The 62986-nt window shown below is 33.7% G+C and overlaps 1 long non-coding RNA gene across 2 annotated transcripts; it reads left to right on the forward strand.

Annotated features, from left to right (window-relative positions):
- Positions 1-40213: 40213 nt before the first annotated feature.
- On the forward strand, positions 40214-55300 carry LOC106783967. 2 transcript variants are annotated; one of them, XR_001381371.1, is made up of 4 exons: positions 40214-40764; positions 51016-51284; positions 51434-53637; positions 55003-55300. It is a non-coding gene; the product is annotated as an uncharacterized LOC106783967 (long non-coding RNA). The 2 variants fall into 2 exon arrangements; XR_001381370.1 differs by having other exon boundaries at positions 51016-53637.
- The last annotated feature ends 7686 nt before the right edge of the window (positions 55301-62986 follow it).

Consider the following 62986-nt stretch of genomic DNA (forward strand, 5'->3'; position numbering starts at 1 on the left):
TGGATATTATATGATTTTGTTTAACATATTTAAATATTAAATTATCTTAATATAATAGCTTGAAGGAATAATGAACTTTGGGTTTCGTATAACACGGTTTTACACAACAAAAGAAAAACTGTTCTATGTGATGTTTAATTTCGACCGAAAATCGGCACGAACTTTTCCGACAATACAATAATTTGCTGGAATATTTTAATTTGGTACGTAGACTAAAAAGATTCTACCCTTGCGACCTAGGGGAGTAAAATTTGTTTAAATAATAAATATAGTTATACCATCACACAGTTATACTATCCGTTTACACTTATTCTTTGTAACATTATTTGTAACAATTCATGTCAATGTATCACGTTAGCAAAAATTATTTATAATTTTCGGCTGAGTATCGATTGTATATTTCTTTATTAATACAAAAATTTACTTTTACTTTTTTTACTTGCTATCGGAATATCGTAAACGTTGATTCAAAGATTTAAAAGATTGTTTGGTACTACTTTAATCTATTCGATACCATAGATCGATCTATTTTCGGATTATCATCACCGAATTAATCTTTCACTTAAACACATCTTACAACTTTTCTCTAACCGTAAAAAATAAATATTATCGAATAGTATAAGAGTGTAAGAGAGAGAAACACACACGTAAAAATAAGAGAGAGAGAGAAATAAAATGATCTTTAAGATCGATAAAGTCTATCAATGAGAGAGAACAAAATACGAGATGGTGTTGTAATGGGGTCGTAGCATCGTCCTCGATCGATCCAACTTTTCCCACACTTACAAAACGAATTCTCTAACGATCGACGTTTAAAAGTATCAAAAAAAGAGAGAAAAAAAGAAAACCAAATAAGAGAAGAAAGAAAAGAAAACGCGGTCAAGAGGAGAGTATCGTTTTCCGTATTACCAGTGGCGATCGTCCTAAATTGATCTCGACAGGTCTCTCGTAAGGTACCTTGCGAGAAATCGTGCTAGTAAGGGTTTGCCCTTAAGATTGCGAACCATCTAACGGTAACGGATGCCTTTGTATTATATATCCTCCACTTCTATCGTTCCAGCAGTGTTTCTTCTTTAACTTAACACATCTCTACACGTATATTGTCCATTCACACACACCACACACTTATATACACAGATGCACACAAATATATATACACAGATAGGATAACTCCAAGTGCGACCGCATTTCTGAGCTAGATCCAATCTATCGTTGACCTTGCGGTACGTGCCCGATGTGTAACGCGAGATCCGTGTCCCATATGCGGGTGTAACACGCGTTTCCTTTTGCTACGAGCATCGAAAAATGACGCGAGGACTCGAAATTACCCGTCTATTGAGATTATTCGTGTATTCTCTCTCTTTCTCTTGCTCTTTCTCTCTCTCTCTCTCTCTCTTTCATTCTTTTGTTCATCGATGTGTCAAATACTTGCTCCGTTCGAGTTAGCACGCTGCGGTTTTGCGTTTCGGGTCGACGAAGCAAGAAAACTTACGTCCGTACGGTTACCTGCTAACTTTGAAGACCTTGTAGTATAAAAATGGATCGAGACAATCGATAATTTGAAATCGATAAATATAAGGATGAACCAAAAGTTTATTTACGTTTTTATTAATCCATATAAAGTAATTTTATTTTATCTATCTGAAACAATACAATACAATACAATGAATGCACTTACTTTTGGTTTATACCGTAATAATAAAAAAGATAGAAAGAAAAAATTCTATCAGCGATGACAATAATATCGGTAAAAACATTTGGCAAGTTGCCGAATTTTTTGTTCGAGTTTGTTTTTTATTTTCTCGTCATGTTTTATTTCGAATATATCAAAGAACGAAATATCGGATGTTATCGAGTTTCACGTTTATCGGATAAATGGAAACGTATAATATTTTTCTTTTTTTAATAGGAGAATGTCGTTTACTCGATAAATTCTATATGCGGTATCGTTTATTTCAATATTGAAATGATTTTTATATTTAAAATACTTTTTTCGATTTTATACATCGAATACAATAATGAGAATAATATATTTATAACAAACGACAAATATATATTTATATTTTTTAATAGAAAAAAGGAAGTAACAAATCATTGCAATTTTTGTCTTGTCTGATTTTTAAAGAAAAATATTTCAGACGTTATTGTCGAGCTTGAGAAAAACACGTGGAACAATACGTTCCTTTTTTTTTTTCTTTTTTACCAGCTAACTGCATTTGGTACTCAAAACGTTAACGGTACAGGATTAGCACAATTAGCGTAGGTGTTGAAACTCGCTTATTATTTCTCTTACTTTGATTTCTTTCATTCCATTCGTATATTTTCTTTTAACTTCTACCTATTCCATTCGTGAGTAGAACGAAAAAACGATTCCGGTAGCTTGCTATATCTATTCAAGAGATTACATGTATTTCTAGAATTAAGTGTTTACGCGAATATATTTAAGGATTAATCTTACGCGAAGAGGATTTAAATAATTCCATGGATTCTAATCGGTGAAGTTTAACGATCGTTACTCTCCCCCCCCCCTGCACCCCAATACTATTACCAGCAAATCGTATATGATTATCGTAAGTATACGCGAAATAGATAGAACACTATCTCGTTTGTCGCAAACATTGTTTTCCGATTAAAAAAAAAAACGCGAATTGCGTTGGACCACCCACACTTTTTTTCTCTTCATCTTGTTCTTAATAATAATTACTTGCATCTAAAAAAAAACAAATCTAATCGTCGAGTCACTCTATTCTCGTATTTTATCTCGAACCTTTTTAAGTGTCGACGGTATATAAAATAAAAGACAGATACGAAAATAAGAAGATTCATTTTTTTTTTTTTTAAAGCCGTCCGACGAATTCGTTCCATCGTCGAAAAGAAAGAAACCTCTTGGAACATGGGTGGTCATCGCGTGGTAAACGTAAACAGGATCGTCTGGACGAGGTCAATGTTCTTCTTCTCGTTGGTCGTGTGCACAATTCCGTTCAACTGGTTCGGCAGCGAATCCCCGAGCAAAATTGATCCCACGATTTTCTTTACTCTTTAAATGAAACATTATTGTACTTCATACGCATTTAAATATTTTACAAAATATCGAACGAACGCTTAAAGTTTATTTAAACAAACAAAAATTTAATACGTTTCCGTGCAGAATTTATTATTGGGGGACTTATAAATGAAAAAGAAAAAAAAAGAAATTTCGTATGAACTGATCGACAAGTTCAAAAAAGAGTGGGTCGTATTCGATTTATACAACATGGAACGTGTTTTCAATTAAACAGAAGGAGACACGTTATATAGAAATTTATTAACAATTTCAAAATTTATCTAAGGAAACAAGACGACACTCGATGTCAACGTCGAAATCCGCGAAACGGGGTCGTGCCATTGACCTCGTTTTATTCCACACGCATACACTTGTTTTTTTTTGTTTTTTTTTTTTAAATTAACAACAGTCTCGTTTTACTCATTTAACAAATATGCTCGAGAAGATGTATCCAAGTTTGTAGCTCTACGCTTTCGTATTATTTTTTTTCTTTATTGATTTTAATTTATACTAAAAACAAATTTTACTTCAATTTATGTATATATATATATATACATATATTGGATTGCTTGGAAAATTAGTGCAAATTTATATTTTTACAGTATACATAAATTGTTCTCTCATAATTGATACAAAGATTACGAGCAACCTAATAATTGTATGACCATTAATTTGTTTGGAAAATTCGTGTTGAACTTAAAAAAATGTATCTATAGATAAATTAAATAATATATAAATTATAAATTAAAGATATATAAATCAAATGTATGAATTATAAATTAACCCTTTATCGGTGGTAAGTCATCTCTCACGTGACAACCTAGTGAAAATCACGTATAAAAAGATGACGATCGATAATGGTTAATAATAAAAATCCAATCTATGAATTATAAATCACCACGAGAGAACTTTTCGTTCAATCCAATATATTATATACGTGTTTATAACTAATCGAATTTGCATATCGGACTACCGAATCGAATGATATCGGATTGACAGCGAATCGAATCTTAATGATTATTCATCGTACCATTTTATTTTGAATGACGGTGAAAAAAATAAAATAGAAACGGATGAATTTTAAACGACTCGATCATCATCATTGGATATTTTCGTCGCGGATAGGCACTTCTATTTTTAATTTTTTTTTGGCTTTTTTATCTTGTTTTTTTTTTTAATATTAGATTGGTTATAACGAAGAGAACACGATAATTTATTCTTCTTCTATCTTCTTTGAATTGAAATGAGATTGGCTGCTACGAGTAACGATATGCAAAACATAAAACGATAGAATCTTTTGACAAGGCGTAATGTAAACTTAAACGCCTTCGCTATGCGCTCTCATTCTGCATTATCTTATCGAACATAACTTCCTACGACGAGAGTAGGACCTCTTTTCGCTATAACAACACTTAAATAATAATCATAACTTCATATACGAGATCATTGCTTGCTAACTTTATTAAAAAAATCATCTTATCTTTTTGGTTTCTTTTAAATTTTTTATTAGACGAGTGTTTATGTGTAAAGAAAAAAACAAATGAACAAATCTTCTTTTTCTTTTTTTATATCTTATCATTTTATAATTTTATAATTGTGATTCGTATTGAGAAAAAAAAATAAATCTTGTCTTATCGAAGAAGTATCGTTCGTGTTGATCCTTTGATCTTTTTAAAAATTGCATCGAGAGTTCCAAATCGTTCCCTTGGGGTTACTGAGTGTGAAATATGTTGTACATTTAAAGACTCGGTATAAGGAGACCGCTTTTTGGAGCAACGTTTAAAATAAGATAACAACGAGGAGGTGGAGAAGAAGAAGAAAAATAAGATGAAGAAGAAGAAGGAAGAAGAAGGAAGAAGAAGTATAATACAAATGATACCCGCCCTGAGGCCTTGTGGCCCAGAAATCCCGAACATAACTGGGCCCATTTTGCGTGGGAGCTCACACTCAAGGTTCTCGCTTTATTATGTCGACATAACTGTACGAACCGATGTTCGATAGTCGTTCAAGAAACTCATACTTATTCTCCACCTCAATCTTTGCCACTTTTCGACTCGTGTAAACATCTTTGAAACTCGCGTTTAAATTATTTGTACTCTTGGTAGTACTTTATACTATATATATATATATATATCTTTCGATTAAAAGGATTAACAATTTGACACGAAAAAAAATTCTCTAAGAAAACCATGCCCTCTCTTCGTACATACAATACAATCACATGTAAAAAAAAAAAAAACAAGAGAGAGTTATAATTTTGATGGTGTTAATGATAAAATTGCATTCGCAAGGTTGCATTAAAGTCGAGATAAAACAACAGGATTCTGTGACAAAATGAAAAAAGGAAGGGGGGGTTTCGTGATATAGGTATGCAAGATCTTAACGATAATACACGAAAGTTCTTAATAGTTTCTTTTCTTACGAATACTAACATAAAATCAACTCTTTATCGTTCTTATTTTTAATTATATATATATACGTGTCCCATCAGTTTCAATTTTACTTTTAAATTCGAATGCTTAATCAACGTTTGTGTTCTTTCTTTTTTTTTTTTATTACAAACAACACGTCGAAATTCTTTTACTTCCAATGACTAAAGTATACAGGGTGTCTCAAATAAATAGGGATTACTTAAATATACTATTCAGATGATGTATTATTTATATATATTTAACTAACAATAAAAACAAGACGAAGGATCTCTTTTTATTTACTTTCCAATTTGAAATTGAGTATCTCGTTAAAAAACTAATTGGAAGATGATAACTTATGTGATTTGATTTAATTAGAAATAAAATTTCAATTTTGAATTTCGTGAATCGGTTTTTTTCTATCGAGTGCGATAGCGTTACGGATTGTCAGTATTCTTGACGATTATGCCGATTTTTCATCGATTTTTTTATTATAAACTTCGAAAGATGCCGGAATCGAAGAAACAAAAGTGTACTCGTACGTGCAATTACCGGACCCGATATCCCGTCGTTTCGTGATTTATATTGGCACGAGAAACATAAGCTTACTATGTGACCTTCGTTCATCGATAGTAGAACCTTATTGATCTTCGACGTTTGCAGTAGTATTTCACATACGCAAGAAAGAGAGAGAGAATAGAATAGAATAGAATAGAATATAATATCGATCATTCTACTATCGGAAAAACAAACGATTAATATCATTCCTAAATTCTGAACGAGTATTCGCAAGCAAATATTTACCGTTTATCCGAGAATGATAAAAAAGGTGTTAAAAAGTAAATAAATAAAGAAGGAAAGAAATAAAGAAAGAGCTTACTTATTTTCTACGAAATCGTTGTACGGTAACGAGATTTTCTCGACCGTTTCCAATAGCAATAAGATGCAGGAAGAGGAGTTGGGTGTGCATAGGGCAAGCTCCTTTATAGCATCTTGACCATAAACGTGAGCAGCCTTTGTCCGAGTAACAGTACTTTTGCCCATTCTATCTTTCTTTCTTCCTCCCTCCCTTTCTCTTTTTCTTTCTTTATTTCTTTCTTTCTTTCTCTCTCTATATCTATCTATCTATCTATCTATCTTTCTCTTTCTCTTTCTTCCAAGCGACGCAATAAACTTTACCTCTTACGGTTTATATTCTTTTTCTCTCATTCGCGGATATGCATATGCAAGACGTGCTGAAAGATATCGCCAAGAGGAATCGCACTCTTTTCGAAAATTTCCATGCACAATCGTGCGCAAATTAAAGAAAAAAAAAAAGAAAGAAAGAAAGAAAGAAAAAGAGAGAGAAAATAAAAGACGCTCCAACATATTTATATTTTAAATTTACAAATTCTTATCCTTCTTAGGTGACTCAAATTACCATCGTCTCGTTAAATTTTCTCGGCATCTCGTATCGAGCAAAAGAAAAAAACAAATTCGAGTCCATGCAAACTCGTAAGTTAAAAAAATGAAGTAGCTGAAATAAGAAACGTAAGTGGTGGTGAATTCTTGTACAATGAACGACGACAACGACGACGAATAAACGACCCGTACTCGAAATGATACGGTAACGTGGATTTGCTCGGCGACATGAGGATTACGAATGCACGATTCACGAATACGATATGCATAAGAGTGATATACTTTGATGCACGACTTTCATTCCTAATTACAGTGCACGTATATATATATATATACGTATATGCGAGCGGTTCCACGTAAGAGCCAAGAGTTGCAAAACGTCTAAACGTTTCGTCATTAATTTTCATTTTATCCGTTGGTAGATAGTGGTAGCTTAAAGTCTTATTAAAAATATCAGGTTTCATCTACGCGGTGGTTGGTGGACAAAAATGGATGAACTAATGTTTTTTAACCCCCCTTTCCTCCCCCAACCTCTCACTCATCTATTTCTCTTCCTCATTTTATTTAACGTTAAAACGAGGTAGTTAGAAAAGAAAATGAATGTACTTTACTTTACTCTTGACTTATTCTTATCTTTCTAGTTTTGTGTTCTTAATATTGTTAAATTATACGTCGATGTAGATAAAATGGGTAAGAAACCACGTCATTTGTGATACTTAGGTATACCTTTCCATTTTACTCGTAAATTTTTGTTGTTGTTGTTGTTGTTATAAAAGTAACTAACATTCACCGGGAGAGTAACGATGAAAGAGAGAAGAAGGTTAGCAGCTACTAGTAAAGGTTTTCAGATCGAGTGCAGCTGTATTATAGTAGTTTGTAGGTAGAAATCGTCTCGTTCTCCTGGCAGCTGCAGCTGTCGTCGTGGTAATTTGCGATACGTTGCCCCTTTTCCATGTCGCGTTCATGAACAAGATAGAAAGGGGGAGGATCGAGAGATCGAGACCCCGAAGCGTTGGACTAACAATAACAGTCGGCATCAAAGACACATTTTCAATCCGTTTCATCGATTTACAAAGTTCTTAGAATAATTCTCAGTTTCTCCAATTTATTCTTATAAACCGTTTATAGTATTGCTTAACGATATATATCTATGCACGTGACAATATTCGTATCATTGTTAACAGTATTCGTAGATTTTATGCCATTTGTATTTTATATCGTATTATGTTATATTTATGACCAAATAATTAACGGTGTTTCTTCTTTCGTGAATATTTTTGCGTGTGTAATTAATTATTAGGATTGTTTTTTTTTTTGAGAAATATCGTAATAATACATCCTTCTTTTTTCTTTCCTTTCTTAAATATAGTTTTTATTTTATTATTATATTGAGAATTATTGGTATTATAATTGAGGTAACTTTTTTAGTTGTATTAAAACGTAAATTTTTAGATTATGTCCAAGAGATCGTAAAGGGCTTAATAAAGTTTTTTTTTTTCGGTAAAAAATACTTCTTTTATATATACTTAAAAAAGTATTTCTTTTAAATTATTATTTAAAAGAAGAATGTGTTCCCCTATATTCTTGTTTCCTCAAATCTTGGCTCTTGGAATTTGTTGCATAAGTAAAACTACGTAGGTTAGTATTAAATCGTTTAAATTTATCTACAACGATGAAAAAAAAAAGAAAATATGTTAGAAATATTTTTGAAGTATAATATTATCCTATTACTCGAGAAGATCGATCTTCTTACTGTTATTTAGAAAGTGCTAGCACGTGTAACTCGAGTTTCAAGAATCGTCACTCGGAAGTATCGTTTCGAGCATCAATGCCAAGCGAAACCAAGAAGTATTTTTTTTGTTGTTGTTCCTAGGGAGCCTTTCGGGTCGTGAGTCGTAACCCGAGCGTTCCACATTCCATTGTCGTACAAAGATCTGGACCAGGAGACACATTGAAACCCGTGAAACCTTACGGATTTACATATTCGAGATGACCCGACATAAAGCGAACTCGTGTCTCGCTAATTAGTAGAAATCTTGATTCACGCCTTGTATTTCGCACGTGCTACTTTTTAACGTTCGGGGTCAACGATCCAATATCTTTTCGGATTGCCGAAGTTGCGGTGACTTCAAAGAAGAATAAGCTAAAAATATTACGAATGCGAATAATCCAAATACTTGTTTACGCTATTCTTCACTTTTTTTTTAATTCCGTCATTTTTTGACCATGACTTTTCGACATATATTGTCGATATTTTGTTATTAGAACGCTAGAAACGGAGTGGATTTGAAAAATTATTATAAAGGTTATATGGTGAAAAAAATAAATTAAATTGTTGATCTCATATTTTTTACTAATTTTTCAATTTTAAGCAACAAAATTTTAACAAATTCTATATATTTTAAAATATTTTAAAATATTTTTTAACTTGTTTTTATTTTAAGTCTTTCTCCACATAGTCTGATGAGAAATTTTTTAAATTTTTTCTTGGACAATTTCTTATAAATTATTAAACACATATTACAGTATTTCAAAAATTTTGTTATACAATTAAAAGAAAAATAAATTAGTTAATTATTATTTGTCACCATTCAACTATTATAATAATTTTACGAATATACTTAATTTTCAATGAGCTTAGGATTAATATGAGCCGACAAATTATAATATTCAGAAAATTAGTAACAAAATGTAGATAAATTTGGATAAAAATAAAAAAATATCATCAATAAAATTCGGGACACTCGGTTTATCGTTTACGTTTATATCGACGAATATATATTTTATCGAATGATCGAAGCGTGATTCTCAACTCGAGGTGATGATCGATTCGAGAGTCGAATAACCAAAGCACCTTACATCGTGGTACCACGTAACAGCGTGGGCAGTTTGCGATAAACCATTAAAGTTATGTACAAAGATATTACGAACCACCATAGTCTATTACATAAATGCAAAGACACAAAGCGGTGCTCAAAGATCGCCTACGTATAATGTTAATTATATATATATATATATAATATAAGTATATACATATACTCGTACATATATATACTCGTACATATACTTATATACTATATCCTTAGTACACGAACACGTTAGTGATATAATTCCGCATGTTGAGCTTGCTCATTAAGAGTGCTGGTCCAATTACGCGAATCCGTCTATCGATTGAACGACTTCGATCCTATCGATCTTTCCGAGAAAGAAAAAGTGAAAGAGAAAGAGAGAAAGAGAGAGAGAATTCCCCTCGGGAAGACCAAGGTAGTTACATCGTTGATTTCGATTCCTCTTCCTGTCCTCGGAGTTAACGAGATATTTATACTCGATCCGCGACTACACACTTTCACTTTATGTATATAGTGTAATGATTTTAAACGACGTCATTTAAATTCGTCTCTTTCATAGGATTTATATCTAATGGAACTAAATTTACGTTATTTCACTTTAATCTATCTCTCTCGAGATATAATAATACATTTACTATATTTCGTTTATCCATCATAGAAAAATTTAAAAACAAAAATTCTGATCATTTTGCTGATAAATGCGTTGTATTTTATTTTATTTTATTTTACGGGATAAACTAATTAATACAGAGAGAATTTATAATAGAAATCATATAGAAAAAGATATAATTTAGACAATATTTTTTTGTATAAAATAATTCTAATAAAATTCTACGATAAGAATCTTTTTCGATCGCGTAAAAATCATACGTTTCGCAGAGATAAACAAAAATCAAACGTTTAATCGTAAACTATCTTCTACGTATTCCATCTTTCTTTTTCTTTCTTTCTAATGAGAGAAAAAAGGGGTAGTGTAAGGAGAAAGAGAATAACAAAGTGAAAAGAGGGGTAAAGGGGGAAAAGAAGAAGAAGAATAAGAATTATAAGAAGAAGAAGAAGATAAATAATTTCGTAGAAAACGTACTCGAGAGTGTACGTTGTCGTCGTTGTCGTAGTCGTCGTATCGAATCGTTTCGTTCCCCTCGATTTCATTCGAGAGACTGACGGTCCCTACTATGTCGCCGGTCTCCGGAGTGATTTAACTCCGGGCAATTAAAGCGTAGCAAAAGCGAAGAGATTGCCGATAGTTACGGCAATGAAGGGATCTCTCTCTCTTTCTCTCTCTTTCTTTCTCTCTCTTACGTAGCCGCAAGAAAACTTATCAACATTTAAAAAGCGGTGGTAATACGTCGACGGCAAAAAGCACATCGTTGGAGTCGTCTATTCCCCCTTTACCCTTACCCCTCCCCACCCCTTCCTTTCCCTTCTCTTATCCCCACCTTTTCGTAAGAGAAAACGTAAGGATAGTTTGAGTACACCATAACATCGAAATTACCGTTTTCCAGTTTTCGTTGCTTGAGTATATAGCTGAGGTAAAGAATGAAGAAGATCAAGCGAAAAAGGGTGGAGACAGGGATGAAACACTACGATACCGTAACCCCCCCCCCAACATAAACAGGGGGTGAGAGAAGAGAACGGGGGAAGAAGTTTCGCATTCATTGTTTTGCTCAAATTATTCGTAATTTAAAATAAATCAAACGTACGTTTGACTGAAGTACATTTGCGATTGTAGAATTTTTATAATATCATTTATTTTCTTTTCTACAATATAAAACAAGCATGGGAAAGAAAAATGTCGATTGAAAAATGTAATTAGAAAAAATAACAATATTTTGTTGTCCTGGTGACCTGAAAATATATTTTAGTTGGACAAAGAGGAAGTGGGGGAACAAAACACTCGTAGTTTCACCATTGATGCGAGTGAAGGAGATGAGGATAATCCCGAGGAAGAGATTGGTTCCGAGTTTTCTTCTTTTTCTCTCTTTTTTTTTCTCTCTTAAAAAAGCTTTAAGAGAGAGAAGAGAGAGAGAGAGAGAGAAATATTTAAAGTAGAAAAGAGATGGAGTTGAGAGTATATGTATTTGCACGCAGGTGAATCAACGGGCAATCTCGCATGATAGCCATTAATTGCGAAGCGCGCCGAGCGAATAGCTGGATATTACAAATCGTTTATCCTCAGATCCAAAGTCCCTCATCAGGTACTTTTTTATGTAGCACGACTAGGGACACGAAGAAGTAGACAATAATAAAAGGGAGTTAAGGAAAGGAAAAATAAAAAAAGATGGATAGAAAGAATGAAGTAAGAAAAGAAAGAAGGATGGAAGGAGGGACAAAGGGCCTGAAGGAAACTTAAGAAGAGGTAATCAAAGTCTCGCTCGTTGGTTGGATTCACTGTTGCTGGTGGTAATCGATGATAATCTGTGACCTTCGATTATCATGAAATATAAGTCTTCCTGTGCAATCCCCCTCTTCCCTTCCTCATCCCTTTTTGCATCTATTTTTATACTTTTCTTTCCATTACTGGTAGATACTTATATGAAAAAAGATATACCTAATCAAATAAAAAGCGAATCGAATTCGAAACAAAATATTGAAATTTCTACGATAATCTTCAAGCGCGACGATTTATCTTTTGATTTAATTTTTATATAGCATATTTGTGAGAAAAGATCAGTTCAACGCACGATTAACGTTCTCGCTAAGGTTGTTGTGTCGTTGTCGTCATAAAAAGACGGTATCCGGAGAATGCAAGAAAGTAATGCAAAAGATAAGGGTTAATTTGTCGGCGAAATATCCTTCGTAAATAGGTTTGCCCTCTTGACCGCTATCGTTAAGTTCCCTTGATGAAAAGATAATGAAACGTTAATACATTAAATATTTCAAGTAAAAAGAAAGAGATAGGAGAAGGGTAAAATCGTCTAACGTTTGTCTAGATTATTCCTTTACATTTCGTGGGAAAGTCGTGTAAATTACATTCGCGTGATAAGACTGTTAAAAATCTCGCAACTCATCACACACACTCGTTCTGGGGATACGTAAAAAGAGATTAGGATCTGCTATGATGAAAGTCCAAATAGTGGGTACTTAATTTTTATTTCTGATGGGTCGGACAATGTGCTTAGATCATTTTTTTTGTGTGCCTGAGACGATAGATTTTTTAGGATGATACTCGTCGTACAGATCAAAGATTAATTTATGTTATTTATTGGCTGTTATTTTCTATATTTACAATTATTTATTATATTGCGTAATAATGTTGATTTGTTAATAATATAAAAACGTTTGTAAATAAAAGAAACTTAACACTATATGCACTTTTAACAAATGCTTTTAAAGTTTCCCGATATACGATCACATTTATCGTTATAATTTTATAACGAAGTTGAAATTTTCATATATATATATATATACATATTTTTGTTCTCTTCACAAATACTCTCCAATCAAAAAATATAAAGTACAAAAATCTCTATAAAATAAGAAATAAATTTCGTAAAAATATCAAGATATACGTGAGCAGTTAAACAATAAAATTACGATATTGAGAGAAAAAATTGAAAATGAAAAATATAGAAGGAAAAATGTAAAAAATTAATAAACAAAAATTTCATACTCCGCGAACGTCGAGATATAGAGAAAAAAAACAAAAGAAAGAAAGAGGAGTAGGAGGAGGAGTAGGAGGAGGAATAAAAAAACGAAAGAAAAAGAAGATAATAAGTATCGGCGAGGTATGGTACTACGATTCGCCGAGCAGAAGTAACGCGCGAACTCACGCGAGTATGCTCGAAAAGGAAATAGAAGAGGAATATAGCGAGATCTCGTCCTCGTCCTCATCCTCGTCGTCGTCGTCGTCGTCGTCGTCGTCGACGCGTTGTTGTTCGTTGTAAGGTTCTGTGGTAACGCGATACGTGGGGATAGTTCGTTCTGCTCTTCGAAGAGGAACGAGGAGACCACACACGCGCGCTACGTCAGAGAGAACCAGTGGTTGAGCCCTTTCCACCGTGTTTCCTCTCCTGTCAAGAGCAAAAAGTGAAAAACAATCGGTAAGAAACAGTGAGTGAGTGAAAGAGAGAAAGAGAGAGAGAGAGAGAGAAAGAAGATTCATAGAAAGAGAGAGAATGAGAGAAAGAACGACTGTTAGATAAAGAATGAAAGATCATCTATCTATCTATCTATCTATCTATCTATCTCTCTTACTATTTATCTTTTTATATTTTTATTTCTATCTCTCTTACCTGGTATCTACTCTCTTCGAACTAGCCGCAGATCATCGGGCGATCTTAATTATAGATTCCCGCGATAGAGATATTGTTTTTCTTTTTTTTGTGTTTTTGATATTTTTTTTTGTTTTTTATTTTTGATGATCCTGCCAGCCGGTCTTCGTTCGCTGATTCCAAGCACTATAGTAGAATGACGACGACGACAACTCATCAGTCGGACGACTTGCATTAGACTCGCCCCTATTCGATGAGAAACTCGAGAACCTATCAAAGATTTTCTACGATCTTAACGATCGATAGATCCTTTCTTTATTTTTTAAATAGATTATTCCATCTTGTCCTCTACGAACTACTAAGAGTCAATTTCTATTCGCGAATTAGATTATTTTTTTTCGTTTTATCGATAAGAATCTTTCTCTTTCGGTTTTGAAAAAAAGATTATTTAATACAGGTAGTCTACTTATAACACTGTTTAGTTAGAAACACGATTCATAAATTATGGGAACCCTTCTACAACGCGATTTTGTTTAAAAGTGTGCAAACATTTTTGTGGTTATTCGTTAAATACGAGTTTAAGGGTAGCAATAGGTTTACCTATCTAAAACCATACGCGAATTACAAAATTGAACGAATCAGTCTTATCATAATTTAGTTATACGTATATTTATATAGATAAAAATATACAGGTAGCCCTCGTACAATACGGTTTTGCTCTAACAAAATAAGAAAATTGCGACAAACCTTTGTAAAATCTTTTCTAACAGCATTGGATGACATGACAATATTTGTTTAACATATTTAAAAAGTAAAATTAATGAAAAGGAATAATGAACTCTTAGTCTCGTATAACACAATATTTTCTAGAAACCTTATCTACCGTAGGAGGCTTACCTTTATTTGATTTCTTTTCTTTTCTCTCTTGTTGAAAAAAAATATCTCTTTCTTTCGAAGACTTACGAAAGAAATCACTCGTTTGGTTACTTAAGAAAGTAATCATACGAACGTTTACGTAACACGAGAATTGTTACGATTAATTTGTCAATATTGGATTAAGAAAATTGACAAGACTTATATCACATACGTAAATTTATTTTCGATTCGAACGTTTGGATTCGATTACTTTAGTACGAACAATGTATCCCGAACGTCCACCGGTAATTGCTGTCGTTTCGATCGTTATTTATTTGGCCACCTCGACAAACGGTCCTCTCTCTCATTGATTCGACTTTATGGTAGGCCGATATTGGTCAAGCCATTCGCTTACAAGGCGATCAGGATTGTCGAGTATACATCATCAGTCGGGACCTTAATAAAGATAAACTGGATCGATGTTGTAGCTTACCGGTTAAAAGTGAGATCGGTATAGGTATATACAGGATGAATCAAAAGTAAATTGACAATATAAATATTAAAAAGATTTATTTTATACAATTATGTGTGTTTGGCTAATACTAACCAAAAATAAAAGAAATTCTTGATAAACAATTTAATGCATTGACGATTATAAATTTTATTTCATACAATAATACGATACAAAAAAGTATTGGAAATTTTATAGAAAAAAAAAAAAATTAATCTTATCGTTTCAATGTATATCTATTTTTGATTTATCCTGTATATATACATGTATCACGTACTTACGCATTTACAGTTTGCGAGATATTCGAGATCTATTTTTTCCTCTGTCTTTTTTCTTTTTTATTTTCTCGTTATTCTTTTTATTTTCTTACGCGTTGCTTTATTAACGATCACCAATTGAAATTGTTGTTACGAATCTTGAGTAACAATCAGCAACGCCCTGGTAGATTTTTTCCGTGTAATAATCTGAGTTCCGTGTTGAACGTGTAACGACCGTCGTTCGGGGTAATAAAATTTATTAATTAACGCTTAAATATTAAAGAAAACGATTGCGAACGTTCGTCAATAATACGACGATTTATTTTTTCTCGGTATAACGTTACACGTTAAATATACACGGTGTACGAGTCGAACGGGTTCTTTCTCTCTGTTCCATCGAAAGGTCACAATCACGTTAAAATACAAACACGTTGCGTGCAACCGATCTGGTTTGTAAGTGCGAAACACGTTAATAAATCGCCTACGTTCGATAAATGCCGAGTGTCGCAATTCTTCGGGTCAGATCCGACTTCTATTTTGAAAACACACAAAAAATTGCATTAAATAAAAAAAGGAATACAAATTGGAAGCATATACTATGTAGTAAAGGAGAAAAATGATGACAGTTGTAACCCTGATACAATAGTAACCAGTTGTAAATAACTCAAAATATATAATATATTATATAGTATATATATATATATATGTTACTCTGTGAAAGATCGAAATTGGAGAATGTCAATATTCACATGGTCAAGAATAAACTCAAATATTCGATCTTTCATTAACATATTTGACATGTGTTGACGAACGACCATGTGAATCTTGACCTTCTCCCATTTTGGTCTTTCAAAGTAACACATATATATTATTTAATTACATTACTATATAAAATATTAACATTAGTTTCAGGTATTTTATGTACATTGGCATGTGAGAAATTTTCATTTATCATATTTTATTAAATAAAATAAATTATAAATCAATTATATAAGATAAGTGTAAAATAGACATCTGTATAATGAAGAAAATAACTTTTCTGAAATAAAGAAAAAGGAATAAATTTATTAATTTAATATATTCCTTGATATTAAAAATAATACTTTTTTTCTATTAATAATTCTATTAATAATTCTATTAATAATTTAATTTCTATAATAACAATAATAATACTTATTATACGTATCTATAATAACTGCATAATTTAATTTCATATTTTAACATTTGCGTACAATACCTAGCAGACACCGAACAAAGTAAGTTTCTTCATCTCACTTCATCGAAGCGAACCTTCCACTTACTGGAGATTGGCAATATAATACTACTATGTATATAATGGGATGAACAAAAAAAGAAATGAAAAGAAAATATTTTAATGGCTTTTTTCGATACTCATTTCCTCGCTACTTTATGAAACCTTTTAAAAAGATATCGTTTTGTTTTTCACGAGCGCGCGTATATATGTAGTCACGCTCGTCTCTCGAGGAAAAGTATTATAACCGAAGAGAATACATTCCAACGTGCTTTAAGAGGTAAAAATAATTTCGACTGGCTTAAAGGAGAAGGCAAATGCATTGGCAAACGTCATGGAACAACAACAACAACACGTTTCCTTACGATTGTTGTTCTTTTCGTCGTGCTCGCAATAAATCCGCTAATGAGTCATGAGTAGTTTAGAAAAATGAGAAAATCCGCGTTTATTGTCACGTTGTGATTTATCCGATCCACGTGTCCGATCAATGTTTTTAAAATGGAACAATCTGTGCGTTATTTCCTTCGAATACATTTAAACAATTTGTTTCAATTGTGCAAATTTCAAAACATTACATAAGTTTAATTTTATTATTTCTGGCACATGTAATTTTGCGTACCCATAATCATTATTGCATTTGTTAGATAAAAAGGGTTTATCACGTTATATTTTTTCTTTGCTTTTATTGCAAGCTTATGAATCGATAGTGAAAAGAAAGAAATACGAGATGGTGGTCGACGGGGTCAAGGTAGACAATTTCTACGTATATTTCAGCGTTTACGTGAAGAAGTCTGACTTCTGTTAAGACGTTTGGCGTTGGAATCTTAGCTCATAAACCGAGTCTCGAAGGAACCTGGCTATTAAGGTTTTTCTTCATGACTCGACATTGATAGCTTTCTTGCTTGTTACTTAACACGCGCATACGTGCAACGTATGAAACGAAAAATATATACAAAAATATCCTGGCATATTCTTGAAATCATTTTGAATGACTGTAACATTTTTTTCCCCATAGAAAGGAAAATTTGCTAAAAGGAAAATCTACGTTCGTTGGTAGATATTATTCTTATTGAACGATACACATATATCTATCTATTTACTTGTGTGTTCTTGCTTTCGACTGGCAGGAAAATCGATTCTCGAATGGCAACGTTACTCCGGCAATAAAATTTATCGTTTTAGTATTTTTCTAACGAAAGATCTTATCTTCCAACGTTCAACGTATACATACATACATGCATGCATGCATGCATAAATACGCGTATACATATATATTTGTTAAATATATATACACCTAATTGTGTAACTTCGGATATCTTCAGATATGTTCGAGTAAGTAAGTAGGGTATTCCAGTTAAGTATATTCAATCAGGTTAGTTTAGTTATATGTAATCTTAGTAAGTAGGTCATTGTAGTTAAGTTCGTGCATTTAAATTAATTCTCTTATATAATATTTTAGTAAATAGGGGGTATTTTAGTTTAGTTAATTCATTAAAATTATTTATTTAATTTTTATATAGTTAAATTAAATAATTTATTATATATAATATATATTTAGTTAATTATTATATATATATATATATATATATTAGGATTGTGTGAACCGAAAGTTCGCGCGTTTATTGTGTTAGAACTTTACATTGCAACTTTATAACGGATTGTTTTCGTAAAATTTACTTTTGAAATATTAATTTAAAACGCACGAACACTTTTGATTCACCCAAATATATTGTCATATATATTAAGTAGGGGTATTCCAATGAAAGTGTTGTTGTTATTGTTGTTGTTAGATATATGTATGTATGTATGTATGTATATGTTTCTTATTGGTTCTTTGGTGTGAAAGAGCTGGTGCGAAAGCTAGTGGGAAGGTGCACATGTGCACATGTGCAGGCTACGAATCCGCGAGCATGATCGAGCGCGCCTAATGCCTCTCGCTCCTATAAATCGCGACTCTATAAATAGACAAAGTGATATTTAACGCTTGACATTAAAGACGGCGCAGCAGCCTCTCACTCTCTTTCTCTTTCTCTTTCTTTCTTATTCGAGTGTGAATATCCTTTTAGATGTGTACGTGTGCGTTTGTGTTTGTATGCGCGTTATGAACGTCAAGAGACGTTTAACCCTTTAGGCCAGCTTGAATTTATTTTATCGATGCTGGCCTACGACTAAATCGATATTTATTCCACTCCTACGAAACGAAACGAAACGAAACGCAACGCGTGTCTTCGAGTGTTGCGAAAATATGAAACTAGACAAAGAAAAAAAGAAAGGGTAGGTAATCTTAATTTTATTTTCTTATGAACGTAACTAACCCCGTTATGTAAACGTATATAAGAGTTAAATATATTAGATCATTAAATATTAAATGTCTAATCGTGAATTGAAAATAATCGGAACACAATCGAATACGTTTCATATTTCAATGATTTAATATATAGATAGTTTATTATTTTTTATTTCGAATATGTATATTTAAAAAAAAAAAAAAGGAGACACAGGAAACACATTCATTGTATGGTTAAAAAATATTACGTAAGTCAGGCATTCGTGATAATCGATATATTTCGACGAAAATTCCATCGATTTGTAATACGTTTCATTAGAATACAATGGCGTAGAATATCTTACAGGCCGTTTACAACAATCTTGTTCCTTTAGTCGTTGCGGATTACTTATATTACAAGAGACATAAAGGAGGATGTTACGTTATTAACATACAATGATATATTACAAAGTTTTCCTATAAACAATGTACACCAAGCACGGAACAAGTTATACGCTTACGGTGTTGGAAAAGGGTGGGGGGTGGGGAGGAAGAGGGGCGTCTTATAGTGCGTGCGATTTAAACGCAGAGACTAGCAAGGCGTTGAAATCTCCGGACTCATTCATTGCATCGAGAATTGAATGAATCGACTCAGTTGAACAACTGACCTACATTAAATGAATTCGCGAAAACCGAACAACGAGCACGTTTGGGATTCTTTCCTGACGAATTACTTATATTCGTGATGAAACTTTGCATAAACGCGGGGGTGGATTTAAAAGAGATCAACAGGGAAAGGTTCACAGTATACAAGTTGGTCTCAACAATTTTTCTACTTTTAAATTTTCATAAATTTTTTATCATTTTTCTTGACATTTTCTAATTTTGTTCTTTTTTATAATTCCTTATGAAAGTATACTGTTTTATTATGAAATAATAAGGCGAAATTATGAAATTGATAAAACTTTTTCTAACTTTCGAATAACGACTCCAACACGTATAGTTTATTCTACATAATTTTTTAAATAATTCGAAGGGTCTCCGTACTTTTAAGATCCAGCCCTAAATAAACATAATTTTTCCTTTAACCACGAGATTAATTTTTTCGACATTTCTTATATGTCTTACTCTTATCGAGTCTAATGTTAACTTTTTATCTACGAATCCTCCCGATATTGTTCAATTTAGAAAAAAGAAAAAGATGAGTGAAAGAAAATTGAAGAAAGAGTTAAAATTGATATACGATCAATTTGACGAATTTCAATAAAGTTCGTGAATGTCGGCGCAACAACACTAGACGATAATAACTACTCGATTTTATTTCTTCTCTTTTTCTATATCCAAGTTACCTACACACCTATGGGTCCAGAGAAGACGTCGAACAACGTTGGAACATTAAATACCGCAATGCAAGTTTCGTAGTTGGCGATGCATAAAATAGAAACGAACAGATACTCCGTGTTTTAGATACGCTCGAACGTAATTTTGCGCGAGTTAAAGTTTAAATCCCTTTCGTGGTTGCACATTTCGTGCTAGCTAGTTGCTCGTTCGTTCGTTCGCTCACGAGTGCACACCGTTCTCTCTCTCTCTCTCTCTCTCTCTCTTTCTTCTAAGTATAATTTCTTTAAGGAAAAGACGCCGTTATTTACGAGCTTTGGTCATCCAAAGTATTATCCACGAATAAGATCTCCGTAGGGTTCTTTACGCGTTAGTTTAACGACTCGATCAACGGTGTTTCCATTAATTCCATCGAATTATTAGCGAGGAGAATTCGTAAAGTCGTTTCTTTCTCTCTCTCTATTTCTATCTCTATCTCTATCTCTATCTCTTTCATAGATACACGCAGTAGCACGGTTTAGTAGCCTTCTTGCTGTGAAATACGATCGAAAGTTTTATCGAGTTTTATCTTATGCGTATTTCGATCGATTATTTCAAACGTTGTGGTTCGATGAGCAAGAGATGAAATCTTAAAGTTCTCAATAAGAACAACAACAACAACAACTACTACTACGATGACGAAGACGTTGTTCGTAATACTCTCATAACGTATTATGAAAGTACACGCAATTCATGAACTTGCTCGAGCCAACCTTTCCTGATTTCATTCGAATTCCCGAGTTGGAATAATTTCCTACTTCCCACAGGCTCACATAGATGCAATACATTATATTATTTATATGTTTACACGTATACACGCATATAATATACGCTCGTATATATTATTACGATTTGCTTATTTCGAAAGATGCCGGAAATCATAACACCGATTTGGCAAATGCAAGTAGTAAGTGGTAATTCGTGTTATTCTGGCAAACTCGAAAACTTATTGAATTCCACAAGTTCTTTATAAACGTTCGAACTTCTGTTAGCGCGTTTAAACGACCTCACGATTGTTCTTCAGACATCCTGTTTCTGTTTTACTATGTAACTGCTAAAGTCAGAAACAGTCCGCGAAACGATAAGCATTCACCAATACTTGGGCAAATTACCCACGTTTCGAAAGGAAAAGAAAAAAAAGAAAAAGATAAATAATACTAGCTACCATGTACTCTTGGTTAGATATATTATATGTTTTACAGCGAAAGACCGAAATTGGAGAATGTCAAGATTCGTATGGTGAAATGTCCTAAATACATTGATAAAAGATCGAATATTTGAATTCATTCTTACACATTAATATTTCACGGTAGCATATACATACACATGTAACATGTACGTTCATATTTTCGTTCATTAATATAATATTTGCATTTTATTTAATTTCACGTAATTATGAATACACCAATAATCGATCGAATTGTTCGATAAATCAAATAAGATACTAATTACAATATTATCAAAGTAAAATTGAAATATATGTCATTTACTCGTATCACTCTAACGGACAAAAATAAACTATTGATTACCAATGAATAAATAAATATTGTTACATTTATTATCCAAGGGATATGTGAAATATTTTGAAACGAAAACGCATGGTAGGGAAAATACGTGATAAGAACAAATAAAAACAAAACAAAAAATAAAGAAAAAAGGGAAAAGGGATCGTAAATAATCGTGCGGTCGCATTATGCAAATTTACGGCGCCATTCCGACACATTAGCGAATACCTATCATTAGGTCTATTAACAACACCTTAGCCGTTACCACCACCACCACCACCATCACCACCATCACCATGTCGTCCTCATATCGCATCGATCGATTCGGCTCAGCCTCCTTCCTGACGAGGCTCGGATATTAATGCGCCTCCAAGTTTTCCGGATAGCCATCTTCGCGACCTGATAAATAGCCCTTCTCCTTTCTACCTTCTCTTATATACCTTCGGCTTCGATCATATACTCTATAATTACGGTACGCAACGAAAGTGTTGCGCTAAGGCCCTTCCTTTGCCTTCGCCTTTGCCTTTGCCTTTGCCTTTGCCTTTGCCTTTGCCTTTGCCTTTGCCTTCGGCTTTGCTCGGTTTGCTTGCTCGTTCGAAGACCCAACTGATTCTGTTGCTGCTGCTGCCCACGTTCTCGTCCACGATCGGATTTTATTTTTCCGAAACTTTTACGGATCGCATCTGAGGAAGAATTCCATCGAAGAATTCAAGCGTGGAATCATTGCTCACGAGCAAGCTCTGAACGTTCCTTCCTTCCTTCCTTCCTTTCTTTCTTTCTTTCTTTTTTCTTTCTTTCCTTTGTAGGGTTTATCCTTAACGGATTCAAATTAATCCGTGTCATCTCGTATCATCATTGAAATATTTCTTATCGATCTTTTACTCGAATCGTCTCTGTAATTATATCCTTAACCAATCTTCTTTCATTCCTTTTTTACTTTTCGTTCCTTCTTTCTTCTTACTTTTTGCAAATGATTTTTTGTTTGTTTTTCTTTTTTTATCGTTATATTTCTTATCTTTATATTGTAACTTTGATGGGTTCGAGTCACTTATACTTTCTCATATGTATTCAATATTATATAAAAATGGTACTTATTTACGGCACACAGTCCATTTTATTAACCATGTCCACGTTGTTTGACTTTAGCGATCATCCAAAAAACTAATAAAATCCAACATAGCTAAATCGTTAAACAATATTACAATATTTCTTAGTACTTGAAGATAAGACAAAGACTTCACTGAACGAGATTTATTTCGATTGATCAAAATTCAAGTTTCCATTAGCGTGTTCGTGTTTTTTCCGATGTTCTGTAAAAAAGGTGAATAAGAAATAAATAAATAAAGACAGAAGGAATGAAGAAAATGGGATTGAGGGGTTGGTGAGAGTTGGAGGGGGGGTTAGGGGATTTGAAAAAAGAGGATGAAAGAAGGAGGGGGGTAGAAAAGAATGGATCCCGTGGGCGGGCGACCTCAGTTCCACGTCTGCTGCCAAAGAGATAACTTTACCATCCACTGGTGTTTCTATAAATATCCATCGAGCGTGTACCACCCGGAGTTGAATAAGGTGCACACGCCCATTCCCGAGTAACGGCTAAACCCACAAGCGATTCGAAGTCGTGCCTGAAAAATGGCCAGCCTGAATAGAGAGCTTGTGTTTCATTCAACCACTTTTCTTTATTTCTCTTTCTCTTTCTCTTTCTCTTTCTCTTTCTCTTTCTCTTTCTCTTTCTCTTTATCTTTATCTTTCTTTCATCCTCCACCGGGAACCCGATGAATTACTCGAGCAACTTTACCGGTCATTGACTTCGCGGAAGCAGACGCTAACTTAGATAAAACTCATAATAATACCTCGAACGTTCTTACAGGTTTACACTTAGATATGAAATTTAATCTACCATTATAATATCATCCGAATAATTTACCCTTACAATTGGACACGATTCTCTATCTCTCTCTCTCTCTCTTTCTATTTTATTTTTTAGAAAGAAAGATCTCTTGAAAATTATTCAAGAATAAATTGAACTAACGCTTCTTTCTCTCTCTCTCTCTCTCTCTCTCTCTCTTTCTTTCTCGTTCTCATCACAAACCGATGTTCAGGGAAGCTGGTAAACTCGTGCGAACTCGATTCGCGAGTCTCGATTCGCTTAGGAATGCAGGATGCTTGGATGCCGACGGTAAATGCTGTACCAGTCGGATAGGTGAGACGACAGTTTTCCGTATAAGCGACCGGGACGAGAAGATAGAATAGATGTTGAACGTTCGAAGGCATTGGCTATGGCGATAGACACCATTGGAAGGAAGCAAGGAAGGGGTGGACAGGGGAAAACGGGGTGAAGAGGAGGAAGAAAGAGAGAGAAAGAAAGAAGTGGAAGGAGAAGGATGGGTCTCACATCGGTACGAAGCGAAAGGATGAGAAAGAGTGAGAGAGAGGGGGGTTGTGTGGTGGCCGGATGCGGGAGAGGGATACGGGGGGTTATGGGGGATATGGGGGGGTTGGTAGAGAGAGAGGCTCGACCGGGCGTCGGCGGCCGGCCTTGCAAGGACGCTCTCCCTTTGCTTCTTGCATGGTGCGCATGCTCGATGCTACTTTGCTCTCGCACTTGCCCGAACGCGTTAGCCAACTTCCCGAGATTGTAAAAGAAAACAGGGAGAAAGGGAACAACCAACCAATCAACGTATTCATCGACATTTTCCGAATTTCGGATAAATTTTATCGTTATTATTTATTAGATTTGAAACAAAAGTAGTACCGTGTGTTTGTTGTATTGTTTCAGATAGTGCATGCAAGAATTTGTTGAAGTCAATAATATGACTTCACATACACGCGATTGAACTATAATATTTTATTTAAAAACTTACGAATTTTGTGTTGGTTCATCCTAATATTTTTCGTATTTTAGCTAGATCGTTTAAATATCGATTACCGTTAATCGACAAAAATTCGAGAAATTGAAATTATATTGATTTTTGTTTTCAAAATTGAAAAGTATTTGTGAATTAAAAGTAAAAGTGATCGGGCCCTTGTTGCGTTAAAATATTATTATTATTATTATAGTAACCGTTAGATTACTAAAGTCAAGCAACGATGGAATTAATAAAGGAGAAAGGAATTAATAAAAAATCATTTGTCGTTGAGAGACATTGGTAAAAAGATCTGATACTCTTTGGAAATACGTGAGATAGGTGTTGGAAGGTGTTCGTAGAAATGTAACACTGGAATCTTGTATAAAAGGGAAAGTAATAAAAAGTCAATGAATTAATGTATATATTTATGAATATATTACATATGTGAAGATATTGGTATGATCGTAGAATAAAAAGAATACGTAGATTCGTATACATAAGTGATTACCGAAACGAATAGATTGTTTCTTCTTGTTACCATCTAGAAAGAAAGAAAGAGAAAGAGAGAAAGAGAGAAAGAGAGAGAGAGAGCATGAGCTGCAGCAAGCAAGTTCTTCCGTGGTAAAAAGCGGTCTTTGCCATACTGCTTTGAAAGCTGGCCTTGTTACATGGACCGTTGAGTAATACGTTGAGTAACGAGGATCGTGGTGTGCTCGTGGTCTCCTCTAACTAAAGTCATCGATCGTCGTTGTCGTCGATGGTTAAGGAAAGGACGATAGGAAAAAGCCGAAAGCTTCTGACGTATCTTGTTTTTTTTTTCTTTTTCTATATTCTTTTCTTATATTTTTTTTTTTTTTTTTACATTATTTTATTAGAGAAAACAACGATATCACTAGCATATACGTACACGTATGATGTGTGTGTACATACATACCAAGATATTTTTTTATCTATGTTTATTAAATTATTACCTTACTTATAAATCAAACGTATATATATAAATTTTGTAAAAGGACAGTGCCCTTAGGGCAATGAGTCCGGTTTGTAAATCACGTAAATAATTATGCACCGTATCGTAATTATACGTAGAGTTGACACAAAAAGGATACACGAAGCCCTTGACACCGGTCCATTCTGCCTATGGTAGATCCACGGAATAGAGACGATATTTTACAAGGCGTGCAATTAAGATAGAAATATAGTCGTAGTCGACATTGTAATGGCTTCTCGACGCGTAGACCCCATCGATAATACGCGTCTACGTCCGCTCGTATTAACCCTAACTGACCTAACTCGTTTTACGATAGACGATCATGCCCATCCTTTCGAGAACGTGTTACGTTACTAACACGAGCTTAATAGTGTTTTTTAGTAAGATTCCACGATTTAGTCTTATCATTTTGAATTTTTATTCGTGATCGATTGAAGAAAAAACGAAAATATATATATTTTTATATAATAATAATAATAATTCGAATGGAAATTTGATGGAAATCAAACGAGAGAAAAATCAGCACATATTTGTAATTATAAAATTGTAATTAAGATTTATTTCAAAAATCCTATATAAGATTTAAAGGTGTTCAAAAGAACACCATAACGCGTATCTACCTACCGCCGTTCGAATACCTGACCGGAGGGTGTATAAGTTCGCATACTATATCGTTATAGTATAGTTTTATGCATTCGTCATAGGCGTTAGGTGAACGATATAAATATATATATATCAAGAGGTTGATGCGTTAGTTCATTTCTCGACCTCGAAAAAGACCTCGCTATGTGCATCTTTCTTTATTTATTTATTTCTTTCTTCCTATTGGTTCGTTTCTCGCAAGACATCATGCTGCGAGGTCGTTTTTAAAAGGCGAGTATCCACGGTATTCCGGGGTTAGTTTTGTCGTTAACCCCCAAGTACTTTCTCGACCCATCAGCCGGTTAATTACCAACCGCGTCCTATTAACCGAACAGATTTTCCCGCGCGCTCTCATGCTTGTGCCATAATTAAAAGGAATATCCATTACGGATTAAAGTATATTTACGAATAGAACGTTCTATACGAAGGCACCGTTCGGACTACGATGTTTATTCGGTCCTACCGCAATTCTCATCTTCTAACGAGACGAAACTTTATGTTATCGCGATACGTAAAACGTTAAGGGGGAAAAAAAACGAACTAAAATAAAAAAGAAACAAAGCAAAATTTCTTGTTTACAAAGAATGACCAAAAAATTACTCCCACGATTACTTTTATATATTTACATAAATTTCTTACTACTATGCGAATGCATTATGCAAAATACCATGTATTATTCGTAAAACACGAACTAATTGCTCGTTCGATACTGTTCTTATTATCTGAAGAAAATTTTCTTCAATCGAAATAACACACGAGTTTCGATTAAATTGTCATCCACGTGGTTGGGGAGGGAAAGTAAAAAGAAAGAGAAGATTGTACGATAATAGGGAGAAAAGATTACAACGCGAAGAGTTCAACGTGATTAATTCTATTATTTAAATGATAATATTAAATGAACGAGAGTATGGTGTTGAGATGCAAGGGTGATGCTTAAATTCATTGAATAAAATTATAATTGACTTAAGTACCCTTTCGACCCTTACCTTCTTTTTCTTCTTTTTCTTCTTTTTCGTGACGCCAAAAATTGTCTCGGGAAAATAATGCAAAAAGGAAAGCATTATTCCGTGATAAAATCCAATTAATTTCAAGAGTCGTCCCAGACGATGATGGCGACGACATTATAACGAGTTTCCTTTATTCGATGGCTTTCCTTATTGGCGGTCATCGTTTAAAAAGAAAAAAAAAAGAGAAAGAGAAAGAAAGGGAAAGGATTAATTCCTTTTTAAGGGAGAGAAAGAGAGAGAGAAAAGTTATTGAATTCGAAAAGAAAGAAACAGGAACGTCTACGTCGGCCGCAATCGCTTTCTTTTATTCCCGAAGCATCGATTACGCGATTCACAAAGAGTAACTCACGTATATGGCAAATCAATCTTGCGTGAATCGTCGAGGACGTTGATCGACCTTGCCAATACGTCACCCGATAAGAAACGATAAATCTTTCATCGAACGTTTTATTATAGCACGTATCAACGTAATCAACGATCCTCGTTTATCGAACAATCTTTATCCATTTTAAAGATATTTTTGCGTTCTAACTGCACGTATATATACTCCATTTTAATGTGTATTTCAGTGATACAAATATCGTTATCGTGATCTGACGAATTTTTGTATTTTTCATCGAAAAATACTCCGAACGGTTATAATATTATTATGTATTTATATAAGTGGGTTATTTTTCCTTTTCTTTTTCTCGTTACATTTAAGTTAGTACGAATAAAATATGATTTGAATGATTTAAAACGCGGTATGATTAAAAAATGATTTGTTTCTTTCTTTTTATATTTTTTAAAAACTTACTATTCGTTCTATCCAATTTTTAACGATCACGATATTTATCATTAAATTAATTGAAATCGTGTCATTGAAATATTACGCAGAAAATTGCTAAATAATTCTTAAAATCGTGTATATAACGTTGATGAAACAGTCGATTTTTTAATAATTTAAATTCGTGTTTTCGTGTCTCCGAAGTTGTAATCTTTCGTAGAAACGATAATGCGTTCGGATTGATCTTGAACGCTAAAACGGTTCTTCTTCGATCGAGAATTCGCCTGACGCAACACCTGTTGCGGCGTGGAAACCACCTACATTGGCCGATCTTAGAATTCGATTACAGAAGCCGAAGAAGAAAAAGAAAAAATAAGAAAAGGAAGAAGAAGAAGAAGAAGAAGAAGAAGATAGGTATCGGGTTTCAGAATAAGTTAAGAACGTATCCTTACTCCGGGTCCGTATCACGCGTAACTCCACGCACGTTTACCACGTTTAGCAAGTTGAATCCTGATGTATGTACGTACGTATGTATATATATATACATATATACACGTACATATGTATCTGGTGTTACATCAGCCCTCTTACCACGTAAATTACCCGTACCAGTATTCGTCGATACGTATATATAAGTACTTAAACGTACATCTTTTCCGTAATTTATACCACCTCTTTTAAAGTCCGTCTTTTATTAATAAGTAACACGGATTTATGTATAAATGTATATGCACTTATCTTAGGCATCCATGAAAAAGCAATGAGTACGGTAGCTATATCAATTTAAAATGTAGATAAGAGTAGGAAATACACAGGATAGTATAATGATCGACGATTGATCCCTAGAAAACTCCCAACCCATTGAATTATTCCGTTGGATTTTCAAACGATATAGAGAGGGGAATGAATGGTATAAAATTACGTTAATGGAAAAAGATCTTATATTTCGAGCGTACCGCGACCCGTAGGAAGCAACTTATATATGTAGATACCTATGTAAGATAGGCTAGTACTATCGGCATGACATATCTCGCGTTCCTACATCTCGATAGAATCTATCAGTATATACCTATCTTACATCGCCGTGCTGAGAATGCGTTTAGTTCCACTTGACGTACGACTGACGTCCATCTATGAACAAAAATTTTTCATCCTACGATTATCTTACTCCTCCTCCTCCTCCTCCTCCTCCTCTTCCTCCTCTTCCTTCTTTTTCTTCTTCTTTTTATTTCCGTAAGAGAAGAAAGTGAATAATATTTTATTAAAAGGATTATTAAAAGGAAACAATAAAACCTTTTTTCACTTTTCCATTTATTTCTTCTACTTGGAGGATAATCGAAAAGTAAGGAGAAAAGAAATACACCTGATAAAAATATATCAAGAAACTAATCGTATTTTTTTATTATTTTTCCATTTATTTTTCTACTTGGTAGATAATCGAAAAATAAGAAGACAAGAAAAAAGGAATATACACCTGTTAAAAATATATCGGGGAAACTAATCATATACGTACGTAATAACCAAATACACGAATATAATGTGTATGTATAGTGAATATCGTACACGACTCATGTGTGTCAGTCAGAAATTTATTCTTTGCGAAGGCGTTATCTTCGCATACCTTTGTGCTTTGTCACACGATCGATAAACGAGGTTCGACTATAAATTTTCACGCCGTCGCGTATAACGACTTTCAAACGTAATTCTTACCAAGGACGATCTAACTCTCGACGATCATATGGAAAAATAAACATTGCCTAGCGTCAGCCGGTCTACCTGTATAATTCTTAAGTATTTCCTTTTGAAATGTTACGTACATTATAAGTATATAATAAGCGTCTACCTACGTTTAAATAACAATTCATATATACATATGTATAATACTTTTAAAGATTAATTAGTTTCCTAATTGTACGGACATTTGTTCCTTCGGAAGATGACACACACACATATTAGAGAAAGAATAATCTTTTTTTAATGCTAATCGAATTACTATGTATTTTTCTATGATTTCAATTCACATAAATAAGTATACGTATATATATAAATACATATATGTATATGTGGTTATATGTACTGAAGGATAAATAAAAAGGAATGGAAACAAAGAATAATAAAAAAGTATTGGAAGTCAGGAAAAATATGAATAATTAGGTTCACTTTTATACTTATTTATACACTTCAATAAATGCATATATAACTAATTCTGTTTTTACACGACAGTTATGTTCCCGAAGAATACGTGTAAAAAAGTATATTGCATCTATCAGAAAAATAAAAGATTGGTTCTAATCTCAAGAAATCATTAAAAATAATAAAATAAACCACGAGAATTTTCACAATTTTTTTCTTAGAATTTGGGTCGATCGTGTTAGATCAAAATCGTGTAAAAACAAAATTGAATGTATATCCATATATATACACACAGGTATAAATATATGTAGATACATATAATTAAGAATAAATAAAAAAGAGAAAATTAAAAAAAGAAAAGGATTGGAAAGCAGGAAAAAAAATTATGGAAAAGGACGTACGCCCGACACCGGCCTTCTTCGACACGCCAAACGAGAAAATGAAAAAAAAAAAAGAAAAGGAAAAAGAAAAAGAAAGACATCCGCGTAACCTTCGAAGTTGAGTAACCTCGTGGTATGCAGCGAACGGCCAGAAACACAATTATCCCCTTCTAATTACATCAGATTAATTTTACTGGCGGGCGAGATACTTACACACGTACGTATACGTCGTCAACATAAGTTACCAACAACATACACATATATATCTATATACACCTAAAAAAAAAAACACCATATTCGTCGATTCATTCTTTTTTTTTCATACTCGACATTGAACGTACCTATATCTATCTCTTTTCCTTTTCCATAGAATAAATTCTTCTATTTATCATTTTTTTTTTGTTTTCTTTCATTGGGGATTCATCCAACGAATCCAACGGCCAGATCGATTTCGCGTACGTAAGACAAGACGAGCGGAAGACCGGCAGTACCTTGCAGGCTTTCTCCGTATCGCATCTCCAATGAGAAAGAGAGAGAGAGAGAGAGAGAGAAAGATCCGGTCTTTCTTTCTCTCTCTTTCTCTCTTTCTCTCAAAGAAAAGGACCGAGAGCAACAGCAACAGCAACAGCAGGAGCAGGAGCAGCAACAGCAGCAGCAGCCGTCCGAGACGGTCCACAGGTAAGCGTGACGGCCTTGCAAGGTTCTTTCCAAGGTCGACTCTAATACCCTTCCTCGACTCCCCCCCTTCCCCTTCTTGTAACGTTCCTCCTTGCAGCTTGCTTCTTGCCTTCCTTCTTTTTTCATTCCCGGCCCTCGGCCGAGTCGTCCTCCCTTCTCTCTCTCTCTTTCTCTCTCACTCTCTCTCTTTTTATCTTCAACCCTCCGATCGTTGTCTACCTCCTCACCCCTTTCCTCTTTTTCTCCTTTCTCTCCTATCGAAATACTACCTCGGGAGAGTATATTTTTCTACACTCTTCCCATTTTCCCTTTTCCCATCTTCCTTCTACGATCTCTTCCCCTCCACACCCCTTTTTTGTTTTGTTTTATACTACAACGAGAAAGTAAGAAAACAAATTATTCGCGATAGAAGGGAGTATATTATATTCGTGATCGACGTTTAAGTTCACACGCCAATAAAGAGATCACAACACATATTTATTAGAAATTCGTGGTCCGTTATTTTTTTTTGTCTTTCCTTTTGAAGCGATCGTATTATTAGGGCAAATTAAAAAAAGGTTCGTGAATTTTTTTAAATTGATAAATATATTTCACAGTCGCGTATATAATATAAAGTAATTTTATTGATTTGAAAAATGTTGCACTGTTTAAAAATAACAGAATAAACGCACGAACTTTTGGTAAAACCCCTTGATAAAATACGATTTAAGAAAGAAATAGATAAAAGATAGAGAGAAAAAGAGAAAGAATAAGATTGAAATTCGTTTATTTTCGAAGGGGTTTTGATCTTTCTCGATCGAAGCAGGATACACGGGAGAGTTGAGTCTAACAAACAAACGGCTATCGGTGCCTATAGTGGGCAAGAAAAGAGGTCGGCAATCTTTTGCAATCGTTGATCACAATACCTATAAGGCATTGCCCACGCGATCGTTGATCTATTCCTAGGGGGGAGAAATGCACCACGCGTTTGCACGTGCTCCGGCATGTGTGAAACCAGTTCACGTGTGAACGCGCGCGCGCGCACACCGCATCTGTCTATACCCTTCTCTTTTCTTTTTTTTTGTTTTGTTCTTTCCTTATTTATTTATTTCTTTCTATTCCATTGTTGTTCTATCTCTCTGCTTTCTTTCTCTCTCTCTCTCTCTCCTCATTCTTTCTTTCTTTCTTTCCATTTGTTTCTGTTTCTTTTCTTCGTATTATAGAACTTACACGCACCTGTATCCTGGTCGCTCATCGTTAATATGTGTGTGCTTTCTTAGCAGCTGCACTTTTGCACCGATCTCACTTCGAAGCCGGATATATTATATTATCCAGTCTTGTTGTCGATGAAAATCATGAATACGGTTCCATAATCTCGAACGATGATCGGTTTTATTGATAAGACTGTAGAGATTCTACCCTCGTCATTTTATAATTGCGATCTTTGAATTAGCTATATATATATATATATGTATATGTATATTTATATGTGTATACGTCATTAATAATTAAAGAACAACAAAGATTATTTGTGCTTGTTTGGTGCAAGTAACGAAGGTTTAATTAATTGGTTTAAATGAAGATGTAAATGAAAAGGACGTATGTTATTTATCAACTATTTTTAATATCGATTATCTTTATCGATATTTAAATGTAACTCGATGATTGTTTCGTTATTATAACATAACTTTTCGAAGTACGATAGTTATATGAACGTCATTATAACTTACTGTTACGAATTATGCTAATATCTTGATTATTAAACGTTATTCATAGAAATTGTTATTATTATTATTATTATGATACGAATGTGTTTTACGGAATATCCAATGAGTATCATTTTAATGGAAATTTACTGCGCGTTGGAGTTCGTAGAATAAAAAAAGGAAAATAAACATGTGATGTTTCAACTACGTCGAAAAAAATTTGACTAACGTCCTCTGCATTGACTTATATTAGTATCGGTTGATTGATTTTTTTTGTTTTTATGAAAAATAATTAAAAATAAAAAACCTGACTAATCCGAAAGATAAGCTCCAGTTCGGAGAACAGTTGGTTGCAAATAATGTGTCGATAATACGCAAGTTCGTTCATTTGCGTCAAAGGTTAACGTTTAATGATTTCAAGCATGAGATAGTTAAAAAAGATGCCAAGCAGTCTGCAAATTACGTTTATGTAAATCGACTTGAATGTTGTTATTTCTATTATTTTTCTTTTCTGCTCGATATGACTTCTTCGAATTATTTTTTTTTACCAACAATTATCTCGCAAACGCAAGCGTAAATAAGTACGACGGAGATAAAAGTCCAACTTCGAGAAGCGTAAATTAATAAATCAACAAAACAAAACGATTTTCTTTTCTTTTTTTTTCATACGTTTCGGTCACGAATATTCGAGATAGTCAATTAATTCGTATCGAGTTGTAATTAATGGCTAAAACATTGTGATTAATAGGATAGCAAAAGAATTTACGAGAGGCGTGTTCAATTCGAAAGCCATTATTTCTTTCTTTCCTTTTCATCGAACTTTTCATTTTTAACTTTTTTTTTGTTTTTTCTTGTGTTCACTTTGTACAACTGGGCATTAGATATTATGTCGAATAGTATTTATCAGCTGCCAATGATAAAATAAAACTACGACACGGTTAAAACACCTGCAACCTTTTCTTCAACATTCTCATCGTGGCAGACAATTTTATTCGTTTTTATTTGTATTTACAAAAATAACCGTATATATTCAAGTAGAATAAGTATTTATACAAATCTGTATAAAACAAAAATTACGAAATCCAGACATTTTTATTATATAAACGTAATATTGTGTTTGGTTTTATCATGGATCACGATCTAGACACAGAATTTATATTCATTTTATATAACTAGCATTAAACATTACATCGAATACTATTTATAAGTTGTTTGTGAAAGGAAAACTATGATAACACTTAACATAAAAATAAGACAAATAAAATGAATTGTCATTTTATTCGTATCCAAAAAATTTAGCCATATATTCACGAAAAAACTCGTATTTAAAATTTAAATTTACAATTTCCCAAAACCCCCAAAACCCAATATCGTTTATTCAATTTATATATCAAAAGGTGCATCCTGTTAATGATTAAATAAATAAATAAATAAATAAATTTATCTAAATCTACATTATATAAAATTATAAATACTGAGTCAATGGAATTAAAATACGTACGAAGCGAGAATTGATACCGCAAATCGTACGAAATAATACACATGCAATAATATAAGATCAAATTGTAACAAATATAAATTATTTTATTAGCAAACAATGATGTTCATTTTGATCAGGAGATCACGAATCCAGACGTAGAGTTCTTTGACTCTAACATAAGAAAGAAACGACTGATGAAAATCGAGATAGTCGAGTACACTTACATCTTCTCGACCTTTCTAAATTTTCTAACAATAGAAAAGTTTCGAGTGGGAAGTTCCCAGCATAGAAAAAATGTCGGAAGTAAGCAAGTATACGTATATATATATATAGATATAGATATAGATATAAGAGAATTGCATTTTGATCGAAAGTGAAATTAATTAATTAGGAACACATAGTCTGGAGACTCTCGCTCGACAGTGTTTTTAGCGACAACAAAAGCAACTCTCGTCACGACCAACGACTAATGTAAGAATTGAATATTTATCATCCGTGTCTTTCTGTGACATCGTCTTCTCAAGGGAAAGGCGGGTTATAGGTCAACGATACGGAATTTGCAAGCCAACAGCGAAAGTGATATTACCGTGGATCCGAGAATGTTGCAAATCGTGTCACCTTTAACCGCTACTCGACTCGTTCGAGATGAGAATACGTGACAGTCGTTGGATGTTAGTCGTTTTACAGAAAAAAAATAAATGATTAAAAAAAAAGAAAAAAACGAATCATTCATTTCAAGACGAGATCGAATTTCTCATGATCTTTTCCACGAATTTACAATCAAATGAGTTATCGATTTCTCCAATATTTTGCGAATGTTTGCATATCTGTCATGATTTTCATTTAAATACGCATAGTAAGTACGGCACGTAGTTTCGTTTATTTGATCAGAAATATTCAACATAAAGATTTTGTTAATGTATATATAAATATAATGTTTTATGATTGCATATAAATTTAATCCTTTTTCGCAAAATATAATTTTGGACTATTAGGAAAAACAAATAATCTATATTATATTATATAAAGAATATATTAATATTGGTATTTAATATTTAAAAATATAAAACGTTTCTTTTTTGATATTTTAAAAAATACTTTCTAAGGGAAGAACTTTAAATATTCAACAAATTCAAAAAGTATTTTCTTTTTAAACCTAATTCAAATAAGGGATATAATTTGAATAAAATTCAAAAATAATAAATACAAAAATTGTAAACCCCTTCCAACTTTAACCCGACCCCCTCATACGTTTCAAAATCTTATGGCATTATAGTATCACTTATCTCTTCTTTGATGTCTCTAAAATATTGTACAATACTTCATTATGTTATATCCAATATCAAATGAAAAATAAAAATAGTTACTGACCCTTATAGAAAGATTTACGTTACCGATGAAAAATTCAATATATTATGTTCATATGTATCTTCTTATTTTACATATTGCACACAGTTTCGCATTTTAATAATGAAGTAAAACGTATTGTTAGCGTATATCTTGATTATTTTTCAAATGTATTATTTTTGACGTTACTTCAACGCGCGTCTTGTGTTAGTTTCGATCTTGGATCATCGTAGCAAAAGGGAAAACAATTTGTATATCGAAGAGAGTATTGTTCGAACAAAACGACAAAGTGAACGTTCGCAAATCAAACAAGCAAAAGACCCGAGGCATATCGTAGGTCAGATAGAAAGCACTTTCGCCCACGACATCCGTTGGTCTGCGTTCGTTCCCTAACTCTCATATACATATTATATCTGTATATATGTGTACACATACACTTATACAAAGGTTTATTTACACGCTAGCATGCATGCAACGAACGTAAGCCGAACGTTGTGCACTTTGCACGCCTACAAGCGGAAGGAATTTCAAACTACCGTTCGACCTACGTGCTACGTCGTCTCTTTTCAAATCTTAACTCGTAAATCAAAGCACGCGGATCTTAATATTAACAAACGATTTTTTCTTTTTTTTCTTTTTTTACGATAGTTGTATTCGTGGGAATCAAACGATATTCAATTTTCTATTATATACGAAAATTTATAGTTTTATCTTATTGTAACACCGATAAGATGTATCATTTGTGAGGATATTAGAAGAAAAATGATAATACCGATTGATTGCGAAAAAGTTTTGTTTTTTGTTAAATACATTTTTTTGAAAATTAAGAATATTACGATATTCCACATCTTATTTTTTTTCGTTGTATTGTCAATAGATACGAATTTGTACGTGTCGTGGGAATAGTTTTCAAAAAAGTTTATCGATATTATAAATAAACGACAAATGTGTTTCTAACATTTATCAATACAACGAATAAAATTCATATAGATACGTTGAAAAACTTAATATAAATTCCAATATAGTATTATAGATATATATTACATTAATTTTTGTTCATTTTCCAATAAAATGTTTTTAAAATGATCGTATAAATATATTCGTTATGGTTATCAGAGATTTTGTAAATAATTTATATTTGTTATTAATCGATATCTTTCTCTCGACGTAATTAATCCTTCCCTACCGTATTTCTAATGTTAACGATAGACACGTTTAAAGTTAAATGGTAATTAAAAGAACAGCAACGTGTTGTTAGAACGAACGAGGAATTTCAACGTGTTCGCGCATTATCTTCTCACGCGATGGGAATATATACGTATGTATACGTGTATGTGTATAATACGTAAGTCCGAGCAACATCTCTTCGTGATAATTATTATCGACACTAAACACGGAGTCCGTGAGGTCAGCCGGTAAATCACCGAGGACGATAGGGCGCACGCGTAAAAGAGAAAGAAAATAACACTTCCTTGAGAAAGATCCTCTACTTTGGAGTTTCTACAAGGAGTAATCATGATCGATCCTCTTGGAAAAGCTTTCACACGACTCGTTCGTTGTTCATAGTCTTTCACGAGAAAGAGAGAGCTAAGAGAACTAACACGTTGGAAAACCACCTCCGCCACTTTTAAACGAATATTATCTATTATTCATCCAATTTAAAATTATTCGCTAATTATGCGCCACTTGTATGTTGTCTTCTCTTTCGCACATACACTAATATATATATATATAAGTAATAGAAGAAAATAGATATTTATATATAAGCTGTTTATATTGAAAATGGTTTAAGTCTATTTTAATTTTTATTTTCTTATTCTTGTTGTTGACCGTAATAATATATATAATTGAAAGTTAATTGTTATAAAATACATTTATCGAGAGAAAAAATGTATACCGTTCGTAATATATACAAATTTTATTATTTTTCATATATAATTAGTATTATTTAAAGAATTGAAAATTGGGTTAAATATAGATGAGTAAGTCGTGATTTTCGTGCAATTATTTTATTGTATTCTTACGTAATTATATCTATGTAATATTAAATGTTAAATTTATTTAACATTACTTTAACTTTTTCAAAGCAAAATAACTGTTACTGTCCAATTAGAACTTTTTTCCTGTTTCCAAAGAAAAAATTAACATTTTTTATTTGTTCATTAAAATATAGAATAAAAGTTTCAGTGAATTAATATCTGTTTTTTTAAAACGCAGAAGTTAAAAGTCAAAAAATAATTGTTACATAAGATGTAAAACTTTGAAAAGTTTCCTTCAATCATTGATCAAAAGAATACATTTGTGTATGTTGTGTACGTTGTATACAGTTGTGTAAGTAGTGTATAAATCATGAGATCGGACGTTTGTTCGTATATTTTTTTTGTAAAAAGTCGATTGCACAAAAATTACATAAAAAGTCGTTGAAAACAAATTAATCTGATTTGCGAGCGGTGATATCAATCGTAAAAAGAAATATTAGAATGAGCTGAAAGAAAATAAAAGAGAATGAGAAATAAATCAAACACGAAAACATCGATAGTATCGAATACCAAAGATATAAATCGGGTGCTTACACCTGAATCACCGTTTCTCGTTAGCCGTTATTTATCGACAAGCGTGTAAAACATGTTACGTACGAACAAGTTAAGAAAGAACGTTAAAATGTTACGAAACGTTGAGTGGACGCGAAGCGACTTCTTGGTCGGTGCTAAGTGCTTTAATTTGCTCTAATTGCCCGCACTTCTGGAAGTTCTCCGCATTCCAAGCCGGGTCATTCTCAACTCTCTGTTCAATATTCCGCTATTCGAGAAGATAAGATCGAGATAGAGTATCTCGAGAAACTTGTCCGTCGTTGTCGTCGTTTTCGTTTCGTCATTGATGCGACGCAAAAGCTGATCGCCTACGCATCTTCTTGGAAAAGTTTCTTCTTATTTTATCTTAATAACTTTTACTTATATAAATGTTGTTTTTTTATATCATATTATTATGTATAATATATTATTTTACTGAATTATATAAGATATATATATAGTTATATAGTTATATAATTATATAGTTAAATAGTCTATAATATCCTATATATAATATTCTATAGTTATATTATTATTCTACATATATAGTTTTTAATTAAATATATATATATAAAAAAAATATATAAATATATAATAAATTTAATTCTATTGATTTTATATAATAAATAGAATCTATATAACTATGTGGAATATGAAGAACAATATAGAAATGAATAAAGGAAGAAACAAAAATTATACACGTTTTATTTACACTATTATTCTATTTTGTAATTTTCAAGTGTATGATATCTCTATAAATAATAATTGACGTCTAGTCACACTCGACATAGGAGTAACAAAGAGTTAAATAGAACGAACGGATCAATGTGAAAAATTATTAAGCATATAGATCTATGTTCTACTCTACGCGTTTATATTTACGACTACTATGCGATTTCACCGAAAGAATTCTGGAGTTATATCCAGGAAGTTATGACAACGAGCAACCAGGTCGACCGTCCTTGAGACGCGTCGAATGACATTTGTTTCCCATATGAAGAAGCCAAGTTCTAAGTCCCATAGGACAGCTCATTTGTCATAGTCATCGGTAAAGAATGGATAAGTTCGCTTAAAACGTGTATACTCTTGACTTTATAATGACAACACACCCTTTTGTCGTAACTCTCATTACTGAACTGAATAATAACAAACCATTTGATTTTGAAAAGAGGTAAAAGATAATTTGCGAAAGTTCTTCCTTACTTATTTTTTTATTTTGGTCAACTCGTACTCCGTCCAATGATTGATGATGAACAAAATCCGAAGGACGGTAGAAAGATTATAAATACCAGATACTCGTAATTTGTTGAATATTAAACCAAAAAAAAAAAAAATTGTACAAAATATTTTAACATTATTTTATTACTAATTGTAAAACCCATGGTACGTATTAACACAATGTTTCTTTATATTATGATTCCATTAACAAACGGTCAAGATAACTAACGTAAAAGTAATATATTATTAATAAGTTAATGTAACATTAAACATAAAATCTAAAATCTGTCAAATTAACGAGATCCTCAAATCTATCGTAAAATAATATAAATGTCAGACCTTGATGATATTAAAAGACGTTTAAATATATACATATACATATATATACATCATCGTGGAATCATTGGAGTAGTAGGACAAAGAATAAGAAGAGGCAAGTGAGTTATGTCTTAATTCGATCGAGATGCGTGAACCACTCGAGAAGGAATCGTTCTTACCGAGTTCTCGAATGGACTAGTAAACGGTCAGTACCGGCATCGCACGGCTTTCACCCATCCATCCATCCATCCATCCATCCATCCATCTTCGTTCGAAGCGCACAAGTTTTTTGCTACGAACTTACTAAGAACCTTCTAAAGCAAAGCGACATAAGTCACGTTCCACGAACGTTCAAAATTTTACTTAAAATAGATAAGACCAATTGTGTTTTTAACAAATTCGACAAAAAAAAAAAAACAACGCAATCTTTATAATATACGTAAACATCAACTAAACGTGTGTGTGAGTTAGATTAACGTTCCTTCCGAGTGTCCATTATACGTAAAATAAAACTTTAATCGCGTTTGGTGTAAGCTTACCAACGAAAATGACATTTTCTTGGTGGTGTGTTTTCGTTTAATAAAAAAAAAAAAAAAGGGAAAAAAAATAAAAACTTAAATAAAGACCGTATCCCTCGTTTTCTTCGTCTGAAACGTGACATTTACAATTTCTACGCGATGTTTTCTGACGACCATCTGCCTACCCTACAAAATGTTGTTAGAAGCTACTACCACAACGTTCTAAGATTATAGAAAGAGTCAGGTACTTATATTGCTATGTGTATACCTTATCTACTACAAGAATATAGTAGTGGCAATCTGTACGAAGAAAGACAACGATTAATTCTATACGACATAAGTGCCAGGACTAACGTGTCCCTATGGGAATTCTCATGCGAATCCCACGAGTTAGAGAGATAGAACCATTATACGTGCTTTCTGACAACCATTTTTTTTTTCATCGTCGTGAAAAAACGCTATATTTGTTTCTAACGAATTTTATATATATTATATATATTATAATGCAACGAATATTATTTTCCTTTTTAATCGAATACACTAACGAGAAAAATTGTAAGATTTTAACAGTTTCACAAAGTATAACATACTTGATTGTTTCTTTTTAAACCGAATATTAATCGTGCAATAATTGGACCGTTTATTGTGAGATTTGAGCAAGTTCATTTTTTATTGTTTCGAGAAAATTAAAAATTAACATATTGATCAATACAAAATATAAATTAATTGCATCAAATCTGGCATTGTTTCTATTAACTTATCTCAATATGTAATTTCATTATATAAATTTCTTTTGGGCGAATTTATTTATTTTCCTGAAATTCTTGTTTAAGTAAAAATTAAACATTTTCAATCACGCGAGTCTATAGAAAATTGACTTAAATCACTTTGAAAATAAACGATCCAATTGTTCGTGATCAAAGTTAAAGAAATCAAAAATATGACATATTATGTTACCTGAATAGATAAGAACAAATAGTAAAAAAAAAATATTTCAAATAAATCTTGAATCGATTAAAATCTAGCATAAGAGAAGATGAAACAGATCGATCCATCCAGTAATATTAGTAATAATAATAATAGTAACAGCACATCCAATTGTTCGTGGTCAACATTATAGAAATCAAAAATATGACATATTATGTTACCTGAATAGATAAGAAAAAAAAAAGGAAAAGAGAGAAAAGATATTTCAAATAAATCTTAAATCGATTAAAATCTAGCATAAGAGAAGATGAAACAGATCGATCCATCTAGTAGTAGTAGTAGTAGTAGTAGAAGTAGTAATAGTAACAGCATAGGATGCTTTTGTTAAAACGGCGCGATCCGCGACGAAGTTATTCGCCGACGGCAAGCTCGTGCTTTCTCGATGGGCAGTGAACAGGAAGATTCCACGGACGATTGCTCGATACGCTATTACAGCAACGCGAAACGTTCACGATCTATCTCTATCTTTCTCTCTCTCTCTCTCTNCGATCTATCTCTCTCTCTCTCTCTCTCTCTCTCTCTCTCTCTCTCTCTCTCTCTCTCTCTCTCTCTCTCTCTCTCTCTCTCTCTCTCTCTGTCTTTCTTATTCTCGTTCGCGTGTGCTCACGTATCTGGTTTTGCAAGGATTTTCTGGAACCGGGGTTACCAGTTTGTGATGCTCTCTCTTTCTTACCAGTGAGTTAATTGGCGAACGTAGTAGTTACTTCATCGTTGTGAGAAAGAAGAAGAGAGAGAAAGAGAGAGAGAGAGAGAGAGATGCACTTGGTTTCTCCACTAGAAGAAGAACGTCTTGACATTGTGTCGGGGACTCCTCCTTTTCGCGAAGGGGAACACTTTGACGCGGAAGAACGATTTAACGATCCTCGGCAATTTCCATACGTCTCGTGGAAAATACACACACACACACAAGTAGTGTGTGAGAGAGAGAGAGAGAGAGAGAGAGAGAGAGAAATCTAACTTGCGATCTTGGAAGTATCCAAGCCGAGAGAATTCTCTCGGAATGAAATCGAAGAGAAAATAATTTTGTCGAGTTTGCTATAGATCAATTGATTTCTAAGTATCTTACGAATACCCCACACGCCTCCCCCCCTCCCCCACCTGACCCGTCCCGCCACATTCATACTGTTAAGATATTTATGTTCTATATCATATCGCGTAGTTATCGTTAAGAAACTTTAAACTTCTTTGCCACGCGAACTCGAATGAATATCTTTAATCGTAGCTAGTAAATCTTTAGAAATGTATCAAGCGAGTTTGTCGGATGTACGTGTAACGTATGATATATATATCGTATCAATGATATATTTATTATATATGTATAATAAGTCTTTTTGTTTTTTAAATGATACAAATAATATATTTGTTCTTATTTGGAGATATTTAAAGGTTATGTAATCTGAGAAAAAAAAATATTGATAAATGTTAATAAATTCTATTGTAATATAATGTTTTTTTAAAATATTAAACACGTTAAATTTGATTAATATGCAAATTGATTTATACTGTTTTTAAAGAAAAGAAAAAGAACATTCAAATATTAATATTTTACAGTGAAACCTTTTTGCGATGAATTTATATAAAGATATTTTTATTAACGATATAATAAAAGAAATCATCTAATACTTAATACGACGATAAAACTAATTATAATTGAATTTTTGTCAAATTTAATTTATACCAGTTAAAAAAGAAAAATACGATTCTTATATTCTTCCAATGAAAACGTTCGTTTTATTATTTATATGTTTTTTTTATTATCTTACAATTATTAATTGAAGGTTCATCGTACGTAAATAATATGGTCGTTTTAAGGCACCCACTACTATCACGGTGTTTAACGCGTAATCACGATGGATGGTAATAACATCATCGAAAAGAATAATTAGTTTACGGCATATCATTAAAATTAATTGAATGTTCGTGATACTACTCGAAGCTTTGGCACCTGCTTATTACGAGTTTAATGATTAAATCGTAGAACCAAAGATAGATTAGGGGGAAAATTTTTGCGAAATTCTGATGAGAAGTAAGAAAAAAAAACGTCTCTTCTTATCAACTAGAAGAAACGAATTGTTTACATCGACTACACCGAGACTGCGGGACTTCGATCGGATGTGATTAAAAATGTTATTACTTTATCTTGACTCTTCTTTACGTCGCGATTTGTTTAATCGAACATTGAATACGTTAGTACGGTCATGTATTTTATTTTTATTTTTTTTTCCTTCTTCTTCTTCGTCTCGCTGTCGTCACACGTCTTACTAAGTATTTTTCTTTTCTCATTCTATATATCAACACACTCTATCTTTATTTATTTATTTCTTGATATTTTCCATAACAAGTTTTGCAATAGAAATCTTATAATATTTCTTTCGTTGTTAATCGTGCACGTTCTGTCACGTGTGTCGTCAAAATACGTATATTTTATTTCGCAAGTTTTTCGGAATCATAATGTGTTTAGAACAAAAAGGAAAAATAAAAGACGTTAAATGAATGAATATTAAATTCCATAAATAATATATTGTAATATAAATCGTTTATTTTTTTCCGAGAGTAATATTACAAGTAAGAATAAAAATGGGTCATTTATTCTTGACAAACGACTCGAAAAGAAGATGGCAATCAGGTCACATGCCGGATTAATGTCAGTCGATTTGCATACAATCCAAGTGGCAGATGTTAACAGGTCACTTTATCAGAAATCATTTCTATCCGTGATACATATATGAGAGCAGCTGTTCGATTTGCGACAGAGTGCTTGCGTACGACGACGTTCTTTCCCTCTCTCTTTCTCTCTCTTTCTTTATTTTGCACGCATAAATATTTTATATTCCTTCTTTTCTGTTATCGAAGCCAAGCTCCGTTTGGCAGCTACCAGCTACGGAAAAGAACGGCCAGTCGTTCCGCGTGTTTTCCTATTAGGTCGTTACAATGCTAGCCGTAAGGCAACCCTACCTTCAGCAAACTCCTTTCGCGTAACCAACGCGAACGTCGAACTTCAAAACAAAGAACTTACGAACGCGGTCAATATGATGAAAAATATTTTGTCTATGTTAAACTCTCTACAATTTGTTCTGTAATTTTATCCTAAAATTCTAAATGGATCTAATTGTAAGCTAATAAAAATGCTCACGATCACGATACTAAACATCTGTTTTTTAAATTTTTGTACAAAAGTTTTTAAAACAATTATTTGCAGATAAGATTAATTTATTTTAAAATTCTCCATAATAGGGTCGAATTTATAATAAAGAATTTTACGAACGTGGTCGCAATGATACAAAATATTTTATCAAAGTTAAATTATAATTTATATACTAATTTTATTTTAAAATTAGAAATCTTTTCGCGAAATGGATCAATTAATTTTACGATTCTCGATATTAACGTCGAATTTTAAATAAATAATTTTACGAACGTGGTCGCAATGATACAAAATATTTTGTCAAAGTTAAATCACAATTTGGTAGTACCGAATTGATTGTGAGAGGGCGTTTTCGTAAAGAAATAATTCTAACTTATAAAAAGTAAAAATAAAAAGACATCAATTTCGATATTCTCTTATTGATTCGAATCGAAAGAAAAGAGAATATAAATAAAAAGAAAAAGAAAGAAAATAAAAACACACTAAAGATTTGTCTTTCAAGTAAATTCTAATAGGAAATAAAATAAATATGATCACTTATCATCCTGACGAGAAGTTCTATGGTGGTTCGCTTTTCATCTTGGCAAGAACTTCGTTTCCACGAATACACGCGCGTCAAACTCGATACATTTCCGATAAGCGGTTATATCGCAGTCGTTTGTGTATATATATCTCACGTACGAAAGCACGTACGCATATATATATATATATATAGCTATGTGAAACGTCGAAAGAGTTAAGAGAAGCATGAGGTAAAACTCTTAGGCACACGTGCGTTCCGATCGTACATCATTCAACGATCGAACCATGGCCGTTAACTCGTTCGCAATTTTGTGATTTGTGATCTTTGCTAGACTATTTCGTTCTTTCTCGACGTTTCTCGAAATATCAATGATATCAAGAATTGTAAGATTAATTTATCATATCGAATTTAATTAATTATGTTATGAATATTATATTTTTCAAAATATTACATAAGATTTTATAAATATCATAAAAGAGAAGATTGTTATAGGAAAGTTATTTCCAATCAAAAAATATAGACGTATATAGTTATTCAATCACTCACTATAGTAAAATTACTTATTTAAAAAATCTTCAATTTGTAACATATTATTAAAAAATCTTTATCAAGTATTACATACAATTATTGAATATGGTAGCAATTATCTCATCTCTATATTGCAATTTTCATATTTATAAAAATTAAACAATTTAAACACTAATTTTTTTTCTTAAGATTTGATGCGAAACAAATAACGTTTAATTGTCATAATTATATTTTGTCAAATTGCATTAGAATTTAAAAGTAATACATTACAAACAAAATTACATTGTTTCAAATTTACAATAAGATTTTACAATACGAATACTTTTTGTGACTCGCTGTAATATCTATTTTGTTAACGTAATTTATATCAACGCCCGTCAGTTTTAATAGAAACGAAACGTAATTACGTTCCTCTAGGTGCATTGTACTAACAAACAGAAACGGTAGTAAGTATATATATTACATTGCGAAATCTCGAGTAAGCAAGGCTTAAACTCTAGACGATCTAATACGCCTATTTATTTTCATTAATTTCTAGAGAACAAGGGAACGATCGAATAGGCCTGTTAACTATACGAGACTTAGAAGATATATCGATCGGTCCGCTAATTCGTGCAAGGAACCTCGATTACGCGTTACACGCTTTACACGGGCCCGTATCGTTAAATTTTATCCAGAGAGATACGCAGGGAGAACGCCATTTACGTCAAATTAGCTCCATTAGAACGTTCCTTCGTAGTAGAGAGGTAATATAATCACGATGGGAAAAAAACATTTTCCTCTCTCTTTCCTTCTATCCTTCCTTTTCCTTCTTACTTAACTTTAAACGCACTCGATTATCTAGACCAGTGGTTGTTAAAACATTTTTGGTTCGCGATTGCCTTTCGTTTACAACAACAACAACAACAACAAAAAGAAATATTAAAACGATATTATACGTAGTCTATATTTTGCTATATAAGTGCAACAAACCATCTTTGAAAACTAAAAGTACCAAAAATTCAATAAAAACAAAAACAATATTTAAAACATTTTAAAAGCAAACAAGAAAATTATCAAATCATAGTAAGAAATTTAGAGAGAGATTGAGAGAAAAAAATAACCAAAAATTAAAAAGGAACCATTGTGCAACATTTTTATTCACGACTCTTCATCCGTATGTTCGTAAAACTTTGATTTTAAGAACCACTGATTTAAACTACTTTCTAATATCTCTTCTTTAATCATCGTAATTAATCTTTCTTTATATTCGAGAAAATTCGTGCGAGTGAAGGAAGCTACGTTAAAGAATATATGTATGCATACAGGTACTTTAAATACTTTACTTATACACGTTGAATATTTACGAAATTGGTGATACTTTATAGAAAAGATGCCGGCTTTTTTTCCTTCTACATAAATACTATTATACCATGATATTCCTGGTATAAATCGTTCTCGTTCTAAGAACGAGAACCACGAAAAGTGTCAACCTTTTCGAGGAAATATTCAATGGAAGAAGGTATCGGAGTTTAGGTAGCCCGTCACGTAAAAGGTATGTATTACTCGGGACGTTTCTCGGCGCTTAATGAAACGCGTAGTTCTGGGAACCACGTCTCAAACACGTACGACGGCTTACTAATGTTTCGTGCATGACAATCGCGGACGAACGCGTGAATGTCGCACGGACAATGACCCGGAATTCTTTACCTAGTTGTCATAAAGTATTCTCCAAAAGAAAAAAAAAGAAATAACAACAACAACAACAACAACAAAGAAAGAAAGAATGATAGAAAAGAAATGAAACGAAAACGGAATCTTCCCACAACGGAAAATATAACTTTCTTTCTTTCTCTTACCATTTTTCTCTTTTTCTCTTTAACATTGAACCATTGTAGAGATTTAAAGCTTTCTGAAACTAGGAGCTGCGTTGAATTAGAATGAATATATATCATGAGGGGGATTAAAAAAGATAATAAAAAGATGAGAGAAAGAAAGAAAGAAATATGGTCTATCTTTTGTTAAATGGGGACTTGAGGATATTGTCCTGAACGTAAAATGGCCGATTCGATCCCCACCCCCGCACTCCTTTGATCGTAGGTAGCATCACCAACAGAAGAAGGAAGCGATTTTAACCCGGAAATCCCTCGAAGGCTCGTTCTAGAAAATTTTTTCTGAAAGCTGGAATGTGGCTACGTTTTATACACCGAGAGAGAAGATGGTTCTTCGAATTCAACCCTCTGGGCTTTTCGTAGGATGTGCTAGCGTAGACTTGAAACTCGTCATCGTTGTTGTCATCGTCGGCATGAAAGTTTAACGTCATGTGAGAAAGCTTGAGATAGATAGATAAAGAAATGAACAAAAAACAAAAGTGAACGAAGTCAGCGTGAAAATACACGTCAGTATTCGCTGATTTCTGACGAGCTTCGTCTATTCTAGAACAGGGTTGTTAGAAAATCTTTAGTACAGTATCCGGTAATAATATTCCTATTCCAATTTCCTTTTACGCGAGTTATGACTATCAATTTTTTTGTCTTCCTTCTTAATCCCTCTAAGCATCGAATAAATTTCCTATTCCGTTTATAACCAAATGTGATGATTATTAAAGAAAAACTTAGTGAACATAGTAAACCCAAAAACATTTTATTCTCTTCTTTTTCTTCGAATAATTCCTTTCATACTTATTTTACTTATTATTTTTTTTATATAATGAAAAATAATAATATAGTTTTATTGATACACAGAATTGATTTTGAAAATAAACGATAAAGAAGTGGACATAGAAGTTAAATTAATACTAAAACCATTACACTAATTAGCGACATACTTCAATTAGATCGGTTGTATGTATCTTTCCGAACTTTTACACGTAGATTCTTGAAAGACATTTAATACCCATTGTCAAAGGGTTAACCCATCCAGGATATCGAAATTTCAAATCTACGAGAGAGAAAGCTGATTGTTTGCGATTGGTCAGAGTTTGTACTCTGGTCATCGTCTTTGTCGATTGTTATTTTTTGTTATCGTTGTGTTGTTCCTTCTTGATCCGAAGAGAAGAAGTGAAAACCACTCGGTCGGCCGTTATTTTTGTCAGTCCAACGAGATGACTCGAAGAAAGAGGAAGGGAAGGAGGAGAAAGAGGAGGGAGAAGATAATGGTCGATCGAGAAACACAACGACCGAGTTTGAACGCCTTCTCTTTTTTTCTCTCTCTCTCTCTCTCTCTTTTCGTACCTTTCAGTGCTTTCCCTTTCGACCTTTCACATGGAAAATTATCCGAACTTCTCTAAAGAACTAGTTGATAAATCGAGCGTTTCTAACTACTCGCTTTAAATCAATAATTTATATATTGTAATATTATATTTATTAAAAATAAATACGCGTACACACACACACACAAACACGCGCGTACACGAATTATGAGTATATCATAAATGTATAATAAGTAAATAAATATTGTACATGAATATATACCTATATACAGGTGGTAGGAAGGTTGTGCATAGAAGTAGAATCGAAAGGGTTTAGTGTTGAAGCGAGGAAGATAGAAAAATACGGGGAAAGGGAAAGAAAGAATGAAATAGTGAGAGAGAGAGTAAGAGAGAGAGAAATATAGAGAAAGAGAAAGAAAGAAATTCCTTCGAAGGCGATTTGAAAAGCGCCTCGTTAGCGTAATAACTTAACGGATCGGGGTACGCCGAGAGATCGTAGAAGATATCTCTACGAAAGGGGGATAACAAAGTATCCGGTACGTCCTTGCGAGATCGGATCGCTTGCACGAAAAGAGATATGGGAAAGAAACGTCATCGGTCGAGGAAAGAGAAAGAAAAAGAAAAAGAAAAAGAAAGAGAGAAAGAGAGAGTAAAGGATAGAAATATTTCTAGAGAGTCACCTTGGTCCTCCACTCTTTCTCTCTCTCTCTCTCTCTCTCTTACTCTCTCATGGTAACCCGTAAATACGTACACCCGCACGCGTTGGAAAATATCTCGAGGGTCATGGTTACCTTTCCTTTCCTTTCCTTTCCTTAACTTTTTGTCTTCTTTCCTTTTCTTTTCTCTCATCTCGTCCTGGATATCCTTGGTACGGAATCGTATTCAAAGTTCACTGGTACCCCACCGATCGCACACACCACCTTAAAGAATTATTTTTAACGGGGGTACAACGACGACATGTAAAATAAGCTCTCTACGGGTACTTAGAAGGCGATGGAATCTTCATTACCCGTTTGCGACGAGAGTACCCGGAGAGTCCTTGTTGCTTACGATAGGAAGGAGGGATTCGCTAGCACGAATAAAGAGGACGAAGAAGGAGGAGGAGAAGGAGGACAAAAAGGATGATGAGAGAAGGAACAACAGGAAGAAAAAGATACTACCGGGACTACGAAGTAGACGAGCACGCGCTCGACGAATCCTTCTTCTTCTTCTTATTTTTCTTCCTTTTATTTTTCTTCTTCTTCTTCTTCTTCTTCCTTTTATTTTTATTCTTCTTCTTATTTTACTTTTTCGTTGTCGTCGAAACTCGGGGAGGACCTTTATCGCGACGAGACTTACGAACTCCAAACGAGAGACCTTCGGCATCGGCCATCTTGTTCTTCCTTTTCTTTTTTCTCTCTCTCTCTCTCTCTCTCTCTCTTTCTTTCTTTCTTCTTCTCTCTTCTCTTTTCTATCTTCAGAACGTTGTCGCCCCTTAGTACGAGTTTTACAAGCTCGATCGAAATGGTTTCTTCTTGTCACAGGCAAGATACGCCATATACTCAACTTCATCCAAAGATCTAAACAACAATCTTGACAACTTATTCTTTCGAAACAAATATATATATATATATATATGTATATGTTGACTATGTATATGTAAGACTAAAATTGGAGAACGTTCAGATTAACATGGTCAACGCATACCAAATTCCTTTGTGAAAGATTGAATATTTTCGTGGTTTATTTTTATACATTAATATTTCGAATGCGAATCTTTTGACATTCTTTCAAATTTCGATCTTTCACGATGTATATATATATATGGAATTTTTATTTTGAAAGTGATGTAAGTTCATTTTCTGTTGTAGCGAGAAAATTAAAGGTTCACATATTTAATCAATTTAAAAATATAAATTAATAATTTCAAATCTCTGACAATATGTTTCTATTAACATATCAATATGTAATTTAATTATATACATTTCTTTAAGCTAATTTCACTGAAATAATGTATATTTTACGTGCTGTAAATGGATTTACAACACTTTCAAAATAAACAGTCCATGTATATATATATTCTCTTCCTTTTTTTTGTTCATTCAATATCTTGAAATTCGCGATAACGGATGATTATATTCAGTTTTAATAGAATCTCCATTTTGGGTGGGCCCCGATCGGATGACAAAGGATCCAGGAGTCTCGTCGATCGATTCGAAGGCTCACAATCGTGAGCATGTTTTATTTATCGGAATAATTCTGAAAGAACGTGGGGGTTGTTCAACGAGTTACTCGCTGACCACGAATAAATACGAAGAAGAAGAAGAAGAAGACAACAACGAACACAACGATGTAACAACGACATAGACGACCACCACTACGACAAATATAAGAAAGAGGGAAAAGATCGAGGTTAGTTTCTCGTTGTAACGAGCCTTCGAGAATCTCGGAAGCACAAAAGTATTTCTCTCTTTCTCTCTCTCTCTCTTTCATTTTCTCCTTCTCTAATTTTTTCTCTCTCTCTTTCCTTCGCATTTTAAAATCTCACCGTTATCTAACAGTTTCGGCGCAATCTCCTAACGGTCCTCGCGTTTCTACGGACAATGAAATGCCTCTGAAAATATGTAATATTATCGTCAACAACCAAGGTGGACCTTTTGTAAGAAACCAGTCGCTTGCTTGCTTGCTTGCTAGCATCGTTCAAATGAAATTATGTTGCGTTGCGAGAAGCAAGAACGAGAAACTCTCGATTCGCGTCGTACGTCTAGCGGTGCTTATACTCAACTTTTACGAGCAACCTCGTCTGAATATCTAATTGTTCTAGTTGTTGAAAGAAGAAAAAAGAAAAAAGAAAAAAGAAAAAAGAAAAAAGAAAAAGTATGAAAGAAAGAAAGAAAGAAGAAATATAAACGATAACGTAACAGGTATGGTCGACATTAACGACCACGATGATGTTTCGTTCTTTTCAAGGAATGACTTGTTCGCATATATGATATTTTTCATCTTTTCTTCAAACCTTTAGAAATACGCTTAATAACAACACAGTCTAACTTCTTCCTATTTATCATTGAAAGAAAGATTTCAACGAGTTATTAATTATCGTATTAGACAAATAGCTTTCTATTCTATTTAGTTTACGAAACGTTTTTCAACGCTTATATAATGTGCATACGTATATTATATATGATAAAATAATATAGAATAATGTATATAAAGGATATCTCAGTTAAATAGGATCATCTAAATATATCATATGTTTACGATTGTATGAAATAACTTTATAGGAAAAAGTTTTACCATAGTGCGGATGGAAAAAATGTATTGGTCGAAAGAATTTTGTGTCTTTTAAATTAAATTTCAAAGCTATCGATATGTTTTTAAATAAAATCTTATATTTTCTTTTTTGATATTTTTCTAAAGCGTACAAAAAAAGAAAATACCAAACGAATTTAACGCTCTGACGCAATTGCAGTTTATTTTTTAACGTAATCCAATTGTTTGCATTGAAATAAAAAAAAAAAAAGAAATAAAATGATAGGAAATCAAAAGCCGTATTGTTGCCGTATGATTTTTGTCCTCTATCATTTTTATCGATTTTTATTTGAAAGAAAAAAAAAAAGAATAAGAACCCGTCCCAGTTCCAAGAATCAACCTGTGTATTTATACGTATCGAGATATTTACTCATATATATACATATACATATATATACAGTGTTAAAGAATCACACGTGCGACTTTAATATCCGGCAAGGTCGCACGAGCTAATTCGTTATCCGTGTCTCATCGTAATCTTTTAAAAGTATTTTCTCGGTTAAGTTCCCCGGTTGTGTTAGTCGAAACCGTGGGGAGCACATTGTAGTTCAAGGGGGCAGCCGTCTGACAACTCAATCCCACATTGGGAGAGGCATTTCTATTTTTAACCATGGGCGGACAGCGGATTCTATCCGAGGCTCATAAACCGGATTCGTATCTTGGAATCTGAGGGGGTAGTAAGGATGCATATGGCGTACGTATGTACGTACGTACGTATCTACGTACTTACATACGCACCTACGTATTCGTATAACGCGTCCGGGTCGATGAATCTAACGACTAGAAGATAGATAATCGTCCTAGTCAAAAATAAATTCGATTTAATATTCTCTTCAATGATTTAATATATCGCGTTTAAACTTCTTAACTTGAAACGCATTATCTCGTACGTTCCACCACGATTTGCACGATTCCGAAAAAAGTGAGAGAGAAAGAGAGAGAGAGACGAATAAGAAAAATGATTTGATCGGTGATCATAAAATTCCTTCGTTCGGTATACTCTCCCATCATACGAACGTGAAAACGTCGTGGCAGGTACATACGTGCCCGGTAGTAACAGAGGCCACCTTGAAAAATCATGCTCGAGTTCGTCGTTTTAATGCGCGAACGAGTTCGGGACTTTCGCGTCGTTAAACGTTTTTCCTAACGTAAGTCGCGCGTGTCATGGGGTTGGAGGGACAAGGGGACGGGGGAAACGGAGGGGAACAAGTAAAAAAGGTAACAAGTAATCGTCGTGTCTGGTGTACACCGCTCGGACTCCAAAACGAAGCAAGGTTCGGGACAACACGAGAGAGATGAAGATTCCACTTTCGGTTTGGTTGAAAAGAAATTGACTCGATGAACCAAACAAACAACTAACCAACGAAACAACCAACCAACCTTCCCTTGTTCGATGAGATTCGTGGAAAGTTTCCGGCGAGTGATCACCGGAAGAAATAAACCCGATGAAAAGGTACGTTGTATACTCTTCGTTATTATACCGATCACGAACTAACACTGTCGTTGTCGTTTTCGTCGTCATCTTGGATCGTAACGAAACGAGGTGTGTAACAAGGAAGAATTCGGTAAATCACGTTATTTTATTTTCGGTTTTTTCAATTGAAACCTCGTTACTTATTGTTAGTTACAACGTTCTACTTTAACGTAGATATTTATAATAACATTAATATTAGTTGTATGCGTGTATGTATGTAAATATATATATACGAGAATGTGTTATTACAATGAATTATATAATTAACATATAAAAAAGTTATATTTAAGAATTATTAGAAAAAAAGGGAAGAAGAAATAAAAAATATAATCTATTGGCACATAGAAAACATTAAAACTAGAAGATTAAGAATACGAAAGTTACATTATAAATCGTATGTACTACCTGTACGCACACATTGGTTATTTTGTTGTTCTTAGTCGAGTATTAAATACGAACCGTTAAAATAAAAGATCGCAAAAGGGCAAGCCGGACGCATCTGTCCGTTCGCATTAAACGAAATGAAAAATGACGAGGTTGGTGTTCTTTGGTCGTCGTAGGACAGCGGAACGAGACAAAGAGATTTACGTGTATATACGTTTGTTTGTCTTTGTGTGTGTATGTGTGTGGGTGTGTGTGAGGTGACTAGAGAGAAAGAGAGAGTGTGTGTGTGAGAGAGTGAGAGGAAACCTGGTGCACAGGAAAGCGATGCTCTCATCGATCTCTATTTCCAACGCAGTCCGTTTTACCGGACGCGGGACTCGCGCGAGCGCATTTACATTATCATAAACTGGACCTCTCGCATGCGCGCGCGTGGTTCGTTCCTTGTCTCTAAGCTGGAGAAAGGAGAAGAGGGAAAGGAAGATAAAGGTCGAGTCGCGGACGAGCGAAAACGAGTCGACCGAAAGGTACATTGGCGTCTCTCTTCTTAGGATAACCATTCGAAGAATGACTTTCCTTTAAAATAATAATTATTTAACGTGTTAATTATAAATAATTTTGACATACGATTTTTTGGCTATTTATTAAAACACGCGTTATTAATTATTTATTATTTTTATATTAATTATATAATGTATTGATTATTTTTTCGTATTAATTTTATTAATATTAAAAATGCGCGTAACAATTATAATTATTTAATCTTCATCAATTAAATGATATTCGCGTAATAATTATTTGAATACAGTATGATAGAATATAGTCGTTTTTGGAACAATGATTTTTATAGAGACGAAAAATAATACGTAAATTGTTTCTATAAATTGATTGTTATCGAATCGAATATATTTCTATTATGGAATTTTATACGATGAATTTGATCAAATATAATATTTATTATAGATCTTATATGTCGCCGCCAATGTATAATAGGAACGACGGAACTAGCGCGTATAACGATGTGCGTGAAGCATAATGCACGGAAATTTATGGCGTCGTCTTGGCGCAAATTACCGCCCTTGAACCGTCCCCAGTGCGTCGCATTATTTCACACCGAAACAGGGGATTATTTGATTTCTCGAGATGCAAAGAGCTCCGCGCCGACTCAGCGGCTTTTCCACGAGCATGATCTTCTTGCTACCTACTATCAACGTATACCTCTTTTTCTTCTTATTTCTCGTCGCATCGAATACGCTTGAAATAAAACCATAAAGATTATCGAGAATTACGATCTACCATATAAATCAAATTAAATATGAACAAATAAAAATGAATTATTACAAAATAATTCATATATTTTATTGAACAAATTTTAAATACGTACGTTTAGGAGTGTTATAATTTGAATGTAATGCCATGTTGTGTTAAACCGTATTATACGAGATTCAGAGTACATTATTTCAAGGTAATTTAATTTTTAAATATGTTAAACAAAAATTGTCATGTTATCCAGTGCTGTAAAAGTATAAAGTGTTGTACAAAGGTTTTCGCAATTTATGAATCATGTTATAACAAAACCGTGTAAATGTAAAAATGCGATACACCAATTAATAAACTATCCTTTTTAATGAATACATTTTTTCAACAAAATTATATCATAAAATCACAGCTAATATCGGATTAATCGAAAACTTCGTAGGTTACCCAAAATTCCTATGTCAGGTAAATCATTGCGTAAAAGTTTAACGAAACTCGTTCGACAAACTCGTTCGTTTACTCGTCGTATTCGCGAGTAAGTCTCGATCCTCTCGATTTCCTTTTACTTACATACATCGAGACGGAAGCCTAAGCACGGTAACGAACATGAGTCCCGTCCCGTTCCGTCCCGTATCCGTTTTTTCGCGAACTAACAGCTACGAAGAAAGGAAAGAAGTGATTGCGAAGAAGAGAGTTGGATGAGCCCTTGCGTTTACTCTTCTTCTTCCCTCCCCCTCTTCAACCTTCTCCTCTTCCATTACTTCTTCTTCTTATTTTTGCTGAAGAAAAAGAGATAAAGAGAGTTCGTCGTCCTGGCACCATCGGGAAACGACTGCAAACAGCGAACCTAGAGATTAGCATAATACATTACGAGTCGCGTAAGAAAAAGAAAATAGAAAGAGAAAGAGAAAGAGAGAGAGAATGAGAGAGAGAATGAGAGAGAGAGAGAGAGGAAGAGATAGGAAGGAACCGGACGTTTCTCGTTTGAGAACCGCTTTTGGCGCCAGACGCAACCTGGAATGCGGTTCCCAACTCCTCAGGGTAAAGGAGGACTTTTCTTCGGCACGTGGCAATCTCCCACACGAGACCACGTGTCCTCCATCCGGAAGGTAAGCTTTTATAATGAACACGAATGACGGATGAGCGAAGATTCGAAAGTGAAACCTTCTTGTCTACCTTTTTTTTCCCCTTTTGTATTATACTTTTTTTTTCTTTCTTCGAATTGGAGATCGTGTCAAGTTGATTAACGCGAACGGTAAACGAAGTTTTCGATAATTAATTATCGTATTCTAGTTACTTAAATTCGATTTGTTCTCGATTGAAAGTTGATACAATAAATCATAATGATTATATATATTATTCGGTTTATTATTTTTCTATTTATAAACGAAGTAACGTTTAAATAAAGAGGGACAGGTTATTTGTTGAAGTATTGTACTGGTCGCCTGAAGTTTTTTGTTCCGTAAAAACGTTGTGTTTTTATATAACCATATATAGATCATTTAAAGTTTCATTTAATCAGTTGTAAAACTTTTTCTAAATGTCCTGTTCAAAATGTTGCCATGCGAAATACTGGTTTGACATCGTTGTAGTATATACTGTTCATGACAAGCAAAATTTCTTGTGGATTTCTATTAATTTCTGTAATCGCATCCCTGGTTCGTTTTACCATAACATCGAGTGTAATTATCTCACAATCAGTTGCATAAATTTCTTATTTGAATTTTTCCTAGAAATAAAAATCTAATAGGGGTTAGGTCAAGTGATCTATAGACGGTCAAGATATTGTTCAGAAAATAATCAATCTAAGATTGAACATTTTTTAGATAGTAAACAGTGTACTTACAATCGCTAAATATCATCCTTGAGTATCACATTTTGACAATTCAACAATTTTTATTTTATAACTTTGAAATAAAGCTTTAAATGACCTATGTTTATATAACATGTTGTTCTTATTTTCTAACGTAGAATACGTTCGTAATGTTTTGTACGTAAAAAATCTCAGACACCGTGTATATTGCAGCAGTTAATGGTCCGTTTATAGTCCCCGCAAACCCTCAGGGTTGGTAGAAGTACAACCCGCTAAGAATGGACCCACCGACGATAAATTAATAGACAAGAAAAGCGAGCGTGCACCCTACTATCGAAGAGTCCAACCGAAGTAATAACATAATAATAACTTGGATACCATCGGACTAATTTATTCCCGATTGGAATATATCCTGGATAAAAACTTAAAGACCGGCCCTAAAGGGTTTTGCCCGCAAGAAACCCTTATCAAGGCCACTTTAAGGATTCTTCTTTATTTTCCAATTGGGAATTGCCGGAAGCGGAAAGACAAGCCCTCTCCCCCAACCCAATCCACGATGTTTCCCTCCGACTCCGACCCTCTTTACAATCCATTGATTTGATGAAAATAACGATCGAAATAATACCAAAAGAAATACGGAAATATCGTTAAAGGAGAAGAAGAACCAACCGAGTTGTACTCATCGAAGTAAATGATTTTTTAAAGCGAAAAATACGAGAGAAAAAAAATCGCGCGAGGAGGATCGCATTCCAAAGGGTTGGGCAACCGAAGAGAAAGGCAAAGAGGAAAGGAAAGAAAAGAAAAAGAAAACAAGAGAAAGGTGGGAGTGGGGGTGAAAGAAACGAAAAGGAAGCGAGAAAGGAGCGGAAAGTAATTTAGGTGTCTACCAACGACTCGAGGAAACGGAGACCGAAACTTCCACGACCCTTCCTTCCTTCCTTCCTTCGTGTATAGCCGAACGACCAGCTTCATGAATGGAGCAAATTGCATTTTGTGCCTGGAACCGTCCGGCCAATTTATTTTCACTTTCATTTACGAGCGAACGCCACGAAGCCATCGTGTGTGCTTTGAGAATAAGAGAAAGAGAGAGATAGAGAGAGAGAGTGAATGAGAAAGAGAGAGAAGGGTATACATTCTCGAGAAACTCGTCCTTCTTTATGCTACCATTCGTGTTGCGTTGCTTAGAAACACTATTCCCGCGTATTCATTTAATAATAATAAATTATCCTCGCACACACAGAGAGGGGAAAAAGAAAAAGAGAAAAAGAGAGAGAGAGAGAGAGAGATAAGGAAAGATCAAAGCACGAAAGGATGCTTAAGGTTTAATAAAGAGTGGAACAATTTTACGGCCATTAATTCGTGTCATGACAAACGTCGAATGTTTACGATACGATTTAAAAGATCGAATAAGATAAAAAAAAAACAGAAAGGAAAAAGAAAGGAGAAGAAAAGAAAAAGTGGACAAAACGAAAGATATACTTGATACGATCTTGAACTCCTCGTGACATTATCAAAGAACTCGGATCTATGACTTGGCAATTCATTACAAAGAAACTCGTATAATATAGCTAAGTTAGCCTTTGGTAACCTTCGCGAATCTAAGAGGAACGAAAAGTTGTTGTTAATGCGATTGAGAGGGGTGGTGGGGGAGAAGGAGGAGGAGGAGGAGGAAGAATCGTTGATCGGTAGGAAAAGGTGAGATGATAGCACGTATATTTATATATATATATATATCTACTCTTAAGACGCGAGATATATGCGAATAATAATGAGATTCTATGAATATGGTAATGGTCGCGATTAGGTGTCAGGGAGGGCGAATGACGTGTCTCGGGCAAACGTAAACGAGGATGAAATTGCCATTACTCAAAGCAAAGTGCTACCGAGAGATGGTAACCTAACTGGCCTCGGTTGCGCATCTATATTCTACCACAATAATACGAGGACACTTAAGCAACGAGTACTCTAATGAAGGAGGAGCTTTGCATTTTAAATTGAATCCTTCGTGGGAAGGAAAATCAAGGAAGAAAGAAAGAAAGATTGTGGAAAGACAAAAAGAAGGAGCAAGATTATTACGTAGAAATTAGACATTTGAACGATTGAAAAGAAAAACGGGGGTAGGTAAAAAATATATTTTCAACGATATTAAGAGAAATCATTTCAATGTTTGTCGAATCGTTTTAAATGATAAGTAAAGTTTCGATACGATTTATCTAGATAAATATTCAAATAAATGTTTCATTCGTGAGATATTGTTAAATGATATTTTTAAAAATGTTTTTCTCTCTAATTTTGTAAATTTCTACGATAACTTGTGTACCCCTTTTAGCTACTGAAGAGTATGGTTATTTTTGCAAGTAGGATATCACACACATGGGAATTCAGTTGTATCACTTTGCCACACGTGACGAATATAAACAAAATATTATTTCTACCCCATTTCCTTTTCACCGATTCATTTATTTTGTAACTTTTTTTATTTCATTATATATCCCTATCTCTTTTAACATTCGTTTAAAAATATTTAAAATTTATGCGATTGATTCAAAGCCATATACATATATATAGATAAACTATAAAATAATAGTTATCTCTTAAATCGAGTACACAGTTATTTTAATAACATCTTTCTATATATATATATATTGGACTCGTGTGATCAAAGTTAAGAGTGCACCATAGGTTCGAACGATCTCTCATGCTCGTAAAATAGAAAGCAAAGGGTCAAATCTTGGATAGAGAAAGGTTAGAAGAAGTAGCAACATCTGCAACTCAGTTCTGCACTCATCTCTATGAAAACAAAAGGAAGAGGTGGATCTCCTCCTTCTCGTAGTTCTTTTCCATGGAATGCCATGAAATCGTGCTAAGAGAAACCATACTACCGTTATCGAAAAAGGGGGATGAAACGTTTCGCTGTTTATTCAACTATTCAATGTGTGTTCCTTCCTTATATTCTCTTTTACGATAGAAGGAAGAAGAAATTGCGTGGGTCGAACGGTCCGTTTCTGTTTAAGAAAGACCATCTCGATCGGATTTCTCTTTGCTACCGGAAGTCGAATACTATAGAAGAAATAGAAATAGAAGTAGAAGTAAAGAATAAGAATAAGAAGAAGAAGAGGATTCGAGTTGCTCGAGCTTCTTGGAATTACATACGAATTTCACGATAGTCTCGCCATCCTAGTATCGTAGTATCGCAAAGGCTCGATGGACCACCTGGAAACGGTACGATGCCACAAGGCGGAAGTTTACCATGCTGATGTTAGCCGTTGTTCAGATAAAAGACGATTTCTCGTGCAGGCCCGATGCTATCGATCGTCCGCCGCGTATTTTACCTTTTATACTCTCTCTCTCTCTCTCTCTTTCTTTCTCTTTCTTTATATTTCGTTGCTTCCTATTTCGCTAGCACAGTTGAAACTCTCTCACGTAACAGTACCTTTCAACCGGTACACCACCACCCCTCTCCTCTTCCCCAACCCCAACGAATCATAAAAAAGGATCGGTAACTAAATCGAATATGAGTTTAGTCGCGATTGAAATGATTTTGTGTTAGATAAACTTAATTTTTACTAAAGATTTTGTTTATTTCTTTTGGAGTGTAGTGGAGTGGAATGGGAAGGGGGATAAAAAGAAAAAAGAAAGACACGTTAAATATTTAATATTGTATAAGTATGCATTATATTCATTATTGTGTATGTATACGAAACGCGTACACGTTTTGAATAGTAGATGAAGTATTCGACCTTACCTTTTTCTTCGCGGAAGTAGATACGTATTTTCGTTCTATCACGAAGGACACCCTGTCTCTCATCCTTATTCTTATTTTCCTCCACCTTTATTCTCGCTGTCATGTTGTGTCATTGTCGACTGGTTGACAGCTAGCAGTAACCCAACGAGAACGTTCTTCGTTGCGTTCGATGTAACGGAATCGGATTCATTACCGACACGCGATCGAGTTCGATGTCGTTTCTCTCTCTCTCCTTTCCCTCACCCCGCCACCTCACCCTTTCTTTCTCCCCCTTTCCATGGTTTTCTTTTATTTTTTTTTAATTTTTTTGTTTTCATTCTCTCTTACAATTCGTCATCGAACGTTACGCGACGAACTTGATCGTTCGATCGTATCCAAAAAGTGAAAACTTCGGCCATTGACGTTGAATTTCTACACGAATGATAATCGTCTTACCTATCCGGAAGGATCGTTTTAAATTAAGAAATCTTGCGAGAATATCGAGTATCCGTTGTTGATCGAGAATATACGTATGTATGTCTCTCTTCTTATCTCGCAAAAGAAAATATTTCTTCTTGTTCTAAATATATAGGTGTATAACTTGACTTTCTTTGGTAATTCCAATTTTTCATTCGGATAAGATCGATTTAATCTTTTTACCAATGCAGGAAGACTTTGATATTTCGTATAGAGTTTCTTAGGTGGGTGAAAGTCGAATATATATTTTTATTTCTTACGATACGTTGGTACTTACGATGATAATTCGAAGTAAATAACAGGGTTTCCGAGATATTCTTCTTTTTTTTTTTTCTTTCTTTCGTACAAACGTTACGAACGTATCCTTCTACGATTAAAAATAAAAAACAAAAATGTTATTATATAATATAAACGTGGATCATTTGAAAAGTATCATATTTTAAATGAAATTAAAATAAAAATCAAATCACAGATTTGATCATAATAATTATTACGTTTATGACATGGCAAATTTCTCGTAAATTTCTATTAACTTCTACAACTACATTCTTAATTCGTTCTATCATAATATCGAGTATAACCATCTCACTCGCGTAAAACTTCTTCCATTAATTTCCCCCACAAAAATAAAAATCAAGCGGAGTGAGGTCAACTGATCTTAGACGGTCGTCAAGCTATTGTTCAATGAGGAATACGTTGAATCGTTAAAAGATAATAAACAACATACGCAGAATCGTAAAACATCATCTTTAACTATCAAATTTACACAATTTTACAATCAATTAATAAATCAATTGACCTATAATATAAATATAACATATTTTTTGTTCTGATTTTCTTGTCAATACGTTAACAACCTTTTTGTACCTTAGAAAAAAACTTCTGACAACGTGTAGACACAAAACTAGATTTCTATCTGGTAAATAGACAAAACGTAGAAACAAAAAATTAGATTTAGTAAGATTTTTATTATTTGATTATCCTAATACCGCATATCCAACCTCTCTCTCTCTCTCTCTCTTAATATCTTTTTCTTTAGCGATAAAGAATTAGATGGAAAGTTGCCATCGTCACGATTTAATTAAGCCCTTCTCTAACGAAACTCGCGGGCGGTCGGTTTGGTTTGAGACTCGGTTTGATTCGGTTTGACTCAGCTTGCCTTCCCTTCTCTTCCCTTGGCATGGCATGGCATGGCTTGGTTGGCTCAGCTTGGCTTGGCTCGGCTTGGCTTGGTTTCCTTACTCCGTCGGCGATGATATAATTTTAGTACATCGAATACAGGGCGCAATAATTTGCAGTGCGGTCACGAGAACGGGTATTAACGCCGATGACTGGCAATTCCCGCGGGTTTTACCACGCATAATACAACGGGATAAATCTCTTCGGTAGCTTTTGAATCTCCGCGACGGTGGCGGCAGCAATTCTCGCGTTATTCCGATCTCTAGAGTGAGAAAGAAACATAAAGATTAAGAGAAAGAGAGTGAGAGAGTCAGATAGAAACTCGAGAATCTCTAAGATACGCGCCAATCCATCATTTACTTTCGTACGTACGTATATTTATTGCCCACGGTCAATAAATAAGCTCTCGGGGGCTTTGATGAATGAGAAATGATCGATCATCGTGTTTGCTATCTTTCTCTCTCTCGATAAGAGTTATGCGATATTATTGCATATAT

This window comes from Polistes canadensis, unplaced genomic scaffold, assembly GCF_001313835.1.
Source record: "Polistes canadensis isolate GaletaPanama2010 unplaced genomic scaffold, ASM131383v1 scaffold_1, whole genome shotgun sequence".
NCBI lineage: Eukaryota > Metazoa > Arthropoda > Insecta > Hymenoptera > Vespidae > Polistes > Polistes canadensis.